The sequence below is a fragment of the Oreochromis niloticus genome, linkage group LG3 (genome assembly GCF_001858045.2).
Source record: "Oreochromis niloticus isolate F11D_XX linkage group LG3, O_niloticus_UMD_NMBU, whole genome shotgun sequence".
Lineage (NCBI taxonomy): Eukaryota > Metazoa > Chordata > Actinopteri > Cichliformes > Cichlidae > Oreochromis > Oreochromis niloticus.
In genome coordinates, this window is record NC_031967.2 from 36834231 (window position 1) to 36906319 (window position 72089).

Consider the following 72089-nt stretch of genomic DNA (forward strand, 5'->3'; position numbering starts at 1 on the left):
AAAAAACATTCAAAAGCATTTAAGATTATAAATTCAACTCAACAGTTTAAAGTGGTTATAACTGGACCTGTAATAAAGGTTAATATGATTATGTTATTAATGCAATGGTAATGATGATGATTATGCACAATAGCAGCAAAATATTTCCCTGATCTCCACAGTACATTGTTTGCACCATTTCTCACCAATTACATCACAGTGGGTTTTCCAGATCTTGTACCAAATGATATACCAGCCTTTAGAAGAAAGTGGTGTCTGACAGTCAAGTCACTGTATACAAGAGCAAGATGTGTAGCAATCCTTCAAGCTACGCCCCAGATGTCCAGCCCATAGAGGGAGAAGACCACCTACCTGGTTCGAAGATTATGCTGTCATCCAACCCCCTTATAAGCAGCATTCTTCATTGGCTAGCACAGTATTTCCTGCTACAGGAAGACCAGCCACACCAGAGTACTTTACAGCAAATGGGAGCACTGACTGATATTGCACGCCAGAGCTAGTCAGGAACTTGGAAGCCAGTTCTGTCTTAACCAGGCCTCAGTCACTCCACTTCCAGCAAGCCCCAACCCTTGTATCCCAGTCTTTACAAGGGAGACCCTAGAGAGTTTTCCTGGTTGAAGGTGCCATCTGACAATTTGTTACCGTCTGATACTACTGCGCACTTGAAATACCAAATCCTAGTCTTAAGTTTGAAGATTGCTTACTCCTATACTTGTCATGGCACTGGGTCTTTGACCCAGTGTTTTGTGATTTTGGACTTTTGGGATTCTGGTTTATTTAATATTTTGAGATTTTGTGTTTCTTTCTAGTTCTATTCTTTTAGTTGTTTTTCTGCACTGTGTAATATTTAAGTCAAGTCAAGTGACTTTATTGCCATTTCAACCAATGTTCCTCCAATACCACAGTGCTACATATAAAATATAATAGACGATCAACACAGGACAACAGAAAGTGCAGGTATGCAACAATTGCAAACACCAGACAGAACAGGACAATAAATACACAACAGTGCAATAGAAAAGTGCAAACATGACCATAGGGTGTGCAAAAGACTGGCCATTGTGAAAACGTAACTTGTTATTTGTAATTTCTAGTCTTTAGGTTCTGTTGTCATACATCCCCTATGAAACCTCTGCATTACAAGCTCAGGGGTCCTCTCATGGGCAATGTGCATGACACAAAAGAACAATGTCAATTTTGCCAAAATGAGGTTTTCTTTATCCTTTGGAAAATCAAAGTACCACAAGAAAGAATAAATGCACCTATGAAAGAGCAAGTATCACAGCTATGGAGTTTTCTTGTTTACCATGCAGACACAACATTTAAATTCCTTTTTCCATTAAACAACATTTGCTTCTGCTCTCCTCAGGTGTGCTGGATTAGATCCAGATGCAGTCTTCTGTACTGGATTGTAAAAATGGCTCTTTATGAGTTTATAAACAAGTTCTCAAAGAGCGAATTTTTCAAATGGAAAAAACAAATGTGGTGGCCACACACAAGGATCAGTCCTTTTAATAACTTTATTGGGCTTAAGTTTTATGGGAGGAGCCCCACCTTGAGTATCAAACCATCAGCCAAGGAGCTTGCGACTCTCTTCAAATTGGCTGCAATGTGAACATCCACCTGTCTCTAAAGCTGCAGTTGCAGTCATGACTTGCAAATGTTTAAATTGATTTTTTTTTACAATTCCACTACTTCTCACATGCAAAGCAAGATCCCTACCCTTTGAGCTAATCCCCCTTGGGTATATGGTTGGGTTAAAAATTTACCTGGAAAGTACATATTTAGGAAATAATTGATGAAGCTAACATTGATAAATTGATGAATGTTAAATCATTTAAAGAATGCAGTATCTGGTTTGAATTGGGTGGGGAACTGAGTAAAGAAATGAAATCAGTAATTAAACAAAAGGTCAAGGGAATTGTACAGGGAAATGAGACTTGTTTTCAATAAGAATCAGTAGGCCATGTTTTATTGTCCTGTTCCAGTTGGTGGCGGTAATACACCAGAAACGTTAGTTGCCAACCCCCATCAAACAAGAAAAAAAAGAAGTAGTGCGCATGTACAGAGCAGAAAGTAGGCTTAAGAAAGAAAGAAAGAAAGAAAGAGTATAACCACAGTCATCATACTTATTGTCTCCCACGGGTTCTTTTAGGTTTTTTGGGGGGGGGGGGGGGGGTTCAAGCCGGCTTAAGGCAAAGGTAGTGTGGCTGTGCCGAGCTTCCTTACTGCTATCTAGTGATGACCATACAAATCTTTATGAAGCATTGAAGCTTGTGTTAAAAAATAGTTCATCACTACAAATGTTTCAACCAATGAATGTAGAAAACATGGACAACGTGACAGCACCTCCTCCCACTGTGCAAAAATGAAGCCAAAAATCAATACCAAAAAGCATTTAACGATAGTTATGGTCAGAGTATCTGTTTAGATCAGGGGTGTCTAAACTTTTTTCACTGAGGGCCAAATACATAAAAATATAGCAGGGGCTGGGCCACTTACTAGAAATTAGGTATATAACCTTAACTGTAGTTAGAAAAATCATTTAAAAGTGGTCAAATGTGTTATATTGTTGAATATAATTAAAGACAAAACTGCCTTCATCACAGCTTTCCATAAATGGATCTTTATTGATTTATTCAGAAAAAGCTTTGGTAGCTCATTCTCAGAACAGCAGCAGATTTCTTCTTAGACAGAAGATTTACAGCACAGAGAAAAAACAATAAAGATGGGATTAGCGTTCGTTTGAAACGGTTTTCAACATTAACAGACTGAACTGGACTTAATAACAGGAGTGCATATAATTTTAGTAAATTATTCTGGTGAGTATCAGCTGCGCTGGGTATGTAAATCGGGCCATCCAGCTGCGGTGCTGATCGCCACTCGTGCCAAAAATCCGGACAAATGTCACTTGATCAAGGAGCAGATCTGCATCAGATGAGATCAGCTGACTTTGCGTGTGCGTGCGCTGTGCACAGCAGTGTGTACTCTGTGTGTTAACAAGAAAAACGCATATAAGAAAGTGGTGCGCAAAAGCAGGGTAGTGACAGAATTGATGCGCATTATTGATATTTGAAGCATGTGTACCTGCATATGCATGCTTATTAACACACGGGTACTGTGGAATATATTTTTTACTCACCTAAAGTGCTCGTGCTCTCGTCCACTCCCCGCAAAAAAAAATTAGCAGCTGTGCGGTGTCTGTGGCATCGGTGCTCGGATCGCATGCGATGGAGTAAAAATCAAAAGTACAGCTTTATCAGACAGTTGCAGTTTAATGTTGGCTGACGAGTCTTCAATGCGTCGCACAACTGTATTTCTGGACATGCTGACGTTGTTGAAGTCCTGCACTTTTTTCGGGCACATTATGTCGGTGACTTTAACGAGGCAGCGTTTTATGAGGTCTCCATCTGAAAAAGGCTTGCCATGTCTTGCGATGAGTTGGGCGACGTCATAGCTGGCTATTGTAGCCTTTTCCTGGACAATTTGAGCACGAAAAAAATACTGTTGCTGACCCTGCAGGACAGCTAGCATTTGCTTTAATTTCTGCTCTCGCTCAGCACCAGTGTAGGATGCATAGGCCTGATGTTTGGTTTCATAATGACATCGTACATTATACTCTTTCATAACTGCCACAGTTTCAGTGCAGATCAAACAGGACACATGTCCCGTTGAATTCTTTAAAGAAATATTCACTCTCCCACCGTGTCTGAAATTTTCTGCACTCACTTTCTACCTTTCGCTTCTTTGGTTCTGCCATGTTTGGTAACTTGGGGTAAATTTCTTCTGTGATTGTCCTTTTTGGTAGAGCAACTGCCTTGATCAACAGTAGCTCCCCTGGTGTTAAAACTAAGAAGTGCAATACACTCAAGCAAAAGTTGAAGTGTGGGCCATTTTCTATTCTATTTATAAAATTACTTGAGGGCCAATTAAAAATGGACCGCATTTGGCCCGTGGGCCGGACTTTGGACACCCCTGGTTTAGATGTTAAGAATAAGTATCTCTTAAAATGGTTGCAATAATGAAATGTTCAATATAAAGTAGACAAAAAACGAAAAATAAAAAGATAAAAAGATAGTTGCGGATCAGGACTCCCCGATCCTTACTGCGCAGGGACCTGTCTCAATATGCATACTTCTGCATACTTGCGTTCGTGTACTCATGATACATCATCAGTTGGAGACCAAGTACTGTTCGAATTCAAAGTAGCCGAGAACATGAAAAATTCCTGGATGGGTTCTCACTCTGCCTATTTTAACGAGACGCATCGGTGTTGACTTGTGTGTACTTGGTAGAGTTAAATATCCCAGAATGCATTTCGTCCAAAACCCAAACGCGGTAATTGCGGAGGAGCGTGGCTAAAAACTTTTAAATATTATTCTTTCTAGGTCACAAAATAAACCTTTAAGTTATTTTCAAGCGAGAATGTAGCTGTGTAAGCCTCAAATATCTGCTCAGTTTATCAAGACATTACATATTCGCAAAAGTGCTCTGACGTTTTCGGCAACGTCTGTTACCCATTAGCTCCATAGTAGACCGGGAGGTCGAGGATCACTAGAGCCCAGACAGAACAGCGGACTCCTGTCACATCGTTTTCACCCCCCCCCCCCGCGGTCTTTCGCTACTCAGGTTAAACATGATATATAAGTCTCTTAGTTAACTTCAAAATGTTAATTTGGTTTGGTTTATTTCAGTGTTTTATTTGTTCCTGAATAAATCGGTTTGGCTGAGATCTATTTCAATCCAGGAAGAAACATTTTCACCGGGAACAAAAACAGCATGAGATTCTGAAGGCTGCTTCAAAATGCAAGTTTGTAGTTCGACGTACAAGTGACCTTCATCAGGCTTATTTAATTGTGTCAGAGAAAATCAGCTGTGCTCTTCATGCAGCTGAGTACATCAAGTTTTTAAAACAGAAGTTGTGCAGGAGATCAGCAGCTCTCTGAAACACCAAACTGACGTCCTGTTAATGCTGATATACAGGGAGTGCAGAATTATTAGGCAAGTTGTATTTTTGAGGAATAATTTTATTATTGAACAACAACCATGTTCTCAATGAACCCAAAAAACTCATTAATATCAAAGCTGAATGTTTTTGGAAGTAGTTTTTAGTTTGTTTTTAGTTTTAGCTATTTTAGGGGGATATCTGTGTGTGCAGGTGACTATTACTGTGCATAATTATTAGGCAACTTAACAAAAAACAAATATATACCCATTTCAATTATTTATTTTTACCAGTGAAACCAATATAACATCTCCACATTCACAAATATACATTTCTGACATTCAAAAACAAAACAAAACCAAATCAGCGACCAATATAGCCACCTTTCTTTGCAAGGACACTCAAAAGCCTGCCATCCATGGATTCTGTCAGTGTTTTGATCTGTTCACCATCAACATTGCGTGCAGCAGCAACCACAGCCTCCCAGACACTGTTCAGAGATGTGTACTGTTTTCCCTCCTTGTAAATCTCACATTTGATGATGGACCACAGGTTCTCAATGGGGTTCAGATCAGGTGAACAAGGAGGCCATGTCATTAGTTTTTCTTCTTTTATACCCTTTCTTGCCAGCCACGCTGTGGAGTACTTGGACGCGTGTGATGGAGCATTGTCCTGCATGAAAATCATGTTTTTCTTGAAGGATGCAGACTTCTTCCTGTACCACTGCTTGAAGAAGGTGTCTTCCAGAAACTGGCAGTAGGACTGGGAGTTGAGCTTGACTCCATCCTCAACCCGAAAAGGCCCCACAAGCTTATCTTTGATGATACCAGCCCAAACCAGTACTCCACCTCCACCTTGCTGGCGTCTGAGTCGGACTGGAGCTCTCTGCCCTTTACCAATCCAGTCACGGGCCCATCCATCTGGCCCATCAAGACTCACTCTCATTTCATCAGTCCATAAAACCTTAGAAAAATCAGTCTTGAGATATTTCTTGGCCCAGTCTTGACGTTTCAGCTTGTGTGTCTTGTTCAGTGGTGGTTGTCTTTCAGCCTTTCTTACCTTGGCCATGTCTCTGAGTATTGCACACCTTGTGCTTTTGGGCACTCCAGTGATGTTGCAGCTCTGAAATATGGCCAAACTGGTGGCAAGTGGCATCTTGGCAGCTGCATGCTTGACTTTTCTCAGTTCATGGGCAGTTATTTTGCGCCTTGGTTTTTCCACACGCTTCTTGCGACCCTGTTGACTATTTTGAATGAAACGCTTGATTGTTCGATGATCACGCTTCAGAAGCTTTGCAATTTTAAGACTGCTGCATCCCTCTGCAAGATATCTCACTATTTTTGACTTTTCTGAGCCTGTCAAGTCCTTCTTTTGACCCATTTTGCCAAAGAAAAGGCAGTTGCCTAATAATTATGCACACCTGATATAGGGTGTTGATGTCATTAGACCACACCCCTTCTCATTACAGAGATGCACATCACCTAATATGCTTAATTGGTAGTAGGCTTTCGAGCCTATACAGCTTGGAGTAAGACAACATGCATGAAGAGGATGATGTGGACAAAATACTCATTTGCCTAATAATTCTGCACTCCCTGTAGTTAGGGCTGGACCAGGTGACCCTGAATCCTCCCTTAGTTATGCTGCAATAGACATAGGCTGCCGGGAGATTCCCATGATGCATTGAGTTTTTCCTTTCCAGTCACCTTTCTCACTCACTATGTGTTAATAGACCTCTCTGCATTTAATCATATCTGTTATTAACCTCTGTCTCTCTTCCACAGCATGTCTTTATCCTGTATTCCTTGTCTCACCCCAACCGGTCGCAGCAGATGGCCGCCCCTCCTTGAGCCTGGTTCTGCCGGAGGTTTCTTCCTGTTAAAAGGAAGTTTTTCCTTCCCACCCAGTGCTTGCTCATAGGGGGTCATATGATTTTTGGGTTTTTCTCTGTATTTGTTATTGTACGATCTACTGTACAATATAAAGCGCCTTGAGCCGACTGTTACTGTGATTTGGCGCTATATAGATAAAATTGAATTGAATTGAAACTGAAATATAAACTTTATTTTTCAAATCTAAAATAAAGCTGATCCTTCTCTGTCCTCACCCACCCAGGATCTGAAGTTCCCTTACATTTTTTCCAGTTCTACAGTTTAATCCAGGGGTAGGCAACCTTTTTGATGGCGAGTGCCATTTAAAATTTCCTCAGAAGTCAGTGTGCCATATGATTGCATTAGCAATAAATTTAATAACGCTCTATATGAACAGTTACACTTTATATAGAACCACTTTATAGAATTATATTTGTTTGCAAATTTTGGCAGCTATCAGCGAATAGTTATTAGCTATTTTGAAACAAAAAAAAGACACTTTTTATTCATAACAAGAACTCCATAACAGTAAATGAACTGTACAACAGAAAATACAAATGCTATTTATGGTCTCCTCACAACAGTGATAAGAAAAATAAACTGGGCCAATATGGCATGTTTGTTAATACAGAGACACACATGTTAATGTGATCTCTGGTCTCCCACTCAGAGACACAGGTCTCCGAGTGTCCAACATTCAGATGGCTACCTGAGGACACTCATGTGAGAGAAAATCTGCTCACACAGATATGTAGAGCCAAATGCTGTCAATAAGACCTCTGCAATGTTCTGAAGACAGTTAAACTTGTCAGGTAGTGATGTCCAGCAGGTGAAAATCCAAGCTCCATGAACATGCACATCTGTGGATTCCAGCTTCTTCGATGTCGCATTAACTGGCATTAACTCAGCCAGTTAATGCGAGACAAATCCAGCTGCTCATTAAAGATTTCTGGTTTGATCAGAAAATAAAACATTGGTCCATACACCTGAAAGTCCCAAAAATGCATTGTGTCTCGAGTCTATGGATGCATTTTGACTAAAGACCGGCCCCCCAGATATTAAAGCCATAAAGCCTTTGAATGAAAACAAACGCTGTTGTGACAGTGATGTACACTGTCTTGTTGGTAAATGTATGATTTCTATTCATTTTACGTCAGATAAAAACTTTGGTTGTAAGCTTCAGATAATTATTTAATAACAGCCAGACATTTTAAATGAGAATAAGAAAGTATTTCTTTGTGCCCCCCTTTCCCTGTTAATGCCCTACCTGGCCCCCCTGGCAAAACTTTGCTAGATCCGCCCCTGCACAGTTACCAGCTGTCAGCTACTTAGAAAAGGATCCTGGTGTTATTTGTCTCTCAGAAACAGTTCATAACTTCCCTTCAACCCATTCATGTCACCTAAAAGGTAAACCTGTTTCTCCATCACCTGTTCAGCTCTGATGATTCAGTAAGGACATCTCCTGGTTTCATCTTCATGTTTCCCTCTCACCAGATATACAAACCGATATCATGACCAGCAGCTTTCACAGCTGTGGCTCCAGCAAACATCAGCTGATACTAGAAATTAATATTAAATAAATTCTAACAACAGCTGACCAAGCTTAAACGTGCTGCTGTTGTTTAACGCGACATCCGCTGGTTTCCTCTTTCTGGCGCAAAGTGGGCGATAAATAAACAAGAGAGAAAAGCCGATCAGCTGATCATTAATCAGTTTCGTGATTGAAGTAGAAACGGGAGAGGAGAGAATGAGAGAAGAAGAGGCAGCTGTGCAGCTTCAGCTTTATGTCTTTTTCATTGTAGCTGAAGTCCGGGACAAACTGTGTTCCTTTTCACCTCAGTACGAAACGCGTAATACAAGACGATTCTGTTTTTTAGGGGACGGTTGGCAACTCTAATAATTAACCTATGAACAAAATAAAGTTCAACATCAGTAACATAGCACCCACCCAGCTGTATAGAAACTCCGTCATGCTAGCTAACACGTAGTACGAAAGAGTCAGCATACCGAAAATAAACTCCACCTAAACTTGGTTTATATCTGACTCCGATAGACTGCAGGTCATAACTTCTTACCTGAAGTTCAGTTCACCTGACACGCGGACCGGCGGCCGCTTCGGGTCTCTGCTCTTGCCTCCCTTTTTCTTCATCCACCTGCTGGCCTCCACCACTTGCTAATGTTATTGAATCTGTGGAAGCTCCGCGATATCCACCACACGAAGTAACGAGTAACGAGCCTATCTAAATCCCAGTAACGAGTAACGCGTTCCTGGTTTTGGCATAATAACTAGTTACCGTGCTCGTTACCACAATAATAACGTAGTTACTGTAACACGTTACTTAATAACGCGTTAGTCCCAACACTGGTCGTCAGTGTGCCAACGTATGCACAGTATAGTGACACAGCATTGGGTGATGTTCACAGGAAACTGCTGTCATCACCACCATAGCTTCTGGTTCCTGTGCTTTTCACAGAATCATGATGTCATCCTTGGACTCCCTCTGCGCTGTCGTTGGAGCTTGGCACAGCTCTCATTCCAACGCAGCTTCATGGTCCTTGCTGTGGCTGTGGAATCTGATCTCATGATGGGCCCCAAACAGCTCGACCTTTGACCTCAACCACTGCCTGGGCTGTCAGCTCTGCTTGGAATGGTTCTCGCTTCTCACTGGGCCTCTGAAGTTTTCTCAGGAGATTCCTTTCAGCAATACTCTGACTGCTGCACCTGTATTTCCTTGCTAGGAGGAAAAACTTCTATTTGGGGAGCATGTCAATCATCATCAAACCACATTCTTTAGTTCAGTGAGCTTCATTTATGGACCATCAAAGCCTCGGCTGAACATGGATGCACCACTTGCATAGGTTTAATACCCGTAAATGAACTGTTAATCACACAAATCACATAAAAATCATAAAAAAACATAGTTTAGAAAACATAGAAAAGATAGTTTCATGTAACTCTTTAACTCTGGACCCCTCCTCTTGACGCATGGACACTCCCATGAGTCAACTCATCCAACCTTGATTCCTGTCTGAAAGAAAAAGATTAGCTAGATCATGTCCCAGGCACCCTCAGGGCTTCACCTCCTCTGGAGTAGCTCCGTAACCCTGCAATAAAAGATGTTAATGTGTTTTGCATATTAAGTTTGCTTAAAACCCCGGCTCCGCCAGGAGCCTGCATACACACCATCATGGCCTGGAAAACAAGATCTGGAAGTAAAATCAAACTTCACACTTATAAACAATTGTATCATAAGAGTAATAGAGCACTCAGCATCAGCAGGACAAGCATCATGTGCAGGTTTTCTCAAATTAGTAGACTACAATTATTGGCATAATTTGCCTCAGACATGGATCATCCCATGTACTCAGTTAACATTAATGTAATCGGTGACTTCTCTTAAGCAAAGTCACTCCACTCAGCTATAACTAGGAGCTCAGTAGTGGCCAGCTAATGAGCCCCATATTAAACTATTCCACAAACACTGCATCTCTTAGTTGCTTTCTCATGTTACTTGTCCATCTCTGCTGAATCCTCTACATGCACTCTTAGACAAACAAACATCAGCAACACACATGGACAATCCTGGTGGTCAGGCACAAATTGACAGGGTCCAGAGGTGCTATAAAACAACCATAAAGACCATAGCTGTGGACAGAATGTTTTACATGTTATTCACATCGTCAAAGTAACCTTCACATTTTCCCAACAACACAGTGTAACAGCATCACCAACTCATAACCTGTAAACACAGTTTTCTTCACACATAAACCCAGAAATCCTGTAGTAGGAAAACATCAACCAGCTATCCTGGTATAAATCACATGATCAAATCACATGAAGAACTGTAATGCTGTAGAAAAGTTAGCGCTGCGCAGGTGTATACACACTTTCTCACAGTCACCTCTGTGAGCAACACAAGGTAGTGAATAACACCCCTGGTAGATGCACAGACACAGAAAGTGGCATTTAAAAGGTTAAATCATCATGCAACCTCGATGTTGTTGTCATCTTTCTGCTCCTGTAAAAAAAAAGAAACACACATAGATTCATCTGCACCTTTGTCAGGTGGGGGTTAACTTCGCACAGTGATGTCAGTCAGTCAGTTTTATTTTCTCTCATTCATTCATTCATTCATTCATTCATTCATTCTTTGCTGACAGTGGAAATTACCGTCGCATTTTCATTTCCACTTCTCAGCAAAATGACGTCATTTCAAAAAGAAAAGAAGAACTTTATATTGGATTATCTCGCTTAATCCTTCTTTGGGTAGGGACCTATTTTCTAATTGTCCCATATAAGTGGCTTTCTCCAGAGCCCATTGCAATCTTTTGGAGAAACTCACTTGCAACGATTTTCTTGACGACGTGTCGTATAGCGCTTCAGTTCTAATCGTGCAGATCTGCTCAAACAGAGGTTATCAAACAAAACTTTCAGTGCACTGTGAAAGTATCAAAATAAAAAGGCCTCGTTAAGTCATGACACACACTCCTCATCTCAGGAGGGTAAATCATACCATTAGCACGGTTCATCATACCATCATACTAATTGGCAGGCTCAACTTCACAACAAAAGAAAAATCATCAGCTAGATAAATTCCAACCCAACCAACCATTAGCCGCACAACACACAACATAAGCCTCATGTCTCATTAGCTATGAATTTTAATCCCCAGGACTGTACTTTTTACTCATTTAGGCCACAGATTTTATTTAGTTTTCCTTCTTCCCCGTCATCATAAAACATGTGACATGTTGTCATGCATTTCGCAAAAGAAGTTTGTTCTCATGTATTCAGAGTTGTGTATCTGGGTGCAGGATTCACTCGCACATCACAGCAGGAAACTCCGTGTTTTAGAGTCTCCATTCCAACAAACTCCAACACATCCCATTCACTCGTGCTAGAATTCAGTCACCTTTCATTAATCTAAGAACCATCAACTAATTTGCATATCCGCTGTTAACTCACCAAGTTGACAGGACAACAGAAATGCATGTTCAAAATATTATCACAAAATAGAATTTCCGTCATACAATAAATTACTTGTGCTGCATCAGTCAAGCAGAAAGCATCTCCCAATTTACTATATTAACAACTAAATTTATTGTCTGATCACTGGTTGGTCAAACCAGAATCCTGTTTTTTTTTTTTTCCACAAAATTAAACTGTTGTCCTGCAACCTAGAGAGTTAACTGTCAGCATTGGATAAATTCAGCATTTGATAACAAGTCTCTGTTAAATTTACACTATTTTAACACTGATGAGAGATAACAAGCTGATCTTCATTGCATGTGTGTGTGTGTTATTAGGCAGGTTTAATCAATGTGTCTGGAGCTGCATCTCCAGCAGGGCATGTTCTTAAAGCTGCCTTTCCTACACACTCCTCTGCTATTATTTGATCCTTTCTTAACTAATGTGCTATGAGTCCACTGGTCTTTGCATCACACCAGGTGACTTGGACAAGATGATAAACAGACTCACATGCTCAAGATGGTGCCTAATCTTCATGAGCTCTCTTTTGTTTGTGTTAGTAGGGTTAATGCATGTTCTGCTTGTGTGTGTGATTTTGTATATGTTTCTTTTCGCAGTGTTTCAGACTCCTTCACAACTTTCCACTTAAGCAGTCAGTTTTCTTTTCCCCAGATTTGCTAACCCAAATTTTGATTTCCCACATTAAACACCAGCTTTCCTCTGTGTTCTCACCTGCTCTCACTCTGTTGTCCTCTCCCACTTCAACAGTCCAATAGCCGGCAGTTCTTCTTCAGCTTTGTCCTGTGTTCCACTGTCTCTTCTTGCCATTTTCTCCAAAAACAGCAAATGTCAAACAGTCTCCTCAGTTCTCCTCAAAAGTCCTTTTCACAAGCACAGTGACTTTGCAGCTTGTTGGAAACACAGTGTCATTCATCCAATCAGTCAGGATGATGGGTTTGCTCTTCTTCTCCACTGCTGTTTGTCCACACTGCTGCTGCTTGCTGGGTCTCTTTGCTCAGGACTTCGCTGCTGTCTCTTTATCTGCCATGTTATTGCTCTTTGGAACTGCATTCCTTGTCTTCAGGGAGGAGTGAGAGCTCGCTTGTGAGGATGAGGGACACATGGAGCTGTAAATAAGTTAGCCAAAAATTGGCCTGAACATTTCCAATGATGTTAAACTATAATTTCCTTCCGACTGCTGCATATGGGAAATTGATCCGGGTCTGCTCCTCACCTGCAAGTGACACACTGAGACATTTTGATCTTTGTTCTCACTGCTTAACCGACACACAGAACTCTCTCTCTATTTTTTGTGAACTCTCCTTTCTTAAAAGTAGAAAATGAGATTGTAGTTGTTCTTGGCTGATAAACTCAAAACCTTTTTCCCTATGTATATTTCTCATCTACAATGTAGATTTTTCTCCTTCTTACTCTCTCTCTTTTTTTTTTGTTTTTTTTTACACTAGCTGGTGACCTGCAGAATCACCGCTCTCACAATGGGAGACAATTACGTTTTGTTTTCTTTTTTGGATTCTTTTCAGTATTCATTTCTGCTTGGAGGGTTTCTTTTAATTTAGTCAATGCGGAGGGGCTACATTTTCCCTCCCATGTGGGACATTTAGTTTTTTTTTCTCTTGATCTCTCCATCTACATGCACTAATTTGTCCGGCGCCTGGACATTTTTTCCTCTAACCACTGCTCGTCAGCCGTGAGTTTTGAAGCTTCGTTACCCATTTTAATCCTTTACAACTACACAACTGCGGCACCTTCTCTGGCACGAGAATCGAGAGAGGTAGTTGACACGGCCTTCTACTTTCAAGCTATTCTTGAAACACCATTGTTTTTCTTGTGACATTACCAATAAGTTTGATGTGTCACATGGCCCTCTTCCTATTGAAAAAACAAAAGTTGTATCCAAGATGGCCACCATGGTCACCACCCATCTTGAGGAGTTTGCCCCCTCACATATACTAATGTGCCACAAACAGGACTTTAATATCACCAACCATTCCCATTTTATTACGGTGTATCCATATAAATGGCCCACCCTGTATATATATGTACACACACGTGTGTGTGTGTGTAAATATGTATGTATATGTATATATATATACATATATATATATGTATATATATATATGTATATATATGTATATATACAGTTAAGCCCATAATTATTCATACCCCTGCCAAATTTTGACTTAAAGTTACTTTTGTTCAACAAGCAAGTTCTTTTTTGAGCAGAAATGACACAGGTGTCTCCCAAAAGATAATAAGATGATGTACAAGAGGCATCATTGTGGAAAAAAATATTTCTCAGGTTTTATTTATATTTTAGCAAAAAGTATCATGTCCAGAATTATTCATACCCTTCTCAATAATCAATAGAAAAAAGCCTTTATTGGCTATTACAGCAATCAAACGCTTCCTATAATTGCAGACCAGCTTTTTGCATGTCTCCACAGGCATTTTTGCCCATTCATCTTTAGCAATGAGCTCCAAATCTTTCAGGTTGGAGGGTCTTCTTGCCATCACCCTGATCTTTAGCTCCCTCCACAGATTCTCAATTGGATTCAAGTCAGAACTCTGGCTAGGCCACTGCAAAACGTTAATGTTGTTGTCTGCTAACCATTTCTTCACCACGTTTGCTGTATGTTTTGGGTCATTGTCGTGCTAAACTGTCCACTGGTTCCCAAGGCCAAGTTTTTCTGCAGACTGCCTGATGTTGTTGTTGAGAATCTTCATGTATTGCTCTTTTTTCATGGTGCTGTTTACTGTGATTAGGTTCCCTGGTCCATTGGCTGAAAAACACCCCCAAAGCATTAGGTTCCCACCACCATGTTTGACAGTGGGGATGGTGTTCTTTGGGTTGAAGGCTTCTCCATTTTTATGCCAAATGATCACAATGATGCCAACATCATTGTGACCAAATAATTCAATTTTTGTTTCATCTGACCATAACACTGAAGACCAGAAACCTTCTTCTTTGTCCAGATGAGCATTTGCAAAGGCCAAATGAGCTTTTGCATGCCTTAGAAGTGCCTGGAGAAGTGGCGTTTTCCTTGGTCTGCATCCGTGGAACCCAACAGTGTCCGTTGGACTGTCTGGCTTGAGACATTGCCACCAGCAGAGCCCAGATTCGCCAGAATGGCCTTGGTGGTGATCCTTGGATTCTTTTTCACCTCTCTCACTATCCCCTGGCCAGCACAGGTTTCATTTTTGGCTTCCGACAACGTCCTCTGAGATTTTCCACAGTGCGGAACATCTTGTATTTTTTAATAATACTTTGAACTGTAGCCACTGGAACTTGAAAACATTTGGATATGGCCTTGTAGCCCATTCCTCACTTGTGAGCAGCCACAATGCACAGCCGCAGGTCCTCACTGAGTTCCTTTGTCTTAGCCATGAATGTCCACAGACCACCTGCAGAGAGCTGCTGTTTTTCACCTGTTGAGTTGATCAAAACAGCTATTCCCAATTAATCAGGGTAATTAGGATGCTTTAGAACAGCTTTGACTATTTGGAATGGTATGGAACTTTGGATTTTCCCAGAGACTGTGACAGTTTGTGAAGGGTATGAATAATTCTGGACATGATACTTTTTGCTCAAATGTAAATAAAAGCTGAGAAATATTTTTTTTCCACAATGATGCGTCTTGTACATCATCTTATTATCTTTTGTGAGACGCCTGTGTCATTTCCAGTCAAAAAGTAACTTGCTAGTTGAATAAAAGTAACTTTAAGTCAAAATTTGCCAGGGGTATGAATAATTATGGGCTTAACTGTATATATACACATGTTTACACACACACACCTATATATGTGTGTAATACACACACACCATTTGCGCACAAACATTAGATGTTGCAATATTCACATGTCACTGGATGGTCACTTACGTGGGGTACAAAGGTGTGGTGCACCTCCAGCGCTTGCAGGAAGATGGCCCTGAACCTCGTTTTCATCATTCCTAACGCACGCTCTATGATGGAGCGTGCCCTGGAATGGTGGCTGTTGAAGCGCTGGGCTCCTACACCTCGGACTGGCCTCTTGTAGGGTGTGATGAGGGGGAGTGGACGTTGGAGGCATGGGTACCCCCCATCTGCGAGGATGAAATGTCCTGGAGGAGGGTAGACCGACTGTCTGTACAGTGGGCTGTCGCGGAGCACCCTGGCATCGTGCACCGAACCAGGCCAGCCCACGTAGGTGTCGATGAAGCAGCCCTGATGGTCACAGACTGCCTGCAGGATGATAGAAGGAAACAGTTTCCTGTTTCTGTAGCACTGACCATCAAGGCCGCTTGGACACTTGATGCGGATGTGGCAGCCGTCGATTGCACCCACCGCTTTCAGGAAGGCTCTGTGACGTGCCAGCCCTGCAAACCCACGGGACACTGCCTCCAGGTCCTCTGGTGTCTTTGGGAGGTGGATGACCTGGTGGCGAATGGCCACCACTTCTTCAGTGACACGGTGGACAATGGTGTGGACAGTGGAACGAGGCATCCCAAACACTCTTGACACCAGCCTGTAGGATGCTCCACTTGCCAACCAGAATGTGAATACCAAGATCTCAATTGTGGCACCCCAACCATGGCGCCGATCCTGGTCCAGGAGATTTAGCAACACTGCCAAGGACTCCCTGCTTAGCTGAAAATCGGGCCTCGTGTCCTCCTGGTTGTAGAAACGGTCCAGGACGGGAACACTCAGGTTGATCCTGCAGTATATGGTTCTACTCTGCTTGGATGAAAGGTGGAGAACGACATGAACAGTTATGGTGACAGCGTATGGTTTCACTTATTTTGAGGGATCCAAGCATTATTCTGATTATTATGGTTATGTGACATATACTACTGCACTGTGACAATACTTATGCTTTCATGCATATACAGTTCATCTGTGTAACTCAGCATGTTTCTGTATTCTAGGGTACCCTGTTTTCAGCTTTGTGGCATTTTTACTGCCATTCCAGGTACACACATGAGTTACGGGATCCAATTCATGATTGTGAATGCATACTGCATGTTGTCATATCAGCTTCAGGGACATTTATTTTATCTATTTCTTCATGGTGACTGTGTACGCATGACTGGCTAGTATTCAGTTATTGACATTAGCAAATGGACTTAACAGTTGATTCTGTTCATTTGGACGTCACGTTTTCGGTGGGGGACACGTTTTGGTCACTCATCCAAATGACTTCTTCAGTCTCAGCTGACTGCTGGTTTCCCTGGCTGGGATGGCTGAGCGCGTCCTAAATGTGTGTAGTTTAGAGTAGCTTATTTTACCTGGATGTGACTGGCTCTGATGAGCCTGAGGTACCACACATGCCGGCGACGTTGGTGCTGGTTTTATAGCTCCTCTTGGATTAGAACAATGCACATGGCATGGAGCAACATTATCCGATCCATTTTTCCCGTTTTCGCACGTGCCGCTTGCGTTTGGCATAAACGTTGAGTTGTGGGCGGACTCGAACGACGGCAGGTTGTCCGCAGCCGTTTAGATGTTGTGACTCATTGTTTGTTCAATAAAGTTTCTATGGAGAAAAAAAGGGGGCTGTCCACGGCCGCTCACTTCCGGACTACCCGTCCGTCTAAGGACACTACCTTGTGACGTGGGTAGGTAGTGTCCTTATGAGCATCCTTCCCCTGAATTCGGACACAGCCATTGGTTTCAACACAGTCCTCTCTGGTGACATCTGCTGGCCAAAAATATGAGGTAAATCTTGAATCTACTAATTAAAATGATTGCCTACTCTACAGAGTGGAGTTCATATTTCTGCGTGATATTGATTGTGTTGCTTTGGACATGTATTTTTTGGGGTGAACACTTTTCTGTCTATTTGTTTAATGAAGAAATTTAATCAATGAACTTTCCTTATTTAAACATGTGCCATGGTGTGGTCTTTCTTTACATGTCTGTGAAGGTTCTCAATCCTCCAGGTCATCGTAGTCTAAGGAGCTTGGAAAGAAAAGTGTCTGGACTTCTTTAAGTTGCCTGGAGACATTTCACCTCTCATCCGAAAAGCTTGTTCAGTTCTAGGGTCAAATGGTTTAGAGCCCAGATTTAAGCCCTGTGGGAGTAACCCACCAAGAGAGACAATGGACCCCCTAATGATCCTCTACCTAATCACATGAGCCAAGGATGAAAATTTCAGCCACCATCTCCAGTGCAAAAGCCCCTCCGTTGAAACTCACCATACAAGAATAGAAGGCCATCGCTTCCCTGAGCAAAGACCACAACATCACCATATTACCAGCTGACAAAGGAAGGTGCACCGTGGTTCTAAACACAACGGATTACCACACAAAGATCACTTCTCTCTTCAGTGATATCAATACCTACGAAGCCTTAAAGCTACAAAAACAAAGTTATCACCTGCCTTCAGGAACTTGAAAAGGACAAAATCATTGACCGCCCTACATATCATCGCCTATACCCCGGGGATGCCAAACCCTGCATTTACGGATTTCCTAAGATCCAGAAAGAAGGGGTGCCCCTCAGACCCATTGTAAGCAGCATAAACTCAGCCACGTACAACATTTCGAAACACCTTGCTACCATCCTGGCACCTCTTGTGGGGAACACCCCCACATCACATCAAGAACCCCATCGACTTCACCAACAAGGTCCAGAAACTTACCATGGATCCAGATGAAGCCAGAGAAGACAGCTCTTTGGAAGACCGAACCAACTTCATCCACGATCAGATTTGCACACTGTTAGACCTCTGCCTTACCACAACCCATTTCAAATACAATGAAGGTTTCAACAGGCAAAAACATGGCTGTGCCATTCGTTCCCTGGTGTCACCTATTGTAGCCAACCTTTACATGGAGGAGGCGGAAAGAAAGGCTCTTGGTTCTTTTAAGGGGAGAGTACCTAGCCACTGGTACAGATATGTAGACGACACCTGGGTCAAAATCCAAACACAAGAAGTGGAATCCTTCACTGCGCACATTAACCCTTTAAAACCGGTTGGAGCGGGCACGCTCTGTTTTGCGTAACTATTTTTAAATCCCCGTAGAGCTGGAACCACGTAAGATAGCGCAATAATTTTTTTTTGCATGTGAAACCGGAGGAGTTGTACTTACATCTTATGCCATCAGCTTTTCCGAAGTCACAGTTTCCTTCCACATTAAGCTTTGCAAAAACTGCACAGAAAGCACTTGCAGCAACAAAAACATAATATTCCAGAAACACACTTTGACGATCCAATCAGCTGTTCATAACACTTCCTAGGTTGGAATAGACGTCAGCGCGAACTATTGCATGTCCGCCATTACCTGCCCCAAACCGGAAGTGACATCATTTTTGCGGAAAATTTACTTTTTTACCTTTGGGGCCTTCTATGCCTATACTGGTGTTTTTAAAAGTCATGTTTGACTTCATGCTTTTCTAAAAAGTTTCTGCATTGCACTGCTGGAAATACTTGATGCACATGCTGGTTTTTTGTTGGGTTTTTTTGCAAATTTGCATTATAATATTTATTTTTCGTTTTTCCTGCAGTATATAAAAAATGACGTATCTTAAAAATAACACTATGAAGACACTCAGGATAAATTTCCTGTTGTTGGAAACTATTTTGTGCAACTTTTTTGTATTTACAGTTTTGAGGGATAAACCTCTTGAATTTCTCTAATTAGAAATATATGTTAAAAAAAACAAAACCTAATTTCAATTTTTTTGTTGTTTATTGCACGTTTTTTTGCATTTTATGTAGTTATTGTTGACTTAATGCATACATATTGTTAAAATTTGGGCTATAACGGTTGTATTGATGTATAGCAACTTGAAATGCTCCCAAAATGTCACTACAACATGTAAAAATATAAAGATAAGCTCTGGTTGACTTGGTTCTATGGTAGGTCTTAAAGGGTTAACACTGTGGATAAAAACATCAAGTTCACCTGGGAAGACACAAAGGATAACTGTTTGCCTTTCCTGGACTGTGCCGTACGCATTGAAGCGAATGGGAACCTAAACATTTAAATATACCGGAAGCCCACACACACAGGTCTGTACCTCCTCTTTGACTCCACCCTCCACCACCCTCTGGAACACAAACTTGGGGTAATCAGGACTCTACATCACCGGGCAGAGATTGTTCCCTCCAAGCCTGAAGGGAAAAAGAAGGGACACACACATGTGGAAGCACTTAAAACATGTGGTTATCCTAATTGGGCTTTCATCAAGGCAGCAAAGATGCACAGAAAAGAAGACCAGACACCAATTAGGGAGGATAAGAAAGACAAACGCAACAACATTGTCATCCCCTATGTAGCCAGTGTATCAGAAAAACTCAGGAGAGTCTTCTCCAAGCACGACATCCCAGTATAATTCAGACCCAGCAACACACTCAGACAGAAACTGGACCTCTACATTTGATAGACCAAACAGCAAGTTCACAAACGTATGGCACAACATAGAAGAGCCACCTCCACGGGACAAGATTCGGCTGTCTATCTGCATCTAAAGGACAAAGGTCACTTTTTCGAGGATGCTAATGTTCACATTTTGGACATTTTGGAGTGAAAGAAACCATTTATGTCCACTGTGAACGACCATTTTTTGACAGAGGTGGTGGTTTACGACACCAACTGTCTGCCATCTATAATCCAGTTTTGAGATCGCTTCCCAGACGCCTTAACGCCCACTCACATCCTGGGCCATCTGACCTCAGGAAATCACATGATAGGGTGGGGCTAGGTTTCACAATGAGCTCCCCCGAAACCTTGGATGATTGTGACCTACACCCATTTTCACACCTTGGCTCATGTGATTAGGTAGAGGATCATTAGAGGGTCCATTGTCCCTCTCGGTGGGTTACTCCCACAGGGCTTAAATCTGGGACTCCCCACCATTTGACCCTATAACTGAAGAAGCTTCTCAGATGAGAGGTGAAACGTCTTCAAGCAACTTAAAGAAGTCCAGACACTTTTCTTTCCAAGCTCCTTAGACTCTTTCTTTACATATGACTTCTGGATATTGGTAAATACAATAGACGATTGTTAAATACCAACATATACATATAATAATGTACAATACATTATGGAGTATGCTTCTTCTGCAGAAGAAGATACTTCGGGATCTCACGATCCCGAAGTACTTTAATCACTGGACAGCTGGACATGTATATTATGAATAATATTATATTACGCCAGTTTTGTTACACATATTTTTGACCTGGGAGTAGAATTGATTGTGAACTGGAAAGGGAAAATGCTTATGAACTTGTTAAGTTAAAACATGATGCATTTAAGGTTATCCTGTTTGGTCTTTAATAAAAGAATTTGTTCCACTGTGCAATGGTCAAGTCTGTTTGCTTTCTTGGAGATAATTTCTCCTGCTTTAGAGAACATCCTCTCCCATTGAACAGAAGAGGCTGGAGTGCATAAAAACTAGTAGAGATGCAGGTATACAGTCTTCCTCGGTCCTACATACTATCATCTAAAAAGAATAAACAAATTAAATTGCTGCAAATTTTGTAGAACAACATTTTAAGATTATTTAAAAAAAGACATAATTTTAATTATGTTAAATTTAAAGAGTCAAATTGAAGTCTTTCTAAAGGTATTTAATTATATTTATATTATGAAAAGCAGATTTTAGTTTTGTTAAGACATTTCAAGTTTTTCACATTTTCAGATAAAATAAACATACAAAACAATGGCAAACAACAAGAACAGAAAGCTGGCAAACCCACCCAATTGGCCACATTCAACTCAAAATACTCCCACAAGATGGAACTGCCTCTCCAAATATATCAATAGAATGTTCAGTGGTTTGCTATCTCTCACCATCAAAACCCTCCACAAACCCCGCGAATGGTTCATTTCCTGATAAACCACTGAATCAGGGACCGAAATGAAGCTTCAGCCATCACTGATCACGTGACTCTGGCCAAACGAATCAAGCCTTGACTCTGCTTCTGAAGCATAGTGTTGTTCTTTTTTGACAGCTTCAAGTGGGCCATCACTACTCAAAGGGGACTGGTGGAAGCTCCCATAGTCTGATAGATCCCCATGTACTAAATGGAAGGGTGGCAGGGTGGGGCACCAAAACAAGAATGAATAGCTTGTAGAACTAGAGTATCGTATATAGATAAGAACCGCAAGGAGAGTGTTTGGAGGCATGGTTTTCCTTATATTTAGATACTTTTTTCTTGCTGGGCCCTCGTCCTTATTTTAGGTTTGACAGCATTTTTAGTAGATAAAGGAGAATGGCTTAAACATGAATTGAGCTATAGTTTGGGGGAATTCCTCGAAGGGGACTGGTATATATGTATATCTCTCTCTATATAGATATACATATATAGATATCTATATATATATATAAAATTCAATTCAATTTTATTTATATAGCACCAAATCACAACAAAAGTGGGGCGACCATCTGCTGCGACCGGTTGGGGTGAGAGAAGGAAAACAGGATAAAGACATGCTGTGGAAGAGAGACAGAGATTAATAACAGATATGATTCAATGCAGAGAGGTCTATTAACACATAGTGAGTGAGAAAGGTGACTGGAAAGGAAAAGCTCAATGCATCATGGGAATCCCCGGCAGCCTATGTCTATTGCAGCATAACTAAGTGAGGATTCAGGGTCACCTGGTCCAACCCTAACTATATGCTTTAGCAAAAAGGAAAGTTTTAAGCCTAATCTTGAAAGTAGAGATAGTGTCTGTCTCCCGAATCCAAACTGGAAGCTGGTTCCACAGAAGAGGGGCCTGAAAACTGAAGGCTCTCCCTCCCATTCTACTTTTAAATACTCTAGGAACAACAAGTAGGCCTGCAGTGCGAGAGCGAAGTGCTCTAATAGGGTGATATGGTACTACAAGGTCATTAAGATAAGATGGGGCTTGATTATTTAAGACCTTCTATGTGAGGAGCAGAATTTTGAATTCAATTCTGGATTTAACAGGAAGCCAATGAAGGGAAGCCAAAACAGGAGAAATATGCTCTCTCTTTCTAGTCCCCGTCAGTACTCTTGCTGCAGCATTTTGGATTAGCTGAAGGCTTTTCAGCGAGTTTTTAGGACATCCTGATAATAAAGAATTGCAGTAGTCCAGCCTGGAAGTAATAAATGCATGAACTAGTTTTTCAGCGTCACTCTGAGACAGAATATTTCTAATTTTAGAGATGTTGCGCAAATGGAAGAAAGCAGTCTTACATATTTGTTTAATATGTGGGTTGAAGGACATATCCTGGTTCTCCAAGGTTCCTCACAGCATTACTGGAGGCCAAGGTAATGCCATCCAGAGTAAGAATCTGTTTAGATACCAGATTTTCAGAGCCGAGTACAATAACCTCAGTTTTATCTGAATTAAGAAGCAGAAAGTTAGCGGTCATCCAGGTCTTTATGTCTTTAAGACATTCCTGCAGTTTAACTAATTGGTGTGTGTTATCTGGCTTCATGGATAGATAGAGCTGGGTGTCATCTGCATAGCAGTGAAAATTTATGCTATGTCTTCTAATAATGCTGCCTAGGGTAACCATGTATAGTGTAAACAGAATTGGTCCTAGCACTGAACCCTGTGGAACTCCATAATTGACCTTAGTGTGTGAAGAGGACTCTCCATTTACATGTACAAATTGGAGTCTATTAGATAGATATGATACAAACCACTGCAGCACAGTACCTGTAATACCTACAGCATGTTCTAATCGCTCTAATAGGATATTATGGTCAACAGTATCGAATGCTGCACTAAGGTCTAGCAGGACAAGCACAGAGATGAGTCCACTGTCAGAGGCCATAAGAAGATCATTTGTGACCTTCACTAAAGCTGTTTCTGTACTGTGATGAGCTCTCAAACCTGACTGAAACTCTTCAAATAAGCCATTCCTCTGCAGATGATCAGTTAGCTGTTTGAGAACTACTCTTTCAAGGATTTTTGATATGAAAGGAAGGTTGGAGATTGGCCTATAATTAGCTAAGACTGCTGGGTCTAGAGATGGCTTTTTGAGTAAAGGTTTAACTACAGCCAGCTTGAAGGCCTGTGGTACATAGCCGATTATTAGAGATAGGTTGATCATATTTAAGATCGAAGAATTAATTAATGGCAGGACTTCTTTGAGCAGTTTTGTAGCAATGGGGTCTAAAAGACACGTTGATGGTTTGGAGGAAGTAATTATTGAAGTTAACTGAGAAAGATCAATTGGAGAAAAAGAGTCTAACTTAACATCAATGGTACTAAAAGTAGCTGTAGATAATATTACATCTGGGGAATGTTTATTTGATAATTTCTTTCTTTAATGATTAAAATATTCTTTGTGAAGAAGTTTATGAAGTCATTACTAGTTAACTTTAAAAGGATGTGTGACAGGTGAGACCTGAGTCTGGGAACCGCCCCTGGTGGGCGGAGCTGGTCTTTGCTCCTTTGATAAGCGCAGGTGTGGGCAATTGGGCATTTTCTTTGCAAACCTGAAGCTGCAAGTGCTCAGTCCAAGTTGGGCAAGTTGGTGTTTGTAACATCTTTCTATGAAAGTCTGATATGGGTTCTCTCCTAAACTTCTGTTAGAACGGTAGGTTACACAAAAATGTACCACTTGAGCTCTGGCTGTTGGCAGAGGTTTATAGTTATGTGCACCCTTGTAGGTGGGAAACATTGCTCCCGTGAGAACGGTATAGTGGACTTCATCGCCACTGACCCACAGTTATTAGGGTGTGACACGAACTTGTGGACAGGTAACAAAACAATTAAGTTGAGGAATATTCCTGTGTTTTATTGTCCAGCATAAGTGATCTCCTGCCTTTTATTCACAGAGTACCGAGCTGCTGCTTTGCCAGGTGGATTTCTGGTTGCGGGCAAAGGACCCGACACATCAGTGTGTTTTAATTTGTTTTAAACTGGTGTAGTCGCGAACGGTGAAGGCGCTGCAGGGAAAACAAATCCTTTTTTTTCCTCACCGCTTCTGCATGCACAGCGGTGGGCCTGAGTGAAGACGGCACTGAAGCTTTTGTTTTTCTCTATAGTGTTTTGCCCATCTGGGGTCGTGTGTCAGTTGCCGTCCCTTTTTAACCTGTGTGTTGTGTTGATTTGTTCTTACACGGTTCCCCGCAGCGCTTGTCCTGTCTCACGGGCAATCGTACAGTTTTATCGTTTTTATTAAACAAGGTAAAGTTTTTAATTGTTAAGTGCCGCTGTTACATTGTTACTTTTATTTTGTATTAAAAATTAAATTCTTTTTAACTGACTGTGCGCCTACGGCTCTGTCCTATTTTAAATAGGTACCTACCACGGGTCACAGATGGTTGGCTGAATAGAGCTCTGACTTTTTGTCAGCCTGGCTACAGTGCTGAAGAGAAACCTGGGGTTGTTCTTATTTTCTTCAATCAGTGACGAATAGTAAGATGTTCTGGCTTTGCGGAGGGCTTTCTTATAAAGCAGCAAACTACTCTAAATTTGTGACACGCCATTTCCTCTCCAGCTTACGAGTCATCTGCTTTAGGCTACGTGTTTGAGAATTATACCACGGAGTCAGGTACTTCGGATTTGAGGCCTTAGTTTTCACAGGAGCTACAGTATCCAGAGTCATACGTAGTGAGGAGGTAAAATTATTAACAAGATAATCGACCTCTGTTGGAGTAGCGTTCAGATAGCTGCTCTGCTCTATGTTGGTACAGGGCATTGAAGATGATAACAGTGGGTGGATTATATTCTTAAACTTAGTTACAGCACTTTCAGAAAGACATCTACTTTGATAAAGTCTACTCTCCACTGCTGTGTAATCAATTATTGTAAATGTAAATGTTATCAGGAAATGATCAAACAGGAGAGGGTTTTCAGGAAACGCCTGTTAAATGTTCAGTTTCTATGCCATATGTTAAAACAAGATGTCTTAACAAGATGTTAAGACAAGAGTGTGATTGAAGTGGTGGGTGGGTTCTTTTACATTTTGAGTGAAGCCAATTGAGTCTAATAACAGATTAAATGCCATGTTGAGGCTGTCATTTTTAGCATCTACATGGATGTTAAAATCACCCACAATAATTATTTTATCTGAGCTGAGCACTAAATCAGATAAAAAGTCTGAGAAATCAGAGAGAAACTCTGTGTAAGGCCCAGGTGGACGATATATGATAACAAGTAAGACTGGTTTCTGAGCTTTACAGCTGGGGTGGACGAGGCTAAGCATCAGGCTTTCAAATGAATTGAAAGTCTGCCTTGGTCTTTTGTTAATTAATAGGCTGGTGTGAAAAATTGCTGCCACACCGCCCCCTCGGCCTGTGCTTCGGGATTTCTGGTAGTTAGAATGACTCAGGGGTGTTGATTCATTTAAACTAACAGAATCATCCTGCTGCAACCAGGTTTCTGTAAGGCAGAGTAAATCGATTTGTTGATCAATTATTAAGTCATGTTCTAACAGAGACTTGGAGGAGAGAGACCTAATATTTAATAATCCACATTTCACTGTTTTACTCTTTGGTTCAGATGTGGATACTGTATTGCTCTTTCTTTGTGATTGTTTAAGTTGTTTATTGCTGGTTTTTAGTTTGTTTTTTGTCTTTTTGGGAGCTGACACAGTCTCAATGGAGATGGGTTTTTGGGGGGGTAGCAGGAGGAGAGAAGCTGCAGAGAGGTGTGTAAGACTGCAACTCTACTTCCTGGTCCCAACTCTGGATAGTCATATTTTGGGGAGTTTAATAAATTTGTCCATATTTCTAGAAATGAGAGCTGCTCCATCCAAAGTGGGATGGATGCTGTCTCCTAAGAAGACCAGGTTTCCTCCAGAAGGTTTGCCAATTATCTATGAAGCCCACATTGTTTCTGGGACACCACTCAGACAGCCAGCAATTTAAGGAGAACATGCGGCTAAACATGTCACTCCTGGTCTGATTGGGGAGGGGACCAGAGAAAACTACAGAGTTCGACATTGTTTTGGCAAAGTTACACACCGATTCAATATTGATTTTAGTGACCTCCGATTGGCGTAACCGGGTGTCATTACTGCCGACGTGAATTATGATCTTACTGTATTTACGTTTACCCTTAGCCAGCAATTTCAAATTTCCTTCAATGTTGCCTGCTCTGGCCCCTGGAAGACAATTGACAATGGTTGCTGGTGTCTCTAGCTTCACGTCTGAGAACAGAATCACCAATTACCAGAGTTTGACCCCCGGCGGGTGTGTCGCCGAGTGGGGAAAAACGGTTATACACATGAACAGGTTGGTGGTGTACCTGGGGCTTCTGTTTAAGACTATGCTTCCTCCTCACCGTCACCCAGCCGCCCTCTTTCCCCAGCTGCTTGGGGTCTGCCAGGGAACAGCTAGCGGGGCCTACGCTATCTTTGGCTGCACCAGCTACAGGGGCCTGGCTAGCTATGGGTGAATGAAGGGTGCAAAGCTGAGTCTCCAATTCAGTAATCCGTAATATATATGCGCACACCCCACTTTTCAGTTATTTATTTGTAAAAAAAATGTTCAGAATCATGTATTTTGGTTCCACTTCTCACGTGTACACCACTTTGTATTGGTCTTTCACGTGGAATTCCAATAAAATTGATTCATGTTTGTGGCTGTAATGTGACAAAATGTGGAAAAGTTCAAGGGGGCCGCATACTTTTGCAAGCCACTGTATATCAGATTCATATCGGTATTGGCAGATATCCAAATTTATGATATCGGCATCGGACATAGAAAGTGGTATCATGCCATCTCTAACACTGACGTGGCTCGACTTTGAACTGAAGCTCTGACAGTGATGCATGCCAGGATTTTGAGACTTGAGGTAATGGCTTGGTGGCTCATAAAAGCATACATGAGCTTGTCTTTTAGAAGAGGCGTGGTGTCACAATCCTGGGTCCTGGCCCAGAATTTTGAGTTTTTATACATTTTGATGTTTATGGTTTATGTTTAAGTTCATTAGGTTCTCTAAGTTCATTTCTATTATGCCTAGTGTCAAAGGAAAAAACCTTAGAGAAGCAAGAAACACAAACTCAAGTTATGGCATGTACATGGGCGAGGCTTACTGCGTGGCAAGACACAAGCAAGTCGCGCAGAGCCTCAGTCCGTTCTTTATTTTATAGCAGAGAATAGATTACACAGCATCTCTAGGTGGAGCATATGTAATAGAAAAACATCTCTAGATATGGTTATCGCATGAGTGGCCGTTATCCAAAAGACAAGAGGAACTAGTATCTTTTGTCATATCAGCTTCAGGTTGGAACTGTCTCTGCCTGAGCGTGTGTGACTTTGTAACTTCCTCACGCATGCTTCTGTTCCTTAATCTGTAGGTTGCAGGCACATCATGTTCTCACAAGAAATTATACTTAAGCAAAATAAAGGTTATCAAAGTAAGTAAATGTAAAAATCTCTTAACATTCCCTCCTGTTTTTGCTGATTTAATTTCTTCATAAAACATGCTTAAAACATCAAAGTCTACTTTCTTCCTGTCTGCATTTTCAAGTAGCTCATCATTGTGCATGTGATTTTAACCAAACATGGTTATATTCACGTTATAATTTTAAACAGTGGCATTTTCATCATTTTCATCTTCACTCTCATCATTAATTTCTAGATCAAGTGGAATACTGACGTATGCTGCAAGTGAAGTGTTAATCATTCATTTGATTATGGCTTTTAGACATGGGATAATACATGTGGCAAAGAAGCAGAACAAAATCAAAAACACTCCAACTCCAATGAGTAGTCTCTTCAGTACTTGTAGCCATGATCCGTTGAAAAGCCAGGTGAACCAATCAGTGGTGTTTTTCACATAGTCCTGACTTTGGGCTTCCTTCAGTTGCCTTAAGGCATTCAGAGCATCAGTCATGTTTGAGGAATGCACATTGTCCGGGATGTAGGTACAGCAGGTGTTGTCGAAGAGGACACATAGTCCTCCTTTCTCGGCGAGAATCATATCCAATGCTACTCTGTGTTGCATTACTGCAATGCGCAGAGCGTCGATTTCTTGGTTTTGTTCGTCGTTGATTTTACATGACGTGTTCAGAAAGAGTCCAAAGCGATAATCCAATGTTTCAATCCTTAACATGTTTTTTCCGGTTCCAACCCACGGAAACAGTGAGTGGAGGACCTTCTGTCCAGTGGTCCATAGTTTGAATTCCTCGGGCACATCACTGCCGTACACGGGGTCGTGTGGTTGGATACCTGGAGATGTTGATCTTCCTTTCCGTCGTGTGGTTGGGGTGGTGTTTACAGCGGTCATCCTGAAGGTGTGGTCTGATATGAAGATGGGGGCACAAACTCCGGTCCAGCCTGGGGGTAGTATGAAATAAGCACGTTGTCCACATAGCCAGGCCATTCCTTGGACCCAGTAAGTGCCATTTGAGGCGCCGGTCGTGTTCACAGGGGCACCTTCTCCACTTCCAGCGGTTTGATTACAGTTAGTGGTGTTTCCAAGCGGTCTGTTACCGTTGTTTTGCTGGTAGCACATGGAGTAGTTCTTCCCTGGGGTTTGGTCCAAGGACACTGGGAAGTGAATGGATGTGTTCCGGTTTGTCACGTTGAAGTTGATCCAGAAAAGTTGGTCACACGTTCCATTGTCAAGTCCAGCGTCTTCAATGGTGATTATCTCGTGTTGGGGTGGCCCCTGAAAGATACTAAGGAAGTTAAGCGAGTGGATGGTAGATGAGCTTGTCTCATTGATGGTGATTTTATTATGCTGATAGCCAACGCCCGAAAAGCTGGCGGCACATTTGGCTTGTGTTTTGTTCATGTCATCCCATAAAAGGTGGGATGCGTTGAGGTGCTTGGCATGTGGGAGCAGACTTAACACGCAGTGTTGTTAGGCTCTCCCTTGGTTCTGTCATGCACGTAGCGATACCATGCGTTGTTCATCCATGGGTGAATGTGGTCTTGTGTCATGTCGCGAAGATGTGAGTTGTCATGTGTCCACCTTGTCTGCAGGTGGTGTTGTTTGTCTTCTTTATTGTCCTCGAAAAGCGCGAGGAGTCCTGCTAGGAGCAGGAGGACAGCTGCTAGGACGGCGAGTGTCTTCATGACAGCCAAACACACCTAGATCCTCGGGTGAGTAGACTACTGGCGAGAAGTAGAGGGCAGGATATACCCAATCAGCCCTCTCTTCACCAGGTAGATCACCAGAAGGTAGGGGTGCTGGAGTCTATGAGTCTAGGCTGTCACTCACTTTCTTGCAGTGGCTTTGGTGAATCCAAGATGGTCTCTCTGCTATCTTACAGGCAGTTGGTGTGGTGATAAGCACTTGGTATGGGCCTTCCCAGTGGGGCGGGCTCCAATTCTTTCTCTGGAGAACTCGAATCAGGACCCAATCACCTGGCTTCAACCTGCAAGATACTGGAGAAGATTCAGAAGGCAGTTTATTGTTCAAAACAATATCTTTGTTTTCTAGTAGTTTCGACATCCATTCTGATAGTGTGGTCTCTCTGACTGATTTATCTAAAGGTTCACTTGTGATTGGCAGTGGAAATGGTCTGCCATGAATGATTTCAAAAGGTGTGAGTTTCTGAGAACCCTGTGTTAGTCTCATCCACATTTTTACTAGGCCTATACACTCAGGCCATGGTCTCCCTGTTTCTTCCATACATTTTCTAAGTCTTTGTTTTATTGTGCCGTTAGTTCTTTCCACTAATCCTGCACTCTGCGGGTGATAAGCACAGTGATTTTGATGCTGAATCCTAGTGCTTCAGAGACTTTGCTGATTACCTCATTGACAAAATGTGTCCCATTATCTGATCTTATCAGAGTGGGGATGCCATATGTTGGAATGAAATGGTTGCATAAGCATTTTGCTACTGAAATGGCATCTGCACAGAGAACAACAACAAGACACAACTGAAGGTGTTGTTCTTGTTTGTTCTCCTTGAATTTTAGAATAAAGTTATTACATCTCCATTAATAAATCATATGCCTAATCATTATGTGCCACTGTGATCCACAAGTATGATCACAAATTTATTTATTTTTCAACCCAACAAAACTAACAAACAAAAACAAAAAACAAATTGCCGATGGCATGTACGCTTTACACACATGAGTCAGGACACAAAAAGAAAAAAGAAAAAGCTGCTGCCAGAAACAAAGCAGAAGTGTGAGGGGAAAAAAAGAAAACTGAGCTCACAGACAGCTGCATGTGTGAGCTTTTAATATCATGCAGCTACTGCTTTGAAAAACAAATAAAAATTAATAAAATGTAAAAAGTGTGTAACTTGCTCATTAGCTTGGTAGTATCCACATATTTAATTCAGCTTCTCAAACCTGTAGCTTTAGCTGTTGTATACAGGGTTTGGCTTATTAGTTGTTAGTATAGGAGTGCTCTAAATCTCAACAATGTCTCATCTAGGATGACAGGTTTTCAATCAGGTCAAGTGTCTCTATGCACCTGATTAGTTTAGTTATTTTCCTTATTTTCTTCACCTCATATATCATTATACTGAATTTGAGCAAACCTTAAGCTTGAATCAGACTACTTTTAACAATTATCCACCTCACATCATAACTGACTGAGGTGCCTCTTCTTATTAATAGTATGTCATTATTAATGTTATCATTGTTTTGTTTTGTTTTTATAACAGCAGTAGTATATCACAATATTTATTAGTATATTACAATATACTACTATACTACTAATATACAATAGTTTATTATTTTATATTTTATTATGTATCCATCATGGGCCTGTGTGACCTGCAGCTTCACACTTTCCCAAGCTGGAGACATTTGCTTTTTCACACACTTTCCTTGGCTGAACAATGACACAGCCTTAATATAACTTGTGCATTTCTCTAATTTATTTAATATGTTTTGTGTGAATTATCTGCTTTCATTCATTCTATTCATTCTGGGCGTGGTTATCTACCCAATTTTGGCTCATTTGTTAGTACCAATTTACAGGTTGTTATCCTTCCTATTATTAGTTTGAATGTAGTAGAGATAAGCTCTAATTTAATTTAACCTTTTGTTTATTCCACTATGCATTCCTCTTGTATTTATGTGTATTCAGTTGGGTCTGTATCCAGCCCTTTTTAAACTTTGATCTCTAATCTTTTATTTGATGAGGGATTATTATGTTCTTCCTGATATGGGTGAATGCATAGTGGGACGTTTTGTTTTATTAGGCTTTCTCCATCTACAAGCACTAATTTGTCCGGCGCCTGGACATTTCTTTTCTAACCACTGCTCGTCAGCAGTGAGTTTTGGTGGGCTGATTACCCATTGTTACAACACAACTGCAGAGCTTTCTCTGGTATGAGACTCAGGAGTGGTTGCTGACACGCCCTTCTACTCCGTGCTACTCTCGGAGCGGTGTCAGTTTTACGGGACGGAGCCCAACCTACTTCTCCTTTGTCACCAGTACTTCAGCGTCTTACAGCAAATAAAATAACAATAACAACTGGAAGCAACTCAGCAGCGTATTGTGCTGTAAAATTAGTTTACTTCCAACAGACAGAAAATGACATACACAAAACACATATATTTACTCTTGTTTCTTTACGCGCGCGGGTCCTTGCGGCGGACCAGGCCAGTTTTAACTTTTCCAAGTTAAGTTTTAGACGTCTCAAATCCTCACAGCGGATTACTCTATTTATGCACCTGTGCAGTGGGTCAGCCTAATGCGCTATTTAATCCTTGCGGCGGATAAGACCTATGCGCTTCTCTTTTGTGCACCCGTGCAGTGGGTCAGCCTAATGTGCTATTAATTCTTGCGGCGGATAAGACCTTTGCGCTTTTTCTTTTGTGCACCTGTACAGTGGGTCAGCCTAATGCGCTATTAATCCTTGTGGCGGATAAGACCTATGCGCTTTTTTTAAAACAAAGAGTTTGTTTCTCACCTCACCAAAGGATCTGTAGTTAGGACGGAGATCTCCTCACTGCACCCCAGCGCCATGGACCGTTCTAAATCACCCTGGCCTAGACCCGAATTCACGTCCTAGGGCTCTCACCTCTACCTAGAGAGGGCTGTCGACAGACTTCAGGGTCGGCTTCTCACGGCGTCAGGATGCACTGAGGGTCTCTGGTTAGGAGTCACAGCCAATCAGCTGTTATTTCCCATCCGGCTCGAAGGACCAAGAAATATGTCAAAGGAAAAAACCTTAGAGAAGCAAGAAACACAAACTCAAGTTATGGCATGTACATGGGCGAGGCTTACTGCGTGGCAAGACACAAGCAAGTCGCGCAGAGCCTCAGTCCGTTCTTTATTTTATAGCAGAGAATAGATTACACAGCATCTCTAGGTGGAGCATATGTAATAGAAAAACATCTCTAGATATGGTTATCGCATGAGTGGCCGTTATCCAAAAGACAAGAGGAACTAGTATCTTTTGTCATATCAGCTTCAGGTTGGAACTGTCTCTGCCTGAGCGTGTGTGACTTTGTAACTTCCTCACGCATGCTTCTGTTCCTTAATCTGTAGGTTGCAGGCACATCATGTTCTCACAAGAAATTATACTTAAGCAAAATAAAGGTTATCAAAGTAAGTAAATGTAAAAATCTCTTAACACCTAGGTTGCTGTTATAGTTCATTGTTTATTAGTTTCCCCTAGTGTCTTCATCCCCTGTGTTTAAGTCTCTGCCCTTCATGTGTTACATGTGCATGTCTTATGTTGTCAAGCTTGTGTTGTTATGTCTGTGTCTCTTTATGTTTCCTGTTTTATTTTGATGAGGTCTGGTGTCCCATGTTCATTGTGTTTAATTTCACTTCCCCTGTGGTGCCACTATGTTGATGCTAATTAGCTGTTTCCCCCTGTGTTTCCACTTCCCCTGATCATCTCCTGTGTGTATTTAGTCTTTGTGTTTCCACTCATTCCTTGTACGATTGTCTGCTTTGTTTCCATGTCTTGCTATATTTCCAGGTTTATGATATCATGTCAGGCCTCCAGGTTCTTGTTCTAGGGTTTTTATATTTAGCTCACCCATTTAGTTTATTGTAAGTTTCACTATTCCCTTTTGTTTCTGTGCTGTTTACCAGGCTACAATAAACTGCTGACTTTCAGTTAATATTAAGTCTGTTTCCATGTTTTGTTTCATCTGCATTTGGGTCCACTATTCACACTCCACGCAGTCTGCTTCAACCAGACTGTTACACGTGGCCCCACTCCTGAAATTCAGATCTCCAAACTAATTTGCATCCAAAGTCCTTTTTTGTGTTTTACTGTGTATGCCTGTTTGTTTGGAGGATGGTCATTTAGCTGAATCTCTGAGTCTCCGGTGTTATCCTGAGGCCACATCTCAGTGTAAATGAAAACACTCATCTCCCACTGCTTAGCTTAGCCTAGTGCAGGGGTCAGCAACCTGTGGCTCTTTAGTCCTTATAGTGCGGCTCTGCGTGGTTTGGGGAAATAAATTAGAAGTATTTAGCTAAAGTGTATTTTATTTATGTTAGTTCTTTTTTAACTTGTAGTTCTAAATTGGAAGATTATTGTGATATTGAAATATAAAAATAAAATTATATTCTATTATTATTTTTCGTCGCTCAAAATAAGCGTCACACTCGCGGAAGCTGGTGTACCCGCCGAAACGCTGTGCATTTATCGAGACTTTCAACCCCAGGTAGGCCAATTATGGATCTTCGGATCCACATTATGTCAGCAGCTGTTCTCCACCGTGAACTATGTTAAAAACAAACACCGCTCACGCCTCACAGATGACAGTTTACAGTCCTGCGTAAAGATGAAACTGACTTCGTATAGCCCCGATTTGCAGACGCTGTGCGCATGTTGGTCAAAATATTTTTTGTGACATGCGATAAAAAAGTCTTTACTGCCTGGGTGCTGCAGCCTTCTGTCTCTGAGCCACAGAGAAAAGGTTATTGGTGCCATGTAAAACTAATTTGAAATACTAATTGTTTTTATAATAAATAGTGAAATCTCATAATTGCGGCATATTTGACTTCTCTCTCTCTTAAAAAAAACCCCTGCATTTATTACAGTAAACCATTCCCCACATTACTGTTGACTTGGAAGGTTCAAAGCACAAGAATAGTCATAATTTATTCCACCTTTACAGGTTCATATCGCATTTTGTACTACAGTGATTAGAGTGTCAAAGAAACGCAAATTTCTGCTTCTGGCTGCATTATTGTTATACATATTATCAGTGCACCACTTTTCATACAAATATCAGAATTGAGTTTTACTGAGAAATTAGACTGAGAGGATGCCGACCAAGAAAGATGACTCTCCTCCAAAACTGACACCTTCAAGCTTTATTAGGGTTGTATGCTTTTGACTTTGTGTAGATTAGAAAAACACACAAATTGATTCGAGCTTGTGCACCTAATTCTAAACTCATTTAAGATATATGCTGTACAATCATAGAACAGTTTAAAGAAATGATTAGAAGTCTGAAATTACTATGACATTTGTGCCCATGATGACTGCATGCAGACTGTAAATTATTATTGAACTTGATGTTTTAAGAGTAATGAATGCAAATGCTGAGTTTCTTTATCTTAACCATTTAGTATTATTACAGTTGAAAAGTGAATCCTCCTAAAACAGTACAATGTAATGTATGGCTTTATCAAAGGTTCAGAGGTTCATATGGAAATGTTTAGACTTTGTTTGACTGAGCCTCGTTATCATACGCTGAATCCAGTGATGCTCGTGAACACATGAATTGAAACTTTGTCCCAGAAAGATATAACATAAGACTCCCCTTAAAATAGTAAACTATAACAATTCTAAAATAGCTACTCTAAAACAGACTGAATATTACTACTACTACATAAACTCTATACCAGAAAGCTACATTAGATCTTTATGTGAAATGATGAGAAGTGTTACTACCACAAGCTGGCTTAAAATGCTTTACATCATTATCAAGAGTCTATCAAAACCAGAATTTTTTCAGTATTAATTCAACTGAACTGCAGAGTAAAATGCAGCCATGTTTCTAGACAGATTCTGACAATCTCTCAAGAAAGTTTTGTTTTTGATCCCTATCAAAAAGAAACCTTTTTATCTAATTTCATTACATTTTTTCTGAAGATCTTTAACGAAAGGTGTACTTTAAAAAAATAATTAAAAATACCATACAATGTACCATGTTTTCTGCATTACAGTGTAGTATTACATTTCTGTATTAAACTGTATAAGTAAAGTAAGCAGACACAGAAGCAAAGCATAGTAGATAGTCATGTTTTAACAGCAGGGGGTGTTGCAGTTTCACCAATCTGTCAATTTCTGCTTATCAGATGTAAAACGATGTCTGATGGCAGCCCTTTTTTCAGCAGCAACTGTTTAATCTAAGGGGGGGAGGAAGAATCAGTGAGATAATATAACATCGGTAATGTATATTTTTTTTATACTAATGCACATTAACTGTCTAACTGTTATGTTAGCTGGTTGAAAATAACACATTTCTTCAATTACTGTATAATGTGACTAAATCATGCTGTCAGTTCTTTTTAAAAGCAAGTTTTGCAACTTGTTGGCAGTCATACAAACATTTTAGGCAATTATTTCCCTTTATAAGAGTCATACCAGAGCAATATCCACATATGTGCATATGTGGAAAATTCATAACTGCAAGATGCAGCTCTTGCTAACTTCAGAAACACTGCTTCTCTTTCCGTGAGAGATGTTAGTCCAGCAACAGTACTGGAACTGACCACTCAAGTGATTGTGATTTTATTACCCCCCCTCCAAAGCAAAGCAAAGACAAATCATAACAAAGTGCAAAACTCAGAAAGAGATTTTTTATATTCCATTAATAATTTCATATTTTATGTAATTCAAACCTTGTTTAGGTGCAATTGTCTAATGCTTTGACAGGATTAGAGAAGAACAGACTTGCCTGATTTAAGAAGGCATCTGTATCAATTTGAGACAAATCCACCAAATACGAAATCTTTATTGTTAATGCTGAAACATCTAAAATAAAAAAAAATAAAAAAGAATAATTAGAAAAATTGTGTTGTAAAATTGACACATTATGTCAGGGTCCAGCCAGGCTGTGGTGTGTTTCCCTTAGTTTTTTTTTTGTTTTGTTTTGTTGCAGCAGCGGGCAGCTTCTGCTTGGGATCTGCCCTTGGATGGAGCTGATTGCTCCAGGTGGCTCTCTGCATACCTGTTGATCGTTTTTTGTTTTTTCGTTGTTTTTTGGGGGGGCAGGTTTGCTGCCTGTCCTGTCCGGCACTGTAGCAAGCCGAATTATTGTCAAGAAAATGAACTCCCTGTCATTCATACTCACAAACTGATGTACTGGCTGGTGTAGTTGATTTAGGAGTAGCTGTTGGAGTCGTTATTGGTGTACTAGTAGAAATTGTTGCTTCAGGTGTTGTTGTTAGTGTGTTGTCAACAATTGTGGTTTGTGGTGTCGTTACTAGTATTTCTGTAACCAGAATCAAAGTAGAAATTACAAATAAACTGCATCAGTTATTTATGTGACAGCAGTGTATTTTGTGTAAACACTACTCACTGTTTCCAACATTCACAATGACACATCGCAGCTCAGAGTGATACTTTGTTTCACTGTGGAAATAATTAAATACAATAGACCTGTTATTACAGCAATCACAGAAATAAGTGTAAATGTAAGCTATTCAAAGATCATTACAAGGCAGTAAGTCAACAACTCTTCTTTTTCTTATTCTTTCAGGTGCTATTTTTATGGGTCACCACAGCAGCTCATCTGCCTCCATCTCACCATATGTTGTCCATTCTTCTATGTCATACCAAACATCTGCAGATTTTATGTGATTACATCCTCTTTCCTCTTTGGTCTTCCCCACTTTTTTTTGCTTGGCAGCTCTACATTTAACATACTTTTCCTAATATATTCACTTTGGCTCTTGAAAAGTAGAATGGGAAGCAGAGCTTTTTTGTTGTCAGGCACCTTTCCTTTGGAACCAGCTTCCAGATTGAGAAATACAGTATAGGTGTATGGCAGTATGGAGATATTATGCAAAATGCACAAGCCTGTTGACTAGAATAATTCTGATTCACAAACGTTTCATGGTCATAAGAAAGAATAGGCCAGTGTGCACATTTCATTGATGTGACAGCAAATATGCATGCACATTTGTTTTGGTTTGGTTTTGGGTTTTTTGCAGGTTAAGAATGCTTTTATGCAATTATTAGTAAATGAGGCCAAATGTTGTCTGCAAAACATTATAATATAACTAACCCTATCTTATCTGTCCATTGCCACTGCAAAACAAAAAAACAAAAAAAGCAAAGCCCTTATGTAAAACTACCCCCACCTTGAACCCATCCACTGATACTGCAGCACTTTTCTTATACATGTCCTTTACCAGCCTAACATACTTTGCTGTGACTCTTCATTTTGGTGTTTAGAGTGTAGAGTGGAAGGATTAAATGTAACACAGTCACCATTTTCAGTAAAGTTGGTGTAAGTACCAAATGCCATAAATAAAAATGTTTAATTATTGTTATCAGCAAAGAAACAGCCACAAACAGTGAGTAGGCTTACCTGAGAGCTGGTATGATGGTGGTCTGGGGTGATGTGTTGGCTTTGGCGATGTCAGACCGGATCCTCAGATCAACCCAAGTCACAGCTTTGAATGTTGTTATGTTATTTTTGATATCCAGTTACGACCAGAGAAACTTCAAAGGAAATAAAGGGAAAATTCAGTTTTCACTCTTTGCAATGCGCAATGAATGTGTTTTCTGTATGTACAAATATAACATAAATTTTATTTTACATGCTGGTAATGTTATTATTAAATGAGGTGATGTTTATTTGATTTTATGTTTTGTATTTTACCAGCATATTTTTCACAGTGTCAAGGTGCACTAACGCAATTAAAAATGAGGCATTTCTGGAAAAATGCTTACTGATGAATCCTTCAGTTTGACACTACTCTCCGCTGGTCTCCTCATCAACCTTGCTTAGCAGAATCACCCCATCAGCAAAGGCACTGTTTATGTGGTCTATGCAGTCCTGAGCACTCTGCTTAATGTACAGGGTCCCTTGTAGATTACAAATGAAGACCTTTTAATTAAAATTCTATTACATTTTTTAAAAAGGCCATGAACCATTTTTACAAGGAAACTGCACATTCTGCAGAAGATCCATCTGGATCCGTGCCTCTTGGATAGTAGTTCATCACGATGCCATAATTATTTACTTGGATGCTGCAGACCGTCAGCAGCAGAAGCAGCAGCACAGAGAACCACATAGTGAATGTGTTTGTCTCTCTGCATAATGCAAATATATACACAATCCAGGAACTGAACTCCCTTGTTTGCCAGAAGCGTCTGGAACATTTATGTTTCATGTTTCATGGCTATAAGATTGAGATCAGAAATGAAAAAGAAGATGTGTCTTCATATATATGTATATATGTATATATGTGTATATATATATATATATATATATATATATATATATATATATTGTCATGGCTGGGCCTGTGACCCAGCATTTTGAGTTTATTATATATTGTGTATTTCTGTTTTTAGTATGGGGATATGTTAAGTTCTTGTTTTTGCATTATTAGTTAGAACTTGGGTCTTTGTGTTTTGTCATTTATTGTTTGGGTTAAGCTCATCTAGCTCTCTTAAACCCCTAAGTTGTTCAGCCTTAGTTCTGTTTATCGGATCTCCTCATTTCCCCTTCCCCTGGATCTTAGTCTCATTTGCCCTTTGTGTTCCACGTCTCATGTTGTCAAGCCCATGTTGTTTGGTCTGTCTCATCATGTTTCCTGTTTTATTTTGAAAGAGTCCTCTGTCCTTGTTCATTGCATTTAGTTTCACTTCCCCTGTCCTGTCATTAGGTTATGTGTGTCAGCTGTGCTCCCATGTGTGGCCACTTCCCTTGATCATCCCTTATGTGTATTTAGTCACTGGCTGTGTCCGAATTCAGGGGAAGGATGCTCATAAGGACACTACCTACCTACGTCACAAGGTAGTGTCCTTAGACGGACGGGTAGTCAGGAAGTGAGCGGCTGTGGACAGCCCCCTTTTTTTCTCCATAGAAACTTTATTGAACAAACAATGAGTATCCAACATAACAGATGGGCTGTGGACAGCCTCCGGACGCTAGCGCCACAGCGCGAAAACTTTAAAATGGACCCAGAAAAGTCGCTCTGTTGTTTGGACAATTTTATTTCTCAAGGAGCTAGAAAAACCTTATCGTCGTCGCCCGCACGTTTTGTACCTTAGGCTCATCAGAGACAATCATATCCAGGTAAAATAATTTCCTTTAATCTACACGCATTTAGGAATTACTTAGCTAATTACACGGATAATTGAAATATCGCCGGCATTGTGCCAAAAAAGTGTTCGCCTGCCAAAACTGATTTCCAATGTTTCCGAGTGTAATATGTGTAATATCTTTATGTATGTTGGTAAATAGACTTCGGTGAACATGGTTTACTAAGGGGTTTTATATATATAATAATTACCTGTTGTTCACGTATCTTTATAACTCTGGTTATAATGTAGGTACAATTGACATATTTGTTGCACTGTCTGCTGTCCTCTTGGCCAGATTACTCTTAAAAAATAAATATCTAATGTCAATAAGATTTTTTTTTAGCTGGATGAATAAAGGGTATATAAAAGTCACTGCCAAAAACTGAATGCAGCTTCTACCTTGTTACAGGAATGTTGCTGGTGGCAGGTGACTTGATATCATTAATGAGGGACACATTTCACATGTTTCACGTATTATAGACCAACAAGTTATTTATAGCAGGTTAAATACGAGCAATCAGTTTAGGGCAAAAACCGGAAATCAGTTTTTGGCAGACGATCATTTTTTGCCACAACATCGGTCATTCTCACACATGTACTGTATCATATAAAATATATAAACTAAATATCTTTGAAATGAATAGAATCTAATCTTTTGTTTGTTTGTTTTTTACATAGCACTTTATCAAACTGTTGTCTGCTACAGAGTTACAAGTATTATACTAATAATATAGGATCCACCATCTCCTGCTTGCATGTTTCTGAAAACATCTTAGTGGTGTGGCAGCCCTGCAAACCCTGTGGATGGACGATGCAGTGGACAGTGGGAGGAAGCATCCTAAAGCTCTCTTTGCAGACCACCCTGTGTGATTCTCCACTCGCCGACCAGAAAAGACAAACCGCAGGTCTCAGTTGCAGCAGCTCATCCACGTCTGATCTTGCTCGGGCAGATTCAGCAACACTGCCAGAGACTTCCTGTAATCTATTACAGTTGTTAAAGAAACGGTCCAGGAACAGGTCACTCAGGTTAATCCTGTGTGAACAACTGAAAATATTGTTTTTCCATCTTTACATACTGTGTATTTGAAATATTCTTGTTTAATTGTTATTGTTATTTACTTTATTGCTATCAAATAAATATCCAAGTAACATTGTTCAAAGTTAGCGTTATGTTCACACGTGTTACAAATGCCTGTAAATCAAATTGAGTTCAGTGACAATTACTGTTTGTTTGAATCAATTAATAAATAACATAAAACCTTTAAACTAATGCAACACATATAACAATGTAACAAATATATTCAAATAAATAAATTTCTCAATACATAACTCATTTGGGAACTAATCTTTCTAGAAGTGAAAACAATCTGTCCGTCCTCTCCCTGCTCTCCTCTCCTCAGCCTCTCTTTGCTGTCTCATGTCCAGGAACTGAACTCCCTTGTTTGCCAGAAGCGTCTGGAACATTTATGTTTCATGTTTCATGGCTATAAGATTGAGATCAGAAATGAAAAAGAAGATGTGTCTTCATATACAGTATATATATATATATATATATATATATATATATTGTCATGGCTGGGTCTGTGACCTCTGATGAGGTCTAGCAGCTCATCATCCCTGTCTCTTTTCCTCTTTCTCCCTGTCGTAGGTGGCTGAGCCGCTTCGTCATCACTGTCGTTTTGGTCACTCCGTTCTATCCTCAGGGATAGAGGAAATTAGGACAGGAGGCTTAATGGAAGGCATCTGTCCTATCACCTCATCCATGAGGGCAAACCAGGGCCAAGTAGCAGCAGTGGGCTTCCCACTGACCCCCTCTCCTGAGCCTGGATACTTGCAATCCTAAAGGCAGAGGAAATCAAAAATGACAGCAGGCAAATAAAAACACCACAACAACTCTTAGTAATTGCACATTTATTAACTTGTGTTCTTAAGAATTATCTTCTTGATAACACACATATGTACTTTGTATTCTTTAAAGTTATCTCATGTCTTCTGGCCTGCAAGGGGGTGACTTTCCCCTGCAGGCCCAGCTTCTCCAGAATTGTCCTGATCACACACAACAAATAAGAGAAGAAAGGACACCATGGCAACTATGTTAATCCCTAAGCCCAAAGGTTTTCACAGCAGAACACCAGAGGAACACCGTCTGGACATCACAGGTTCTGTACAGCAGCGGGATTTTCACCAGATTTTCATATACTTACATTTGAAAGTGTTTTCCTCTCCTGCTTCAACCACCATCGTTATCAGAAACAAATCTCCTCTATGACCCACAATGAATCCTGGGATATAGTAGGACATGAAGGATACATCAGACCATCCTTAGAATTCAGGGCAAAGTAGGACGCATTTGTCGCCACATTTTGAGTACTTGAATTCGGACAGCCTTCGTCGCGTCGCCGTGACGTCATTGCCTCCAAATATGGCATTTTAAGCATCCTTCCCCTGAATTCAGACACGACTAACCCTCAAATTCGCGGAAAAGTAGGACACATTTGTCGCCACATTTTGAGTGCTCTTTGAATTCGGACAGTCCTCGTCGCATCGCTGTGACGTCATTGCCTCCAAATATGGCATTTTAAGCATCCTTCCCCTGAATTCGGACACAGCCATTGCCTGATGAGTGCTAATGACTAAATAGAGTACACCTGTGTGTAATCTAATGTCAGTACAAATACAGCTGCTCTGTGACAGCCTGAGAGGTTGTCTAAGAGAATATTGGGAGCAACAACACCATGAAGTCCAAAGAACACACCAGACAGGTCAGGGATAAAGTTATTGAGAAAATTAAAGCAGGCTTAGGCTACAAAAAGATTTCCCAAGCCTTGAACATCCCACGTAGCACTGTTCAAGCAATCATTCAGAAATGGAAGGAGTATGGCACAACTGTAAACCTACCAAGACAAGGCCGTCCACCTAAACTCACAGGCCGAACAAGGAGAGCGCTGATCAGAAATGCAGCCAAGAGGCCCGTGGTGACTCTGGACGAGCTGCAGAGATCTACAGCTCAGGTGGGGGAATCTGTCCATAGGACAACTATTAGTCGTGCACTGCACAAAGTTGGCCTTTATGGAAGAGTGGCAAGAAGAAAGCCATTGTTAACAGAAAACCATAAGAAGTCCCGTTTGCAGTTTGCCACAAGCCATGTGGGGGACACAGCAAACATGTGGAAGAAGGTGCTCTGGTCAGATGAGACCAAAATGGAACTTTGTGGCCAAAATGCAAAACGCTCTGTGTGGCGGAAAACTAACACTGCACATCACTCTGAACACACCATCCCCACTGTCAAATATAGTGGTGGCAGCATCATGCTCTGGGGGTGCTTCTCTTCAGCAGGGACAGGGAAGCTGGTCAGAGTTGATGGGAAAATGGATGGAGCCAAATACAGGGCAATCTTGGAAGAAAACCTCTTGGAGTCTGCAAAAGACTTGAGACTGGGGCGGAGGTTCACCTTCCAGCAGGACAACGACCATAAACATAAAGTCAGGGCAACAATGGAATGGTTTAAAACAAAACATATCCATGTGTTAGAATGGCAAGAATTTCAGTTATTTATTTGTAAAAAATGTTTGGAATCATGTATTATTTTGGTTCCACTTCTCACTTGTACACCACTTTGTATTGGTCTTTCACGTGGAATTCCAATAAAATTGATTCATGTTTGTGGCTGTAATGTGACAAAATGTGGAAAAGTTCAAGGGGGCCGCATACTTTTGCAAGCCACTGTATGTATTAGAGAAAAAGAAAAACGTTTGACTTATTTTGTAGAAAAAAAAATTGTTTTCAAAAATCTTACTGTTTTTTGTTTGTTTGATTTTTTTCTAACTGCTGATTGCTAAGATGTGGAAGAACTACTTTATGACGCCAGAAAAGCATGTATATATACTGAGAGTATAAGAAATAGAATTATCTAGACCCATATTACACACATTACAAATCTTGAATGATTCCTTTAAAAATTTAACACTACTTCAAATAATGTTTTATCACCAATTTTTATGACAGACAGGTTGAATGCAAAATTATGCGTGATAAGTAAGATTTTGTATTATCTTTCCACACAGATGTTTCCAATTGGTACAGAAAGAGTGAAGATAGAGCATGCAGATGCAGGACTTCAGGTTCATCTTGTAGAATTAGAGGACGCTGCAGTTACGCCAATCTGTGGCACACTGTTTATGAGGCGCAGACTGACGTCATCAGGCAGTCCATATGACTCCAGTTTCTGTTTAATCTGAGGAGAAAGAAGGAGCAGTGAGAAAACATCGCCGCTCTCTCAGGTGTGGTATTTCTTTGGAAAGTGGATCTGAGATATCATCTACAAAACAGTTTTAATATTTTTATGTTGAGGAAAATGTATATTTGTTTAAATATGTCATAACGTGAGTCATGAGTGCAGACTTTTAAATGACTCAAAATACATTTCTTGCCACACAGCATAATTATGCTTGATTATTTTCAGACTTCTCAGAGAAGTCCAGTGTGCCAGCTGAAATTCGTGAATGAAAATGTGAATCCAAATTGTTATTTTCTTAATGAATAGCAATATGAATTTTAAGCAAGTTTTCTTTTGCAGACTTTTAAGATACTTTTGTTTTCTTGTTTTCATGACATGTGTTCTAATACATTTGTTATTCGCTGTATACAAGTATACACCACATGTCCAAAACATTAGTGTTGCAGGAGGTGAGTCAGTTTAACTCTGGATAAGAAAAATTCTAACCTGATTTAAGAAGACATCCCTATTGATTTGAGACAAGTCCACTGTAGAAGACAACTTCATTTTCAGAGCTGCAACATCTAGAAACACAAAGACACCATGTTAGTCTCTAAACCAACAAGAACTTTTGGGTTGGTTTTTTTGATGTAGTTTGTTAATTAACAGAGATGGTCACCAGTGCGTTAAAAATAATGCTTTACTGTAATCTGATTACATTATTTACAGGTAATGAGTAAAGTAAGGGATTACTATTTCAAAAAAGTAATTAAATTACTGTTACATTCACTGTTTACTTTTTTAAACACACTGCATTACTGCGTTACTAAACTGTGATTTTGTTTGGTAGAGTGTCTAATGACAATGATGCACGAGCGTGTGAAGTCCATGTCAGCAACAGACGCGTGTAGGTCAACAATGGTTAATATGGAGTGCGGGAGAGAGTACGACCATGCAGTGTTTAAAGCTTGGAAATATTGACATTACTTTGAGTTTGATTCTGTGAAAAGTGACAAAAACATTAGCCTGCATGGGAAGAAAACCTTGTTTTAAAGCAAAAAATTAAACTTCAAATCTGAGCAAGCACCAAGCAAGCCGCCACGGGAATGTGAAATTGACAGAGAAACCCCCGGATCCCTCCATTGATATGACCGCTGCGGCACCGGGCAAACCTCCACCTGCCCCACTCCTGCTAAACAGGTGAAAATAGATTTAAGAGCGACAGGACTTAGTGCCGCTAAATCTTTGATTTTATTTATTTTTTGCTGTGTTTTACTTGCATCTATTTGAAAGAGTGTAAACACAAAAAAACCCATTTTATTTTACATGCTGGAATATGCAGGAAATAGGTTTAAATGTTAAACAAATTTCTTCCTTAATTTTTGCTTGATGCAGTGTGTGTAAAGTTAAAAAAAATAAAAGTAATAAAACAAGTTTTAAAAACAGACAAAACAGATTTTATATATGCACAAAAAATAGAATTGGGCTGAAATGTCTATTGCTTTATTACAATTTCTGGGTGTGTATCATGTTTTTTAAAAGTAACTAATTAATAAAGTAACTTACTTTTGAAAATAAGTAATCAGTAAAGTATGGGATTACTTGGAGAAGTAATCAGTAATTAGTGACTAACTACTATTTTCAGGTAACTTTACCAACACTGTTAACTAAGCTTGCCAGCCCTAGATTTTAACATACCACTCCACCCTCTAGTGGAGGATTTGTGATAAAGATGAAAATGAAATTAAGATGATCCAGCACAATTCATTTTGGATTCTCCAGTTTTCTGCAGTCAGTGAGTGGTTTGAATTTGACCCAGTGTTTACCAAAGTTGAGCTCTATGCAAAGACCAATTATTCCACTGGAATGAAGGGAAAAAAAGTTCTGGCTTTTTGGTTTGATTCATTTTTAATGCAAGTACTAGTTTCTGTTCTGCTACTATTTTCTATTTATTCTCTAAATCTGATAAGTCAGGCTAACTTTAATTTAGTCCAGGCCTTCATACTCACACTCTGGTGTATTGGGTGATGTAGTTGGCGATGCTGTAAAAAGTTGAAACAGAGGTTACTCATGAACTGTATCAATTATGTAGTTGTAGGTATTGGACATTAAATCACTGCTCACCTTTTCTAACGGTCGCAATGACACATCGAAGCTCAGAGTGGTACTTGGCTGCTCTGTGAAAATAAATCAGTACAAGAGATTCTTTATCAAAATGCATTTTACGTTACTTTTAATATACATTTTTTTAATGTTTAGAGAGTTTATCTTGCAGTTACACATCTAAATAAAAATGTTATTCAGTTTGGTACAGTTTGATGGATTTGGATTGAAGTCAAAGAACATGAAAAAGCAGTGCCTTATGAATAGCTTTAAAAAAAATTAGCATCAGTAAATTTACATGTAACTCTGCAAGTATAAAAAACAAAATCAAACATATTTGTTGCACAATCATTTAATGCAGTTCCAACACCAAGTCTCCAAACCATTAAACTTTAGTATCTTTGTTAGAAATGCTCTTCCAGTGAGGCAGGATTTCAGCAGGTAAAATGTGGGCTCAGTACCCTTCAACGCTTAACAGTCATGATTTTATACTCAAAAGGACAAAAGCTTTAAGTATTTTTCTTATCAGACACTAACAAATTTGTGCGCACCAAATAATGAATCAGCTATGAAAGGAAAAATAACATGTGTATGGCTTTACAGGAAGAGACTTGTATGTTGCTGTGGACTTGGTATATTATTAGTTTGGACAGATTGAAAAATTAGGTTTTTAGCATTAAATGAGTTATAAGTTGGCAAATTAACCTATGTTCCATTTAGTATTTACAGGTTTAAATGTGGAAACTGACTTGGCCAGTCTTCCTGTTCTTATCACTAATACAGTAAAAGCTTTGTTTGCAGCTGGACCGTATACTGTGTTTGGACTCACTGTGTTGCTCTTCTTTCTCTTTCTTCTCATTCTTTTACTTACTGAGGCAGTTCTTGTTTTATAAACCATTGCTGTTTTTTATCTGTTTCTTCTGCTCTTCTTTCAACTATCAAGTTGATCTTGTCACACCCATTCAGGTATGTCTCTGTTGTTATGGAATTATTCCTCAAAGGTATTTGACACACCCATGTCTACTGTCTTCAATGAATTTTGGTTTCTTTTCTAAGTCTGCCTTCCAGTTGTTTTGATACTATAATTAAAATGCCTGCGTCTGAAAGATTTACAGGAATGAAGGTTGGACGCATTTTATGAGTGAATATAAAAGCAAAATGAAAAAGTGCAGGCAATTAACTAAGCCAGTCAGTCCTCAAAGTTAAATAGTTTCATTGGAACAGACGTACACTCAAATGTATGTGCAAATTACATGTGCTCCATTTCACTTTGTTTTAATGAAAGTTTCAATATACTTTTGAGTAGGATCGTATTCATGAAACAGGATACTGACCCTAAAACTGCTTGGACAACAAAACAAATGGGGTGGCTTTGTCCAGCTACTGAGTCAGATGGCGTCCACGTCAGTGTGAACTCTCCTGGGCCTGTTTGACTTTCAGTTACTGTGTGCGGCGCGCTGAACAGCAGCTCAGAGATCCTTTAAAAAAAAAACAAGAAAAAAGTTAGTTTTTAAAAAGTTTATGATCTACAATAAGAAAAAAGTGTTTACCTGTGACATGCTGTAAATGCTTCAACTATTAGAGTGGCATTTTGACCTGATATGTGACTTTTATATAATTTTTTAAAATAATTATTTTAGATTTTATTTACTGTAAAAATCAATCAATTTTGGCTAAAAAGATGTTTATTTTATTCTTGTTTCTCTTTAATTGTCTTAGCTTAACCTAGTGCCAGTACATCCTAACGTCAGTATAAAACCGGTTGGGTTGCTGGCTTGTCAAACCTGTCTGTAGCAGCGCAGTGTAGAAGTGCTAAAGTTACACAACTCAGAAGATAAGATTCATGATCTGATTAAATGAAAAATAGGTTTGATTTGCGCATTAAAGCTACATTTTAATTTTAGAAACAGTCAGTTCTGCAGGATGTGTTAATCATTGATAATTTAACAAATAAAGTCTTTTAATTATATATTTAGATATCTACTTACGTGGAGTTAAGTGTCTGTGCCTTGATGCTGATAGCCAGAGTCTGATTGACGCTGGTGTAGAGCTGGGTTCTGTGGGCTGGGGTTGGAGGCAGGAACATGGGTAGAAAGAGTCCCTCTGTGCACGATGGTGCTGCAGGATCCACTGAAACAACACACAAAGCAGTGATGACAATAATAAAGACATTTTTTTAAGGACAGAAACTCTAACTGGCCCACCAGGATTGTTTTTCTCATCTACAGGTAGCCAAGAGAAAGCTTTTTCCAAGTTCATAAGCAGCCATAAAGACAAGTTGTTTAAATCTTGACAAATTCAGGATTTTCTGCAGTAAGGATAAAGTAACGTTAGCTTCAGGGTGAAAAGAAAAAAAGGCCAAAATAACAGAGCCATTAAGCAGGAGCCAGGAGAAATTATTTTTACCTCTCACGACAAACTGAACTGGCATTTTGCTGATAGCGTCGTTGGTTGTTATTATTGTTTGTGTCCCGTTGGTTTGAGTCAACGTTATGTTCTGTCTGGGAAAGTCCTCTATCATCAGCTGTACCGCATACGGACCTTCATCACTGCTGTTCGTGGGGCTGAATGACAGAGTACAAGAGGACTGCAAGAAGACAAAAATTGGGCCATGAAGACACCTCACATAGAGTTTACACTTATCTAAATGAACAAAAAGCAGGGGTTTTGATTTGTTTTTTAGACCAACTTTGCCAGATATGATATGAAATGATGCTATGATCAAGCATCATTGCAAGTAAGTAACTAAAATTTATTATGTAGAACTTTTCACAAAGTTACAACTAATTTTTTTACTTTTACTGGTAGCCAAAGAAGAGAAGCAAAAAATTGAATAATATGTGACCTCTTGTTTGTGCCAATTAAAAGTCTTGCCGCAGCATTCTCTATAGTCTAAAGCCGAACCAAAGCTGATTTGTTGAAACAAGTAAAGAGACCATTACAATAATCCAATCAAGAAGAAATAAAAGCATGAATAATCATCTCAAGTTCTGCCTTTAACACCAGTAGGCTGAGTTTAGAAATGTTTCTTAGATGATAAAAACAGTTTCAAATTAGTTTGTTTGAAGTTTTTCTCAAGAGACATTGAACAACCAAATATGAGACCCAAGTCTCTTGATTTGGGTGTCCAAGACTTGCCCGAAACTTGATTGAACGGAAGAGCCTAAAAAACTGATATCCTGCTTAATTTCTGAAATCATAAGATCAGGAGCAACAATCAAAGTTTCTATTTTATCTGTATTTAACTGGAGGAAATTGTTGTTTAACCATTGTTTGATTACTGACAGACAATTATTTAAACAAGCCAATTTATAAAATTCAGAAGCTTTGAAAGAAGTGTATAACTGAATGTCATCTGCATAGAGATTATAAGAAATATTATTGTAACATCTGATAATTTTGCCTAGATTGAATATACAAAGCAAAAAGAGAATCGGACCTAAAACAGATCCTTGAGGTACCACAGAAGGCAAAGCTGATGTTTCGGACAACACTTGATTCATAAAGACAGTAAAAGCTCTCTCAGATAGATACGGCATAAAGCATTTTAAAACAACACCAGTAATCCTGAACAAATCCTTAAGCCTATTTATCATGACACTGTGATCAACAGTATCAAAAGCAGAGGTTAGATCCAATATAAGCAGCACGGTGTACTCTCCAGTGTCTGCTGCCATCAAAATGTCACCAGACACTCCAAGTAAGAAGCGTTTCAGTGGAGTACAATTTGCGGAAACCAGACTGGAAAAATGTCTAGAACATTGTTTTCTCCAAAAGGTTGTTAAGTTGTTCTGCTACCGATTTTTCTTTGACACAAATAATATGATATTGGTAACTGTCTGGAAGAGATGGATCTAAACTTTAATATTGGTTTAACAATAGCTTGCGTAAAAAAAGTTGGGAACTGAGCCAGTATAAAGAGAAGAATTAATTATTTCCTTAACACAGGGGCCAATAGAGTCAAACACACTAAAAAAAATTGATGGAGGAAGTGCGTCAATGTGGTTTAAAGTCAGTTTCATATGACCAAGCAGAGCACTAATGTCCTGTAAGGTAACAGGAGCAAAAGAGGACCAGGCATCAGAAGTAAGCAAAGTGCAAATGTGATACTGAGAGGATGATGGAGAAACATTAGACCTGATGGCAGCGACCTTATTACAAAATAGTTAAAAAATTCATTACAATCAGATTTAGTATAGATTGGTACACGAGGATTCATGTTTATGCCAACATGTCCCGTGTGACAAAAAGAGTAATAGCTGTTACTTACTGGTGAAAGGCTGAGAACAGATGGTGGTGTGCAGGGCCTACACTCTGAGAGTGATGCATCTCCATTTCTGCATTTCACTATGTCTCCATCAGGATCAAACATCAACAGGCTCAGATTTCTTGGACAGTTTGATGGAACTCTGAAAGAAAGTTAAAATAAAAATAAATTAAAAAAAATGTCTTGATGCATTCTCAATCATCCAGGAAAGTAAATCTCCAAAAGTTGAATCTGTTCATCTGGACGTAGCATTTTGTGGGAGAAACGTTTCGTCACTCATCCAAGTGACTTCTTCAGTCTCAGCTGGCTGCAGGTTTCCCCAAACCTTATAAACAGTACATTTGCATAATGACTGAAACCAGCCCACTGAAGGAACAATATAAAAATATAAAATAATCAAATTTTCCATTATTTGCTTTTATCTCTGTGAAATACCTGACACCATTTTTATATGTTCATGTTTGAAATCTACTCAGTACACCCACAGCCTGGACACTGTTCAGGTTTTATGGTTCAAGAGCTTCAAAATTGCATTAATGAAGGAGGACCAAAGGTTAATTTTTCACTTTAAGACTTCTCTATCCTCATCCATCTCTACACAGAAACTTTCCGTGTCTGAAAGGCAATGAATTTACCAGAAGTGACACATAAAATTGTATGAATGTATGTATGTTTGTATAATTACTAAAAAAGAAATGGAGCCACAAACAGGGCTGACCTGATAGCTGGTATGATAGTGGTCTGTGGTGATGTGTTGGCTTTGCCGATGTCAGAGCGGATCCTCAGTTCCACCAGAGCCTGAATTTGAAATGATACGATGCCATTTTTGATGCCAAAGATCCAGTCTATGCCAGAGGCCCTGCAATAGAAATGAATGACTTCTCAGAAGTTGTGGTATTAAATTTCATTCCCCCTCAGTGACAAATCAACAACAAAGTCTATATTTATGCATATGTAATTATGTACGGGTGCACTCACGGAATTGAAAACATAGAGTTGCTGGAAAAATACTTAGAGATGACTCCTTCAGTTTGGCACCACTCTCCATTTATCGGCTCATCGACCTTTTGTAGCACAAGTGGCTGACCGTCGATGTAGTAGGGCACACTGTTCAAGCAGAAGCTGTAGCCCAACTTGTAATAAAGAATGCCCTGCAGATTTACAGTGAAGACATGTTTACCTAAATAATTTTTAAAATTCACAAAGCAAATTTACTTGTTTTTTAAGAAAGTGTACTTACAGTGGAAGATCCTGTTGAATCATTGCCACTTGGGTAGTAGTTCACCACTATACTGTAAAAATTAGCCTGGACACTACAGACGAGCAGCAGCAGCGGTACCAGTGCAGAGAGCGACATGATGAATGTGATAAAGTCTCTGCACAAAAGAAAGTCATTAGGCAAAAGTAGGCTGGGACATGTTGTAGAACGAGAAAAGTTTCATGATTGTCTGTCTGACAGTAATGTACTGTGAAGGCAGGGCTAACATTATCTTTGGTCTCTGTTACATTTGTTAAGTTTTTTATTTTTATTTTATATTTTATTTTCGTAAACACTTTCAGCAGTGGTTGGTGAGAGGTGTCAGTGTGAGTTTTCTGGTTATTACAGTATGCCCAACTTGAAATGTCCCCTCCATCTTATGCAAGAGCAAGTTTTGTCAGTAATGACCTTTTACTTCAGAATGCCCATCGAGAGGAAAACGTTTTCCTTTTGTAATTACAAAAACTTTGATAAACAAATCAGTTCAATAAAGTTTTATTTATATGGGCCCCGATTTACAATAAGTTGTAAACAACAAGTCACCTCAAGTTGTTTTATATTTTAATGTAAAAGCCTTAAAATAAGAGATTTGAGTTTGAGTTTGAAATTGATGATGATTCATCTTGTAAATCCTGACACACTGCTCTCAGTATTAAAAACTACAGTATTGTGCACACACACAGAGGGAAACTCAACACATGTAAGTTTTTTATGTTCACCACAACAGTATCTCAGGTCTCTAACCAAAGTCCATTTACTTGGAGACATGGGAAGCCGTGCCAATGTTTTGTATGTAAATTTAAAATTAATAAGTCACGAAACTGAAGTTTCTGTCCCCCATGTGAAAATGGTTGCTTTGAACAACTATTTTTTCTCTTCTTTATATTCAGCATTACTGCTTTTGAGCAGCTTTTTGTCTTATTTACGTCACCATTGGTGATGCAGAAATCCACTTTTTTCTCTACTTTATTAAAGCAGCTCAGGCAAATGATTTTACTTCTTAAGAAATTGCTTTGTTTTCCCAAATGAACTGCTTTTTACTTATTTCCAGAACACCCGATGTTCAAGGGATAGTCTTGATTACTCGACAACCATGAAACAAATAAAAACATTGAGATTCCAGACGTATCTCAGTTATCTTCTTTGGTAAATATCTGATAAAGCGATAATGAAAACTCAGACTGTCTGTGTAATGAATGGTGAAAAAGTGGCATTTAAATTTAAATTGTACACATAGCATACCTGAAGCCCACCAAAAGTCATAAAAGTTTGCTTAAGCACAATACGGGAAGCATAAATTCAATCTATTCCCTTTCATTGGGATTTGTGTGATGGCTGCTGTTGCACCATGTGAACTACCAAAGGAATTTTATATCCGAAGCATTTACACAAAGAACAGAAGAACTTTAACCTCATATGATTAAATATTTTTGTCTGAAAACCAAAAGCCCCTTTTGTTCTTCCCGCATATGTACATTTGACGTCACACGTGCACACACCCAACTTAGACAATACATGCAGTCCATCTGTCATCGCTACTCTATGATTGTCTCTATATACATGACTTTGTTTTGTTTGCCCTACTTTTCTTTTAATTTGTTTTTAGCACAAAGATATTTAGTAAACATGTCACACAGTTATGATATGACACAAGACAAGGAAAAAGTAGTTACAAGAAATCTATTTTATAATCATGAAAGAAAAGACGGTGTTCATTTTATGTATGGAAATTTCTATTACATTGAGTGGCTTTCAAAAGTATTCGGTCACATTACAGCCACAAACATGAATCAACTTTATTGGAATTCCACGTGAAAGACCAATACAAAGTGGTGTACACGTGAGAAGTGGAACCAAAATCATACATGATTCCAAACATTTTTTACAAATAAATAACTGAAAAGTGGGGTGTGCGTAATAATTCAGCCCCCTGAGCAATGTTCCCTCTAAGCTGCTCACGTGCGCAATTGCGCACTGCTGGCACGGTCTCTGCGCACAGAAAATCTGCGTTACGCACAAAAAAAGTCTACCTTAATTGAAATTTGTCAAGAGATTTTTTCTAAAGACACTTCTTCAGCTAAGAGTCTAAGGGTAGAAACACACACAGACGCTGTGGTTTTCACTTGTATACAAGGGCGGTCACAGAACACTCACACCAGAGTGGGGGCCCTGTGAGCAGCACTCTGTTCTTGCACTTGTCTTTATTTATATACAAAAGTAATACAACAGTGAATACGTCTATTCATAGGCAGAGGAATGTTAGTGCGTAGGGAGTGAAGATAAGAGTGGTTCAGGTGTATGCATGTGTGTTGTGGGATACAGAAAGACGCGGCCTCTCTTCTTGTTAGGGAGCGTCAGATAAGAGTGTCCAGCTCTCCTCTTCCTGCTTGTTCAGCTATTATCGCTGTGAGAAAGAATTTATAAAACAGTCTTGTAGTGGATAACAGTCTAAGTCATCAGAGGTCAACATACAGTATTCTATCATATGCAAACTTATATCATTAAAAGCTTATACTGACTACTAAGTACAATTTTCCATTGACATTCCCTCCTGTTGTCAGTATAACTTTCAAGTGAGATATCAGTATGTAACATCTTGTTGTACAGTTTCTATCACACCATCATTAATCACACAAAGTTTTCATGTTTCAACAGGTCGGGGTCATCATCATCATCATTTGTCACGGCTATGTATGCAGCAACAGTGGAAACAATTATACGGTTAATCATGAGTTTTAGACATGGCAGGATACATGTTACAAAGACACAAAATAAAAGTAAAAATACAAATAGGAATAAATAGAATAAATAAGAATACAAAGGAATTGCAAGTATTTCAAGTATTTCAAGTATTGAAGTCTATTGCACCGTTGGTTTTTAACAAAAAGTATTGCACAGTGAAAAGGGAGTAGTAGTCTTTTTAGCAGTCACTTGTATTATTTACATAGGCCTGATTTTGGGCCTGCTGGATCTGTCTCAAGGCGTTCAGGGCATCAGTCATGTTTGATGAGTGTACATTGTCTGATGTGTGTGTGTGTCATTTCTCACTCAATCAACAAGTGCACGTCTGTTCAGGTGTGTCTTTCTCTTCATTCTGAGTCAGTGTGTGTAGATGTGTATGTTTGTGTATGTTTATCACTTTCCTGTTCTGGTGTTTTGGGTAAACCACGGCCTGAAGCGTGCCCTGGGGTCCTGCCCTCCTCCTTTTCAGTCCGGTTGTGACCATTGCTGCTGCTGCTCAAAGTTCAGTCTGTCCTGGTCCTGGCCCCAAATGGGGCAGTCCTTTCTCCAGTGTCCATGCTCACCGCAGGTGAAACCTGCATCTTCTTCTGTGTTTTGTCCATTCTGAGGTGCCTTTTGACCTCAGTTGCTCCTCCTGTCTCTGGCACGCCCTTTCTTCTGCTGCCCGATCATCCGTGTTGGTCCGTCACTGTCCTGCACAGTGTTAATGCAGAGTTATCAAGGTCAGCATTCTTTTGCTCGGCCTTACTTTTCATTCGGGCTTAATGGGCGTCTCGTCACAGCTCTGTCAGCTGAAGCTATCTGTAAATCTCCCCCGTGTAGTGAAACGGGCCTTGGATTTAACGCCCTCCGTCTCTGCTGCATGAGATCGCTTTCCTGTAGCACTGTTGACATTTTCAGATTGTTGTTATGGGTCCAGCTGTTGCAGCATTTGGTCAGGGTCACGTCAAAGATGGTAGAGGGGAGAGCAGGAGTCCAGGTCAGCTTCGGCTTTCAGGGCTGGCAAAGCAGCCTGTAATTAAACATATAGAGGAAAAAAACAAAACAAAAACAAAAAACAGACAACAGGAAAATTGTATTGGCTGTGTTATTCAGAGAGGGGAGAAACACTGGGCCAGGCCCTGTGTCAGCCTTCTCTCGCCCCTTTTTTTTTTTTTTTTTTCTCACCATATAATCAACTCATAACCCACCAAGCTGACAGGACAACACAGGTACATGTTAAAATTCGTAAGATCACGTTTAAAAGCCCAAAAAGCAATTTCCTTCCTTCAGTAATCACTTCTATTATTCAATCAGCAGAAAACATCTCACAATTTGACTCTTAACCACTAAATTTGTTGTTTCATTGCTGGTTGGTCATACCAGTTTCATTCTTTTTAAAGTTGTTGTCCTGCAACCCAGAGAGTTTATTTGTTAGTAGTGGATAAACTTCATCATTAAAACAACAGGTGTATGTTAAGTTTCGCTGCTCTAACCTTGCTGGAAAATCTTCACGTGTTCATGAGTGTAAGCTGTTTTTTCATTGCGTGTGTGTGCGTTTGTAGGCAGGTCCCGTGGGCCTGTCTCACCCAAAAGAGCATTTTCTTAACAGTTGCCTTTCACTCGCGTGTGTTAAGAAAGGCAAATGTGCTTGTAGTAGTTGTGAGATTATATTACATTATACCTGTAATCAAAATGAGTGAATCATGATACTGCTGTAGGCCACATCATACTTCTTGTATAATCAGTATGTAGTTTTAGTTTGCATCACACTTCTGAGTTAAAAGAATGTGAAAATCATTAGATTTATTAGATAGGTTTGTATTATCCTATACTGCTGATTTATTGTGAGTGAGTTACACCGTTTCATGACATTTATACTGCTGAGTTATGAAGAGAATATTGTATTCAGAGAGTAGGGGCCTCTTTGTGATAGTAAAGAGAACAGAGCACATGCCACGGGAGCGTCACCCCCACCCTTGGTGGAAGCAGAAAAACAGGGAGCCAAGGTCATAACTCAGGCTCACAAAGAGTCAGAAAGAATGTGAATGCTTAGTTTTGTGGCTGTGGCGCATTTTGTATAGCTTCTTTTCTTTGTTTAGTAGCTTTCTGCCTTCACCTGAGGGTGTGCCCTAAGCATGTGACTTCAGGTCTCCATAATTGGAGTTTATTTAAAGATAAATAAAATGATTTCATATATTGCTCGCAGATCATGCATTAGACGGTATGTTGCAGTATTAGCCTGCTTCAACACTTAAGCAAAACATCACTCTTTGTTTGTTTTATTATTATTATTATTATTATTATTATTATTATTTTAAATTCTCCTTTCTCAAAAACAGAAAATGAAATTGTAGTTGTTCTTGGCTGAGAAACACAAAACCTCTCTTTTTTCTTTTTTTCAAAACAAGAAACTAAGTTTTAACTTTTCTGCCTTGTCACCTAAAACAAAACAGACAACCCAGCTCTCAGCTGGCTCTGGACTTGTCATCATCAAGGACGCATGGTGAGAGCTACTTCAGAAGTTACAGTACTCATCACTCAAGCAACATTTCAAAAAAAAAACCCAAACAAACAAAAGAAACAAAAACAAAATTTAGCACACTACACAGAGAACAACAACAAGACACAACTGAAGATGTTGTTCTTGTTTGTTCTCCTTGAATTTTAGGATAAAGTTATTACATCTGCATTAGTAAATCATATGCCTAATCATTATGTACCACTGTGATCCACAAGTATGATCATAAATGTATTCATTTTTCAAACCAACAAAACAAAAACAAAACAAAAACAAGTTACTGATGGCCTGCTCATCAGCTTAGCAGTGACCATATATTTAGTTCAGCTTCTCAATTCTGTAGCTTTAGCTGTTGTATACAGGGTTTAGCTTGTTAGTTGTTAGTATAGGTGTGCTCTATATTTCAGCAATGTGTCATCTAGGATGACAGGTTTTCAAGCAGGTCAAGTGCCTCTATGCACCTGATTAGTTAGATATTTTCTTTGTTTTCTTCATCTCATATGTCATTGTACTGAATTTGAGCAAACCTTAAGCTTGATGCAGACTACTTTTAACAATTATCCACCTCACATCACAACTGACTGAGGTGCCTCTTCATATTAATATTATTTCATTATTAATGCTATTATCTTTTGTAACACCCGTCCCACTTCTATTGAGAGGGGCCCTGGGTTCCTTTTGTTACTTTCTTATTGATACTCCCTTTTTAATGCTTATGGTATAAAATATGCAATAAAACTACACTGTATAGAAATAAATCACACACAAACAGGTCAATTATAACGTTAACTCCACTTTAGTAAATGATTATTTAACGACAAAAGAAAATAAGTAAAATCAATAAAGTTTGTTAAAGAATGTAAGGTATCTACTTCAACAGAAACAAAATAATCAAATAATATTGTGGGCCCACACACACTCTCACCGACACACACAGACCTCAAGTGCTACAGGCTTTCTGCTAGCAAACCTCTCGTTGCAGGCCTGAGTCGTGGCTCGGGTGCGTTGGGACCTAAAACAATATGGTCGCTTCACTTGTTGCCAAGCAGTAAAATAAAAAGCACGTGCAAACAGTACTCACACCTCCAAGCAGTTCAAGGGGATAGCAGGGGAAACTGGGTCAATGCTACCAGCAGGCCGCGGCAGCAGCACTCAGTCGTCCTCTCCACGTGCTCCCACGTGAACATATAACTTCAGCACACCAGCAGAAGGGACCTCTCTGACACGCCAGCAAGACGTCCGTCTCCTCCTACTGAATCACACAACCCCGCTAAATGCCAATTTACATGAGATAACATTCAAATCTTAGCATTAGCTCAATTAATAAAACAGAGCAGAACAAGAGCTTAGCGAATATGCTAGGCTACGCTAGCGGCCATGTTAGCAGTTGTGCTAGCGGCTAATCGCGGTTAGCAGTTAGTCCATTTTACACAATAACATATGGTACAAGTGTCAGACAAAATTCACATTTACCTCACAGTAGGGTACAACAGCTTTCACTCCAGTCAACTATCCGTCAATCCGAAAATATGTCTGTCACCCTTCTATAAACTCTGCGTTCACTCGACACTGTTCAGCTCTCGTCTCCCTCGCTTCCTGCAGAGTGCACACGGCTCCCCACTTGCTCCCACCCCCTCTACCTGAGACTACTTCAGGGTTCACTGGAGCTGTAGTACATATCAATACCATATCAAAAATAATGACATAAACCTCAAAACACAAATACAAAGGTTGTGCATTTAACTGACACACATCACATACCTTACAGGCAATTATATACATTCTTGAACACATTAAACATTTGCAGTTAACCATGAACACCAATGAACTATTTAAATAACTGACCTTTTTATATAGCCAGGGCTACACTTTTTATATAACAGCAATAGTATATTACAATATTTTATTTATATTTTATTTTGCATCCATCAGGGGATGGGGGGTGATCTGCAGTCTCACCCCCCTCCCAAGCTGGAGACATTTTCCTTTTCACACACTTTCCTTGGCTGAACAATGACACAACCTTAATATACCTCATGCATCTCTCTATTTCATTTAATATGTGTTTGTGTGAGTTATGTATTTTCTTTCATTCTATTCATTCTGGGCATGGCCTTCATCCTAACAATGTTTCATTGTTAATACCAGTTTACAGGTTGTTATCCTTCCTATTATTAGTTTGAATACAGTAGAGATGAGCTCTAATTTAATTTAACCTTTTGTTTATTCCACTTTATTCCGCTTGTGTTTATATATATTCAGTTGGGTCTGTATCCAGCCCTTTTTAAACTTTGATCTCTAATCTTTTTCTTGACGAGGGATTATTATGTTCTTCCTAGTCTGAACTGCTTCTTTGTTTCTTACAGTCACGTACAAAATGTCCCTCTTTTCCACACCTCCAGCATGTAGTACTAAAACCACTGCTTGGTGTGTGTCTAGTCCTGCCTCTACCCCCTGCTCCTGCCCTGTGCATTCCTCTCCCTTTCTTTTGGATTACTCCTGCTCCGGTTTGTTGTTTTTCTAAACATTCCTCATCAGGTGTTAATTTTGCTTGTTTATTCTCCATGTTCAAAGATTTTGCTGGGCCGTCACTGGCACGCTTGACTTCAGAGTGGTTTACTGATACGCCCTTCGACTTCACTTCTAAAAAATGAAGCGGTATGAGTTTTACGAGATGAAACTCAACCGTCTCCTTTGTCACCAGTACTTGAGCCTCAGCAAAAAACAAAAATAGAAGTAGTTCAGCAGCGTATTGTGCTGTAAAATCAACTTACTTCCAGACACATACACACACATAGACATTTGCGCGCTTTTACAATTTGTTACGAAGTAATTACGGCTACCTCTAAAACCTAGGTCTAATTCGGTTCCTTACGGCGAATCCTAACCTATTTGTATGCGTTTCTATTTTGTTTGTTATTCGGTTCATTACGGCGATTCCTAACCAAAATAGTGTTTCTCACCCTCAGACGTCTCACTGGTGATCCGGATCGTCAGACTGAATCCCACCGCCGTGGACCAGACCGGCCCGGACTCGAACGTCCCGGGTCCTCCTCGTCTAAGAGGGCTGTGCACAGTCTTCGGTGCTGGCTCCACGGCGTCAGGAAACAGTGTGCCAGATCCTGGAACAGAGTCACAGATAACAGTTCTGATATTTCTGATCCGGCTCGAAGGACCAAAATAATTGTCAAGAGATTTTTTCTAAAGACACTTCTTCAGCTAAGAGTCTAAGGGTAGAAACACACACAGACGCTGTGGTTTTCACTTGTATACAAGGGCGGTCACAGAACACTCACACCAGAGTGGGGGCCCTGTGAGCAGCACTCTGTTCTTGCACTTGTCTTTATTTATATACAAAAGTAATACAACAGTGAATACGTCTATTCATAGGCAGAGGAATGTTAGTGCGTAGGGAGTGAAGATAAGAGTGGTTCAGGTGTATGCATGTGTGTTGTGGGATACAGAAAGACGCGGCCTCTCTTCTTGTTAGGGAGCGTCAGATAAGAGTGTCCAGCTCTCCTCTTCCTGCTTGTTCAGCTATTATCGCTGTGAGAAAGAATTTATAAAACAGTCTTGTAGTGGATAACAGTCTAAGTCATCAGAGGTCAACATACAGTATTCTATCATATGCAAACTTATATCATTAAAAGCTTATACTGACTACTAAGTACAATTTTCCATTGACAAAATTAAAATTAGAACAATTCTGTTTTGCAGTGTTAGTCAGTAAGTGACTGGCTGCTCCCGTATAAGATTAGAAAGATGCCACCTTATCCCATAGTCCAGCCAATGATGCGCTTCACATTCGTATATACGCAGCTAATCAACGTCGTTGACAGGCTATGACAGCGTCCTTATGTGCCAACACCGGTGTTTTAGCTCGCAAAAGCTGATGAGGAGAGAAGCCACGTTAATGATAACGTGTACAACCATTGGAGATGTGAGCAGGACAGACGGAACAATTAACAGAAAAAGTGTGGACTTTATACCAGTTTTTAAATTGTGTTGATAGGCCACGTAAAACCAGAGTTATGATAAAAATATATGCAATGTTTGGTTTTCTTCCTGAATACTATCGTTGTTTATATTTACTCCAGGAAGAAACGGTAAAAACGGCGTTTTATAAGGAAAACGCTCGAAAGCGCTCTCGACCTGTGAGCAAAACCAAAACCAAAACCAAAAACCCCACCCTTTCCTATTGGTGGAAAAATGTACCCATGTCAACCAATCAAAAAATGATATGGCAACATGGCATTTAGTTGCTTAGGAAGGGGGAAAGTTTTAGGAGTGACGGCGGTGTTTTGAGATAGTTAGTGTGTAGTGTAGTCAATAGTTTTGTTGTGTGTGTCAGAACAATGAGGCGACTGCTGAATGTTACAGGTGTTACAGCAGTGATACATCTCCTGTTGTCAGGCCTGCAGGTATCAGGCTGTTGTTCTCCTTTATCTCATAGTGGACAGAAATGATTTTTTGGAGTGGCACAAATAATTTGTTTGGCATCAAATTTGATGCAGAACAGCTGATTGTTCTGTAAATATTTTGAAATGTTTATTTAAAAAACCGCCTTGGCAGCATTTTTAGGTAAACAGCTGCAAAAAACTTCGTTGTTTTCATAACTCAGTTACTTTTTGAAGAAGTAACTATATACTTAAATGCCCAACATTGGTCTTTATATACTGTATTTTGCAGACAGAGAGTTACAGAACTCTCTCCTAGACCACAGACTCATAATACAAGTCAGAGCTTTATAAAAAAAAAAAAAAAAGTTGTGTTTTCAAAATTGGAGTTCAAGTTATTTTTACTTCCAATAGTGTTAACATACTACACAGGTCATGAACAAGATTCTTTTAAAATTTTCATTGTAAGTGGGCAAAAGCAGTTAATTAAAAGTAGTCTAACATAAATGTAAATGCTGTAATTTGATTATTTTAATAAACTATGTAACATGGATGGATTCGATGCTGGTGTGACCACAGTGCATACGTTTGCTGTTGCTCACAGTGGTCCAAGGGATCGCTCAGGGAGTTTGTGTGTTCGCTCAGACACATGAAAAATTAGAGGGAACATTGCCCTTGAGTCAATACTTTGTAGAACCACCTTTTGCTGCAATTACAGCTGCCAGTCTTTTAGGGTATGTCTCTACCAGCTTTACACATCTACAGACTGAAATCCTTGCCCATTCTTCTTTGCAAAACAGCTCCAGCTCAGTCAGATTAGATGGACAGCATTTGTGAACAGCATTTTTCAGATCTTGCCACAGATTCTCAATTGGATTTAGATCTGGACTTTGACTGGGCCATTCTAACACATGGATATGTTTTGTTTTAAACCATTCCATTGTTGCCCTGGCTTTATGTTTAGGGTTGTTGTCCTGCTGGAAGGTGAACCTCCGCCCCAGTCTCAAGTCTTTTGCAGACTCCAAGAGGTTTTCTTCCAAGATTGCACTTGGCTCCATCCATCTTCCCATCAACTCTGACCAGCTTCCCTGTCCCTGCTGAATCAGAATCAGAATACTTTATTAATCCCAACGAAAATTATGGGTTACAGCAGGCAGCACGCTAATGGCGCATGCGCACTTACAAAGGAACCTTCTGACCATTACACAAACATCACATTGGGAAGACATGTCAGAGAGGTAGGCTGATAGGAAAAAACAACGAAATACATAACATGAGGTGAGAGGAGGAGAAAAAAAACTCCAATCAGACTGAGCTCCTATTGGGAGAACAGTTTGAGAACAGAAAAAAAACACCCCAGCATAAAAGCACATGACTGTCAATACACCATAGAAACACAAGACAAGCAACAGGGGTGGGTAAAGGTAAAAGAGAGTCGGTGTGGACAGCGCATCCAGTCCTGCAGCATGTCTGCGCTGGTCCAGTCGACCCGCCATCTGCACCGGGAGGGAACGAGCATCGAAGCCGTTTGGAAAGGGAGGGGGGATGAGTGTGTATCAGTGTATGTATGTGTGTATGTGTGCGTGTGTCCAGAGTTCAGCTGAGACAGTGTCCTTCGCCCTGCCAGGCTAAGTAAACAGTCCTCCAGCCAACCCAGGTGACCTTGCGTAGGATAACAAGAAAAGTCTATGCACAGTCTGTTATCAGGGTGTTTGTGTTCGGCTCCAGCCTTGAGACCACAGCTGGCGCCAAAGTGGTAGCCGCATGAAGTGATGGTGGTTTTTTCTTTAGTGCGAACAACTCATGAGAATTTCAAAGCTGTTCTAGCAGTCCGACAATGGTCACTCAATCTCCGGTTGGAGAGCCGTGAGCTTCTCCATGATGTTGTCATTCTTGTGCTCAAAGAGCAAATTCTGAGAACTCGTGACTGCTGTGAGCTTTCCCCAAGATATAATCCAATTTTTTGCTCAGGGGTCTTATTCTGAGTGTTCACAGCAGCCTCAAGCATCTCCAAGATCTTATCCGTGCTGCGCTCAATGAGCCCATTTTGAGAACTTGTGACTTGTCCCATTGTTTCAATCACAGCGGGCAGCCCAGTGGGGGTTTGAACAGCTGATTACGCTTTCTTAATCTTCGATAAGCCAGGGCCAAGCCAGCTCCGATCAGCAAGAACCTTGTTATCATGGTTCCAAACAGGTAGATATCTTTAATCTCTTCAATCGACAGTCCCGCCAGGCACACGACCCTCCAGTTATGCCACCCATCCATCGTGTATCTGGCAGCGAAAGTACCTCCAGGACACTCAGGCTCACCCAATCCCAGGCTTCCGTTGAGAAGAGGGTGTCAATTGCATTCAGGGACCAGTTGATCAAATCCATAATTCCTCTTTTAGGTTTTAGAGAACAGATTGTGAGAGAGTGTTCCAGGGAAAGGGTAAAAATAGACGAGACTAGACAAGGACACAAGAAGCTAAGCAGGGAAGATAAGGGAAGGGAGAGGAGAAAAGTGTGACCGCCTTCGCCAAGAGCCAAAGAGAAAAAGAGAAGCACCCCCAGAGCATGATGCTGCCACCACCATATTTGACAGTGGGGATGGTGTGTTCAGAGTGATGTGCAGTGTTAGTTTTCCCGCCACACATAGCGTTTTGCATTTTGGCCACAAAGTTCCATTTTGGTCTCATCTGACCAGAGCACCTTCTTCCACATGTTTGCTGTGTCCCCCACATGACTTGTGGCAAACGATTGTAAAGGAATTTCTTTTATTTATGTACTAATCACATTATTTTATTGTATAATGCCTTGGTGCCACTGGATTTTAACATGTCTGACACCCATACTGTAAGAAGGAAGTTGGGGGGAAGCAGACCACTCCACAGGAAGAGTCTTTTGTCTCTTTGAGGACTCTGGGAGGTAGCAAGGGAGTGTGAACCTTAAGGTGTGAAACAGCTGTACTGCCTTTTGTTCCTGGAGAAGGTATTTAACTGAGAGCCATGCTAGGCTCAGTGAGACTCTGCTGACCCTGCCCCGTGGTCATGCAGGCTCTCCACAAGCTTGGGTTTCTGTTCTGTGTGTTTTGATTAAAGAATGTTAGCTACCGCTCACCGCTCATCTGCAGGCTTTATTTAAGTGGAAAACTTCCACAACAGAATGGCGCTGTGAGCAGGGTGGTCCGTGTGGTCGCTGAACAACGGTTCCGTGGACGGGCTGATCACCCCTGAGGGAAAAGGGTACCTTTGTCCTACCGGCTGTTGAAGCAAAGGAAATGGAGGAGTCACGGAGCAGCGTGTTTCAGCAACCACCGAGACCATCGACTTTGAGGGGACTCCTGCAGATGGGTGAGTGATAGCTAACTTGTAACAAGTCACGAGAGTTTTGTGTCTGGCCGAGGAGGTGAGCGTGTTGCAGCCTTCGGGGAGCCCAAGACGGTGTGTTACGACCCTTCAGGGCAAGAGCTCCGAGGGAGTCTTCGTGTAGAATCACGGAGAGTCTTCGTGTAGAATCACGGAGTGACATCCCTAGCGTCTTCTAAAAGATCCTAACTTCTTCAAAGGAGACTGGGGGTGGCGGTGTTCGTTCCTTGGTCCGTAGAAGGCAAGGAACCTCACGGGGGACGCCTCGTGTAGTAGGAAGAGAATCTAGATTCCAGGGGCAGTCAGCGGAGCTGGATTAGCGGCTCGAGAGGCGACTGCGGCAGACGTTCCACCAGGCGGCCAGGGACAAAACTCAATGTGTGACTGTATGTTAAGAACTGTGGGTAAAAGTATGTTGTGAGATGAAAGAGAATGGTTGTGTGGGAAAAGTTGTTGTGTGTGTAAAAAAACAGAGAAAAATGGGGTTCAAAATGTTGAAAATAGGGAACAAAAACAAGAAAAAAAAAAGAGAGAGAGGAGTGTAGAAATGTGCGCAAAAGTTGTTTCCAACTAGCGGGAGACGGTGGTACTGCAGGCCACCAGCTCCCCTAGGCTGGACACACACACAAAATTAGCAGAATTGTTGATAAAAATAAACAAAAATAGGAAGAGAGTTTGGTGTTTTTCAATGTAGAACAACTACAATCTCTGGGTTTTTAAGAAAGGGGACTTCAGAGCCAGAGAGGGGAGATGTGTTGTTTTAAGCAATGAGAACAATGATCAAAATGTCTCAGTGTGTCACTTGCAGGTGAAGAGCAGACCCAGATCAATTTTCCACGTGCAGCAGTCGGAAGAAATTATAGGTTAACATCATTAGAAACACTCAAGCCAAGTTTTGGTTGAATGGTTTTACAGCTTAACTTCCATGTGTTTGTCACCCTGAGAACACAAGCTCCAAGAATCTCTCCCTGAAGACAAGAAATGCAGTTCCAGAACAACGAGATGGATATCAAGAGCTCAGAGCAGTATCCTGGGCAGTGAAGAAAAGGTCCAGCAGCAGCAGCAGCTGTGTAAGACAGCGACAGCAAGCAGAAAAATGGCCTCATCATGACTGGATGGGAGATGTGCATTTCCAACAAGCTGCAACTTCACTGTGTGTGAATGGACTTTTGAAAAGACTGCCTAAGTTGGACATTTGCCACTTTTGGAGCAAAATGGCAAGATGAGACAGTAGAAAACACAGGACAACTGACTCTCACTGGACTGCTGCAAGGGGGAGAGATGAGATGAGACCACAGTGGAAGGAGCAGGGGAGAACATGGCTGTTTTAGTGTGGGAAATGAAATTTGGGTTTAGGAAACTGGGAAGGAAAACGACTGCCTTGCGTGGAGAATTGAAAAGTGTCTGGAGCACCGCAAAGAGGAGAGGTACACAAAAATTACACAAACGGAAAAATGCATTAATCCTACTAACACATACACACATGCAATGAAGCTCATGAAGACCAAATAGCATTTTAAGCAGGCGTTTCTGTTACCATCATCTTGTCCGGTTCACTTAGTGGGTTAAGAAGTGATACATAGACTAGTGAATTAGTATTATTTTGGGGGAAGGATGATTGAATTATTGCAGGGGTGAACAGAATGCTGCATGGGGGTCAGATGAGTGGAGACTAATAGATTATTGAGTTTCTTGTTTCTGATGTGTGGGGGAGGTCTTATCATGGCACACATCTGGTTACATGGGGGAAAACAAAACTCATTATCTAATAGAATATTGCTGTGTGAGGTGTGTGACTGGTGGATGAAAGTTTTGGGGATTTTGCATTTTCCTTTGGTACCACTTTGAAACTGCCAGTTAGTTTTGTTTTGATCTATCATTCTAAGAGAGCATGCTTAGACAACTTCTAAAAAGAGGCCTTCATATTTTTTGATTTTTAACAGTGCACTGAGATTTTTGTTTGGCAATTTTCTCTTTTGAAGCAGGCCTGCAAGATCGGGATCGAAAGCGCTACACAACATGTTGAACAATCGCAAGTGAGTTTCTCCAAAAATTAAAATGGGCTCGGGAGAAAGCCACTTATTTGGGACAATCTGAAAACAAGTCCCTGCCAAACAGGATTCGGCGAGGTAATCCAGTCTGAATTCTTTTTTTCTTTTTTGAAATGACGTCATTGCTGGCAGTAGAAACTTATTGCGTCACGAGGTTCTACTGTCAGCAAATAAAAAATGGGGACTGACTGGACTGACAAAAGCTTTGGCTGACTTGACACCAGTATGCAAGATTGCACCTCCACCTAGACAGTGACAAAAGGGTGGATGTGTGTATGTTTCTTTTTACAGGAGCAGAAAGGTGACAGCAACAGGTTGCATGGGCTTTTGGGCCGTGCTGATTTAACCTTTTAATTGCCACTTTCTGTGTCTTTGTGAATTTACCAGGGGTGTGTTATTCATGACCTTGTATTGTTTACAGTGCAGAGGTCACTGTGAGAATGTGTGCATACAGATGCGCTGCGCTAACATCTATTTTTTCCACAGCAGAGGGTTAATCATATGATCCAATCACATGATTTACAGCAGGACACACCGCTGGCTAATGTTTTACCTTTTTCTTACAACAGGGCCTGGAGTGAAACTACTTCAGGGGAGAATCCCTGGGAATTTTTAAGAGACAATGCACAACTTTATTGTGCATGTCTAATTGTGTTAAACTAACATTTGGCAAAAGAGGGTTTTCCGGGGAAGTTTTCATTTTTAAATTGCAGAGACCGTGACATGAGAGATATGGAAGAAGAGACTGAAGTGCAGATGCAGACCATGACTGGGAGAGAAGGCTTCAACAGGACCAGCGAGAAGCAAGGACCATCTGCAGGACAACTGACAAACGACAGTGGGCTGCACCACTGGGCTTCCAAAGGATTGTCACGAGGAGATTTTGAACAGCAAAAATCTTAAATTAAAATGAAAGAGTTTCGCCGTTGACGTTGAGGAAGACAACTAAGGTGTACGACGTGCTCTGCCTTAAATCTACAGCCGCGTTGGAACAGAAATCGAGGGATGAAGAGAGCGTGCCAAGCTCCAAAAGTGACAGCACAGAGGGAGATCAGTGTTGGAATTATGACTCTGTAAATGGCACAGACACCAGGAGCCATGACCGGGGACTGAGAATGACCACCTAATGCTGTTTCACTTTGCCATGCAAAGTACTTTGACACTCTGGAGAAGACCTTTCCTCTCTATCATTGTTGTTGCCATTTGCATGTGAGAGCTTAGATTGTGGGGAGGATTAAAGATGAGCAAAGGGTGGTGGGAGAACAGTGAAGTGAGGATACACAGTGTGAAACTCCTTTAAGTGTACAATAATGTTGATGTGATATACAGAATGTCGGGAAAGAAATTCTGGTATTAATGTGATTCTTGATTTAAGAATCAAAGGGTGGGATTGTAAAGGAATTTCTTTTATTTATGTACTAATCACATTATTTTATTGTATAATGCCTTGGTGCCACTGGATTTTAACATGTCTGACACCCATACTGTAAGAAGGAAGTTGGGGGGAAGCAGACCACTCCACAGGAAGAGTCTTTTGTCTCTTTGAGGACTCTGGGAGGTAGCAAGGGAGTGTGAACCTTAAGGTGTGAAACAGCTGTACTGCCTTTTGTTCCTGGAGAAGGTATTTAACTGAGAGCCATGCTAGGCTCAGTGAGACTCTGCTGACCCTGCCCCGTGGTCATGCAGGCTCTCCACGAGCTTGGTTTTCTGTTCTGTGTGTGTTTTGATTAAAGAATGTTAGCTTACCGCTCATCTGCAGGCTTTATTTAATGGAAAACTTCCACAACACTGCAAACGGGACTTCTTATGGTTTTCTGTTAACAATGGCTTTCTTCTTGCCACTCTTCCATAAAGGCCAACTTTGTGCAGTGTACGACTAATAGTTGTCCTATGGACAGATTCCCCCACCTGAGCTGTAGATCTCTGCAGCTCGTCCAGAGTCACCACGGGCCTCTTGGCTGCATTTCTGATCAGCGCTCTCCTTGTTCGGCCTGTGAGTTTAGGTGGACGGCCTTGTCTTGGTAGGTTTACAGTTGTGCCATACTCCTTCCATTTCTGAATGATCGCTTGAACAGTGCTGGGATGTTCAAGGCTTGGGAAATCTTTTTGTAGCCTAAGCCTGCTTTAAATTTCTTAATAACTTTATCCCTGACCTGTCTGGTGTGTTCTTTGGACTTCATGGTGTTGTTGCTCCCAATATTCTCTGAGGCCGTCACAGAGCAGCTGTATTTGTACTGACATTAGATTACACCAAGGGCGTAGATTTGGTTTTGGCGTTGGTGGGGACGGATGATTCAACCACCAAACCCTGCCGTGTTTCTTTTTTTTTCCTTTTTGTCTTTGCTTCTTGATAAAAAAGGAGAAATATACTTGCCTACATATGCTATTCTACATCCTTTTAAACCATTTAAGATCACAGTTGATAGTTTTATATGTGAATTATTTAATGTTAAATTACTATTAAACAAATGACTAAGTATTTTAGACTTTAGTTTACTTCAGCCATATTCCATATAAATCAGGTATCATACAAAAATAAAAATAGCTTCAAATACAGTCATGACAATTAAAGAATATGACATTAAGGACTTAACAACATTACTTCAGTTATAGTACACCAACATCTCTGATACATTAGCACTAAGGGAACACTGAATGACCTGGTGGTTTTTGTCCATAAAACTACTCATCTAAGATGACCACAAAGTAAAAGATCTCTCAGCAAATACAATACATGTACATACAAAAAACCTGGATTTTACAGTGTTGGATAAAATAAGTTAAATGTCAACGTTATTATTGTCCAGCCGGAAACAGGCCGGGGGTGTCCAAATTCAGAGGCTGCGTCCACCTGAGGACCCGGCCTTTGCGGTCTAAGTGGGTCAGGTCCTCTGAAAGCTGGGTAGGCCGGAAATGAGCGACTGTGAAATTGGACGGTCTAGCCTTCAGAATTACGTCACCTCTGCCGTCTGCTCCTTGCTGTCTAAAATATAACCGGACTCTGGCGTAGATTCTCGACCATCTCACACTTCTGTTTAATCAGTTTTCTGTTTGACATTTATTCAGCTGTGTGAAAAACTCCAGAGGAACCCTCCCGAGGGATTAATAAAGTTTTATTTAATCTAATCTAATAACTTTAATCTCAGCCAAACCAAGTATATTTTGCGACCCAGAAAGAGAAATAAGAGTAATATTAAAACTAAGTAGCTGCAGTAGTAGTAGCCATTGTTGGAAACTGGAATTGGCTGGGCCAATCTGGGATATGGTTTTTCAATTTTGTTGTCCGGGTGGAAATTCGGGAGAATGGTGGCTCCGGGAGATTTTTGGGAGGGGCACTGAAATTCCAGATTCTTACGGAAAAATCGGAAGGGTTGGCATGTATGGTCTAGCATAGCCTGTAACGTTATTATGATGGACAGATTTTATGAGTGAACTTGACTTTAAGTGACTTACAGGTTTCTTTGAAAAATATTTTTTTATATCCAGGTTCTTCGTTTTTGCTGCTATCCTCCTCTCTTCCTTGCTGGTCCTAGCAGCACAGGCTTGCCGCTGCTAAAACTAAACAGAGCTCCCTGAAAGGCACAGCCAATCACATTGGCCATATTTGTTACATGAGGTAGGACTCCAGTAGAGAACGTAATTTAACTCTTTCTGCACTGCTGGGTGAATGAGACGTTGACAGATCGTTTTTTTCTTTCTATCGGGTTTGTTTTTCTTTACTCGAAGAGATCAAATTATTGGTGGGGACAATTCAATAATCACTGGATATTGTCATTAGCACTCATCAGGCAATGTCTATAGGCAACTGACTGCACTTAGACCAAAGGGGGCTGAATAATTACGCACACCCCACTCTGCAGTTATTTATTTGTAAAAAATGTTTGGAATCATGTATGATTTTGGTTCCACTTCTCATGTGTACACCACTTTGTATTGGTCTTTCACATGGAATTCCAATAAAATTGATTCATGTTTGTGGCTGTAATGTGACAAAATGTGGAAAAGTTCAAGGGGGCCGAATACTTTTGAAAGCCACTGCAAGTTGGGTTATTGTGACCAAATATTGGTTCAAAAGTCATCACTCAGAAGTTGGGTTGGTAAAGTGCCGGGTTCTTCAATTCACTCCACAGCTTGACTAATTCAGTTGGGGTCATAGGTTGGGCAGCTTTGATCAGATATTGGGTCAAACTTTTACCCGATTGTTTGGATTGAAGATAAGCCTCAGAAGAAGCCACATTATTCTTCACAAACTGCCATTTTCAACTAGACTGTGACCAGATCAGACATCACTTGACTTCTCCACTACTATGAAATAAAACGTGGTAAGTAAAAAGTGAATTCTAAGAGTTTGAAAATCATGGAGTTATTTTAGATATGCAATTGCAATGCAATTTATTTGTTTATTCTAGAACTTTACCTACTCATTAAAGGTCTTTTGACAGATAACACCAGCTATCTTGTGATGAAGAAAGTTATTTTTACTTAAAATGCTTGATATCATCTGTTACAATCATTATTTGAAATGAAGGTGAGGTTGCTCTGTTTGACAAACTGTTTAGAAATTACCGTATATAGAACAAAGAAAGTATGAGATGGGTTCTGAGTTTCGATCCAATTTTTTATTAACCTCAACTGTAAACACTGGTCAATATAACCCAATTTTTTGGATAGTAGTCCTAACCTAGTGTGCTGGGTCAAACCAATAACCCAACCCTGTTAAGTTGAAACAACCCAGCGTTGGCTCGGTCCATATTTAACCCAGCACTGGGTTACAAATTGGGTTATTTTTAACCCAGCATTTTTTACGGTAGCCATTGGGGAACAGAAGGACTTTCTTTGTTTGAGCTATTTAAAAAATTATTTTAGCAACGCAATCAAACAAAGTTTTAGTCTAGTCTAGTCAAAGTTTTGGGAGTATGTAAAAACATTTATGGTAGCTTAGGTTGGAACTAGAGATGGCACGATACCACTTTTTTATGTCCGATACCGATATCATAAATTTGGATATCTGCCGGTACTGATATGAATCCGATATAGTTTGCTTTTTAATCAATAAAACTGTTTTTTAATATCTTGCTGCATTTTGTATAAGTTCATACTCAAGTTTAAATAAACAACAACACTAAAGCTATTCTGTTATACCTGTATGTAAAAAGTACACTGCACCCAAAATATTTCATAGTTCAGCAACACTGATCAATCTAATAAACTTAAACCTACTCCATCCTTCCTATTCGGGTATTTTAAAGAGTACTTAGCAGAAATATTAAGCAACCTAACTAATAGGGTTGCAAACTCCCAGCAAAAAAAAAAATAGGGAACCAC

The 72089-nt window shown here is 40.3% G+C and overlaps 1 protein-coding gene and 1 long non-coding RNA gene across 2 annotated transcripts; one reads left to right on the forward strand and one right to left on the reverse strand.

Moving 5' to 3' along the window:
* The first annotated feature begins 24213 nt into the window (after positions 1 to 24213).
* LOC109196855 (uncharacterized) lies at positions 24214 to 25088 on the forward strand. The gene is made up of 3 exons (XR_002058188.2): positions 24214 to 24308; positions 24382 to 24471; positions 24550 to 25088. It is a non-coding gene; the product is annotated as an uncharacterized LOC109196855 (long non-coding RNA).
* Positions 25089 to 43857: 18769 nt separating this feature from the next.
* Positions 43858 to 53502, reverse strand: LOC102076971 (uncharacterized). The gene is made up of 11 exons (XM_005459532.4): positions 51708 to 53502; positions 51446 to 51618; positions 51186 to 51326; positions 50471 to 50609; positions 48607 to 48787; positions 48189 to 48330; positions 47535 to 47678; positions 46222 to 46274; positions 46107 to 46139; positions 44605 to 44681; positions 43858 to 44115 (listed from the first exon to the last, which is right to left on the reverse strand). Exons 1-11 carry the CDS (start codon positions 51822 to 51824, stop codon positions 44005 to 44007), a joined length of 1311 nt encoding a protein of 436 aa, XP_005459589.1. The 5' UTR covers positions 51825 to 53502; the 3' UTR covers positions 43858 to 44004.
* Positions 53503 to 72089: the final 18587 nt, after the last annotated feature.

Excerpts from the sequence above, each read along its gene's own strand:
- LOC102076971 (XM_005459532.4), bottom strand. The coding sequence starts at position 51,824 with ATGTCGCTCTCTGCACTGGTACCGCTGCTGCTGCTCGTCTGTAGTGTC. Across the intron at positions 51,327-51,445 it reads AACTCTATGTTTTCAATTCC|GGCCTCTGGCATAGACTGGA; the intron begins GTGAGTGCACCC and ends TTTCTATTGCAG. Across the intron at positions 47,679-48,188 it reads GCACAGACACTTAACTCCAC|GATCTCTGAGCTGCTGTTCA; the intron begins GTAAGTAGATAT and ends TTTTTTTTAAAG.